Source organism: Brassica napus, chromosome C6 (genome assembly GCF_020379485.1).
Source record: "Brassica napus cultivar Da-Ae chromosome C6, Da-Ae, whole genome shotgun sequence".
Lineage (NCBI taxonomy): Eukaryota > Viridiplantae > Streptophyta > Magnoliopsida > Brassicales > Brassicaceae > Brassica > Brassica napus.
This window is the reverse complement of record NC_063449.1, coordinates 6,226,224-6,297,572: the sequence shown is the minus strand read 5'-3', so window position 1 is coordinate 6,297,572 and position 71,349 is coordinate 6,226,224. Positions and strand designations below refer to the sequence as shown.

Sequence of the window (71,349 nt, the reverse complement as noted above, 5' to 3'; positions counted from 1 at the left end):
AGTGAGTAATCACCTTTTGAATTCATGGGTTAAGGAGATCAAGGGTGATTAGGTTAGTTCTAGGATGTTTTAGTGTAGATCATTCTTGTTCCTTGCTAGTAGAGTATTCATAATGCATCTTCTGAGTTGGCCACTCAAAAGTTGATCATTAGGCATTTCCCACCCAAAAGGTGTTTGATGAAATGCCTGAGACAACTCTCCTAGGCTTTTAGTATACTTTGCCAAAGACATTTGCTGTTAAAGGTGCTAAGATAGCTAATAGACTTATTAGTAATGATTGCTTTCACATTATTCAACCAAAGACATTTGATGTTTGAGATATTTTAGCAAATAAGCATTCATCTAGACATAGAGCTTGATTAGAATTGTGTCTAGGCTTAAGGTTGATAGTTTGATTGATCATTTGCCATCCTTAGTTCGATACTTGATCACCCAAGGTCTAATCCCTATGCCCATGAGTTCTCTTTTCCCTTAGTCAAGAAAGTGTCATTCTGTAATTGATTTCTAGTATTAGTAGTAGTTTAAAACCCATCTAAATAATTGGTTGCACTTTGATTAAGTGAGTACTTGCATTCTCGTTGCTTTGATATCCCTCAGAACTGGTTCGACAATCATTTATACTACAACATTTGTCCTAGGAGCCTTGAAAACTCCTAACATCAATGGAACAGAAGTTGTTGCCAAGGCTGAAGCACAGATTGTGGAGAAGGTTGAACACAAGATTGTGGAAAGGGTTGAGATACAAACTGTAAAGAAGGTTGAGGGAAAGGTTTTGCAACCAGTTAGACTCAAGGTTGAGAAACCGGTTATTGGGAAAGCTATCACGCAATTGAAGGAGGTTCAGCTAGAAGAAGCTCATGTGGTTGAACAATTACCTTATGACAAGCTCCCATTTCCACAAAGGTTCCTCACTAAAGCTCAAAAGAAGTTGATCTCCAAGTTTAGAAAAGACATGGGAGATGTAGGAGTCAAGCTTCCACGGATATCGAATATGCATGATGCTCATGTCAAACTGATGCTCATCAAGGACATTCTAGCTCACAAAGAAGAAGTAGGAGAGCTCTTAAACATCTGTACTATGCAGCTTGATCCACCAGTCACACCAAAGTCTATTCCAAAACTAGAAACCCAAGGGAAGTTCACCTTGTCTTGCTCCCTTGGTAAGTTCACACTTGATGATGCTCTTGTTGATTCTGGTGCAAGTGTGAATGTGATCTAAATGGAGATGGTGAAGAGTCTTGGAATTGAGAACATGGAGCCAAACACATCTTCACTCATGATTGGAGACTCTTCTTCAACAACTCCATTAGGCTTAATCAAATACTACCCTATGAAGATTGGAGACTGCACCATCCCTATTGATCTCACTGTTTTGCAGATAGCAACTGAGAAGAGAGTCTCATTGATCCTTGGCACACCATTTCTCACAACAGTAGGAGCTTGCATTGACTTTGCCAACAAGAAGGTCACAATCCTCAATGTGAACAAAGCTGTCTCCTACCCAATCAAGTCTCCAATGATGAATTTTGAGTATTGTGGAACCATCACTTGTGGAGAACCGTCCATTAAAAAGATCAAGGATGAAATGGTTGTTAGTAGAAAAGAATGTTGATGGAGAGTCCTCTAAAGAGATGTGTGATGAGCTCTTGGAAAGTGCAACAAAGGAGGAGGTGAGTAGAGCCACAAAGGTTTCTCATGGCAAGAAGAAGATGATGAAAAAACCTCACCCTTCACCTCTTGGTATGATGCCACACACTCTCACTCTTCACCCAATGAAGTTCAAGGATGGAGCTATTGAGTCAAGATCAAATGCAAAGGAAAGTCTACACCATTCTCAAGTGCAAAGGCCATCATCACTCCATAGCTCCAAGATGATCCAATCAAGCTTCAAGAGCTTCTCTCTCAAGTCCTCACCATCACCCTTGAAAGTGGTGTTGGGGTCGAAAACGGTCACGACGAAGTTAATATCCAAATCCCCGCAAAATACAAGTATGTCTTTTCGCAACAAATCATGATCGGTCAAGAGAACATCGCAACGTATGTTCCCGAGATAAAGCTTCGTTTGAATTATATTTAGATTGAACATAAGCCATCGGAAACATACCCAGACCGGTTACAAATAGGTCCGAGTATGACGATCGGGACACGGACGAACCAAGCTCGGTCATTACGCTACTACCGCACATGCACGCTATCCGGTCGCTACGCAGCAACAGAGCGTCCGTTCCGCTCGGTCTCTACGTAGCGGCCGAGCTCTTCCGAAACATCGATATGAAAATTAGTCCATGCATTCTCGTCTACCCTTCGATGCTATCTCCCAAAGACCATAGCGAACTCATTTCATGTTTCCCGCCGTTCTAAGTCATCGATCAAACTTTACGGTAAAAACCGCAGAAAGTTCGTTCTTTATCGAAAGAAGCCGTAGTAAATGCTTCGAGTCAGAAGACGGCCCCAAGGGACCTAAGACATAACTCGAGGCCCAACTTACGATTTCTTAACCAGCAGCCCGTAAGCCGCACGACGGTTTACGCTTGGTTCGCAAGAAAAGATAAATGTCAAGTTTCTGCGGATATATACGAAATTTTGAAGATAATTACAAGGATCGGAAAAAATGGAATATCTCCATTTTTATGCTATGACGGTTTAAGGGAAGAAGAGGAAAAGCGCAAACCGACCTAGGAGCCAGTATATAAGGAGTCCTAGGCGAGAAGCATGAGAGGATTTTCTCAGAGCAAACTTAGCACTTAGAGCAATTAGGCATATTTATGTTTTTGTTATTCGAGCTGCGACTCAACTAGGTTATTGCCGTCTTAGGGTTTTAGAACTAGGAATCTCGCCAACAGCTCTCGTAGCCTAGGCTCTTACCTTATTGTAACGCTCAAACGCGAATTCGGAATAAGATCTACTTTACTCTCTTTTTGATTTCTTATACTTTATCGTTGTTATTCTTGTGTCCTGATTGCTTGGCGTGTGGTATTAGCAGATATCCGAGACCTCTGGGAAATTAGGGCTTTCCTAGTTTTCTTATTTAAACGGAAATCGACAGTTCGAATTTTGGTTCCCACAGTTTGGCGCTAGAAGGAGGGGGGTACGGATCAATCTAACTCTCAACCACATCACGCTCAACTAGACATGTCAACTGACGACGCGGATAACGTGCAGACTACTCTTAACGGAAGCAGTGGCACTGACCTCCACACTCCCGCAGCGGACGTATCCGCGGCCAACGCACCAGCCAACGCCGCGGCGCTTGAGGAGTTTAAAAAGATGTTCGCCACCTACAAAAAAAGGTCGTAAGAACAAGATAAGCTCGTGAACACCTTGACCAAACAAGTTGAAACTTTAACGGTAAGGACTCGAACAATCCGCCCCCGCGGAACCACTAAAGTCCGTGGGAAAAGACTCGACTTCGCAACCCCAATCGACAGGCCTGGATCCGTGTAGGCCTAGCGAGAAATCTCTCATCGAAAAGGGAAACCCTGAAAGTCCTCCGCCTCCCACGAAGGCTTCGGAGGACAACGGAGTCAAGCACGTCGACTTGGATCCTAGCAATGTCTCCAACGATACTGATGAGGACGTCGACAGACATCCAAGGAGGACTAGAAGCCGATTCGCTTGGGAAAGCTCTTCGTTAGACAAACCAATGATAGAAGAGGAGGAAATCCTCTATTGGAACGAACAAGAAGAGCTGGCTGAAAAGCAAAACGAGCTCACTCGCAGTAAACGCCGACAGGCTCGGAAATCTGCTGGCGAGACGTCGAATATCCGTGATCTTCGCGACTATATCACCAAGACTTTGGCAGAAGTAAGAGTCGTGAAATCCCAAATCCATCACGCTACCAGCGCTGCACCCGAGATCGACAGGCTGCTAGAAGGGGCTCGGAAGACCCTCTTCACCACTCGCATCTCAGATATGAGGGTATCTGATCCGGGAAAACTCAGAGTACCGAGGTATGATGGTACGACCGATCCGAAGGCGCACCTTCAGGCTTTCCACATCACGATGGTAAGAGCGAGGCTGAAGGACAGCGAAAAAGACGCCGGCTACTGCCGCCTGTTCGTCGAGAATCTAGAAGGGGCAGCCCTCGTATGGTTCCCATGCCTTAAGCGAAACTCTATCGGAAGTTTTCGACAGCTCGCATCGGAATTTCTCAAGCAATACTCTATGTTCATAGATAGAGAAACTTCTGATGTCGATCTCTGGAGTCTGTCCCAGAGGGAAGACGAACCCCTCCGCGAGTTCATCAGCCGATTCAAGTTGGTAATGTCCAAGGTCAGTGGGATAAGCGACAAGGTGGCCATTGATGCGCTCAGAAAGGCGCTCTGGTACAAGTCAAAATTCAGAAAATGGATAGCCCTCGACAAACCGCGGACGATCCAGGACGCCCTCCACAAGGCGACGGACTACCTCATGATTGAGGAAGAAACGAAAGTCTTATTGCAAAAACATAAGTCGGCGAGACCATCCTCGAAAGATGTAGATCCAAAAACGAAGAAGAAGAACCCTCGTAACGACAAGTATGTCCATCACGAGGGGGAAGATCTCCAAGGAGCGCACAATTACGCGATCAGCTCGGACCAGGGCCGAACCACGGGTAATACGTGGACTCGCAATCAAGGATATTATGAAAACACCTTCTGCGAGTTCCATCAGTCCCGAGGACACTCCACGACCAACTGCAAAGTCTTGGGAGCAAGGCTGGCCGCGAAGCTACTAGCTGGAGAGCTCTCGGAAGTGACCAGCGTGAAAGATCTCATCCTCGAGACCGATCGCCCCCCGAAGGCGGACAGAAATCCTCCCGCGAAGAAATCTCCTCAAAGAAACCAATCTGGGGATAAACGCGGCAGAAGGCCGGACGACAAGAGGAACGATAACAATCGTCGCAGAGTCAACATGATCATTGGAGGATCGCAATTCTGCAACGATACGGTTTCGACCATCAAGGCTTACCAGCGGAAGGCAGAGTCGAGCGCAAACTGGCCTACATGGTCTCCTACCCGAGATGATCAGAATTTCTCAATCACCTTCACAAAGGAGGAAGCCGGCGGGATCGATCAACCTCACTGCGATCCGCTCGTCATAGATCTCGTCATACGAGATCTGGAAGTCGGCAGAGTACTCATTGACACGGGAAGCACAGTCAATGTAATCTTCCGCGACACTCTCAATCGGATGAGCATCAAACTGGGAGAAGTAACTCCAACGCCGAAACCGCTCACGGGTTTTTCAGGCGAAGTATAATTGACCCTCGGGTCAATCCAGCTGCCAGTCATGGCCAAGGAGATCACGAAAATCGTCGAATTCGCGGTGGTCGATCATCCTGCCATCTACAACGTGATCATGGGAACCCCATGGCTCAACGCCATGCAAGCCGTTCCATCAACGTACCACCTAGGTGTCAAATTCCCGACCCCAAACGGAGTCGCAGCCATCTGGAGATGTCAGAAACAGTCGCAACTATGCTTCCTCCCGGAGCACAAGTTAAGGCAGATGACGTCCTCTGCAACGGCAAATCGCAAGTGCACGAAGATAGATAAACCTTCAGCCAAAAACATTTCAAGAAAAGACGATTTAACATCGTCTGCTGACGCAAACGCTACGGGTGTCGAAACTCAACACGAGTCTGAAGCCGACACTACGACTCAACCGGAACATCCGGAAGAGAACGCTGACCCGGCCACGGTCATCACGATCAAGGCGGTCAGAACGGTGACAATCGCCAAGTAAAAATGCTCGCGGCATAAAATAGAACTACGAGATGGCTTGATCCTCGAAAGAGGTACGTAGGCAGCTCGTCGAAAGACGAGTTCAGCTATCCCCATCTCTAAAAAGGGGGGGGGGAAGTGGGTGCATATACTCGTATACTCCCACACAGGAAAAGATGCGTTATTGTAATCGAGTTTTTTAGAGATTTCGAAAATTTTTACTACAATATGCGTCGCTCCTTTTTAAGACACTTGCGCTTCAATTAACGCAAAAGTCTCAGAACACGCTTAGAAAATCTACAAACGTTAAGACTCTTGTCAGCAGTTTCATACGGCCCAAAATCTCAAAACAATCCCTCTTCAGCACCGAATATATATGTATAGCCTTCGAAATAACTGCAAGACGTCGCCAAGTTAAAAGTCGAGACGATGAGAACAAATTGTCCGAACGCGGCCACAAAAACCTTACACTCCGTTCGTCAATTGGCCCCGACGAACACATCAGCCATCTTAAACAAACGCAACTTGATCACTCTTTTGATCTTCGAACGTCCAACACAGAGATGAAAGGGCGCTACAAAAAAAAATCCGAAATTTTGGTCTAGCACTTCCAGTTGGCTTAAAAATTGTCTCTGGAAAGATGCTCGATTCGTACCATACAAGTCATATAAGCCGAGAACCTATCGCGGGCTTTAAATCGGTATGAATCAGGTAGAAATCGCAACAGGAAAATCGATAGCCGGCAAGTCACCGCACAAACCTTAAAACCGAGAGTAAACCTAGGTCTTGCCCTAACTCCATCGCATTGGTTTCAGACATCTCAAAGACATGATATCTAAACGATACGAGATCCTAAAATATGTCTCTCCGTTCATATCTCAACGTTTCCGAAAGTTCGTAAGAATAAATAATTTTTACGAAAACTCACGTCTCGAACAAACCAACAGATTGAACGCCTCAACGAAGTTAAATATGAGAAGACAACTCATGTTTACTTCAAACCCACTCGAAACAAAGTAACTCAAACAAACATCCATTATATATATAAACCGCATAGCGGTAGGGGTTCAAAGCCACCAACGAACAGTCCCGATAAAAATAAAAGCGGCCAAAACAGGCCCATACAAAGTTCGAAGGCCACACTCGGCCGGACATATATGAACGAAGGCCACACTTGGCCGCAGAATACTAGATAAGGGAAAAATTTCTTCCCATCAAACACTCACCTCTCACAGATCAAAGTTAAAATTCCCGGACAAGGAAGCTCCGAATGCATCCGCGGGATAGTTCACTTCCTCATCGTCACCAGCAAACTCGGTCGTGGTCTCTACGGTATCAGGAGAAACCAGAATGGGATCCCTGAATCCTTGAATCCTCTCGTCGATCGGAGAAATGAGCGTCTCAGCGTGAGCATGATCCTTCATGCCGCCCTTCATTAACTCCATCTTCCTCTCGAAAACGTAGTCATCCGCCCGCGTCTTCCAAAGGCTCCCAACTGAACCGTGACACTCATGGAAGTCGCCCAGCGAGTTGAAAGCATCCTTGAGGTTCCCGTACTCGACCTGGAATTGAGAGGCGCGAGTCCTCATCACCTCGATGATTTCCCTCTTGCCCTTCTGTTCCGCCCTGCGAACAGTCCTCGCATGCGAGCAAGATCCGAATGCATCCGCGGGATAGTTCACTTCCTCATCGTCACCAGCAAACTCGGTCGTGGTCTCTACGGTATCAGGAGAAACCGGAATGGGATCCCTAAATCCCTGAATCCTCTCGTCGATCGGAGAAATGAGCGTCTCAGCGTGAGCATGATCCTTCATGCCGCCCTTCATTAACTCCATCTTCCTCTCGAAAACGTAGTCATCCGCCCGCGTCTTCCAAAGGCTCCCAACTGAACCGCGACACTCATGGAAGTCGCCCAGCGAGTTGAAAGCATCCTTGAGGTTCCCGTACTCGACCTGGAATTGAGAGGCGCGAGTCTTCATCACCTCGATGATTTCCCTCTTGCCCTTCCGTTCCGCCCTGCGAACAGTCCTCGCATGATCACGAGCGAGTTGAGCATCTCACGCCAACAATATCGTCTCGCATGCGAGCAAGATCCTTTTCAGCCTTCTCCGCTTTAAAGCGATAGATCATGGATTCTCTATGGCTCGCCTCAATGGCAAGGACCCTTTCTTAGAACTCCTCTTCTTACTCGACATCTCGTGTTTTTCTTTTTTTATCAAGAAGGAAATGATAGAGAGAAAGAAAAAGAAAAAAGAACTTTTCAAGAAATCTCTCTATGAGAATGAGTAAGTGTAAAAATTGTGAAGAAATTACCTCCCTTCTTATAGGCATAAGAAATTACTATTTACTTACGGATTTCCGGACACGAACTTCTACCAAATACACCAATCTCGTCCGAACTCGCCATACCGCATGTTGGGATCTCACTAGAAATCCACGATCCTAACAAGCTGGGGGGCTAACTGTTGGGGTCGAAAACGGTCACGACGAAGTTAATGTCCAAATCCCCGCAAAATACAAGTATGTCTTTTCGCAACAAATCATGCTCGGTCAAGAGAACGTCGCAACGTATGTTCCCGAGATAAAGCTTCGTTCGAATTCTATTTAGATCGAACATAAGCCATCGGAAACATACCATGACCGGCTACGGATAGGTCCGAGTATGACGATCGGGACACGGACGAACCAAGCTCGGTCATTACGCTACTACCGCACATGCACGCTGTCCGGTCGCTACGTAGCGACCGAGCGTCTGTTCCACTCGGTCTCGATACGACAATTAGTCCATGTATTCTCGTCTACCCTTCGATGCTATCTCCCGAAGACCGTAGTGAACCCATTACATGTTTCCCGCCGTTCTAAGTCATCGATCAAACTTTACGGTAAAACCGCGGAAAGTTCGTTCTTTAACGAAAGAAGCCGTAATAAACGTTTCGAGTCAGAAGACGGCCCAAAGGGACCTAAGACATGACTCGAGACCCAACTTACGATTTCTTAACCAGCATCCCGTAATCCACACGATGGTTTACGCTTGGTTCGCAAGGAAAGATAAATGTCAAGTTTCTGCGGATAAATACGAAATTTTGAAGATAATTACAAGGATCGGAAAAAATAGAATATCTCCATTTTTATGCTATGACGGCTTAAGAGGAGAAGAGGAAAAGCGCAAACCGACCTAGGAGCCAGTATATAAGGAGTCCTAGGCGAGAAGCATGGGAAGATTTTCTCAGAGCAAACTTAGCACTTAGAGCAATTAGGCATATTTCCGTTTTTGTTATTCGAGCTGCGACTCAACTAGGTTATTGCCGTCTTAGGGTTTTAGAACTAGGAATCTCGCCGACAGCTCTCGTAGCCTAGGCTCTTACTTTGTTGTAACGCTCAAACGCGAATTCAGAATAAGATCTACTTTACTCTCTTTTCGATTTCTTATACTTTATCGTTGTTATTCTTGTGTTTTGATTGCTTGGCGTGTGGTATTAGCAGATATCCGGGACCTCTGGGAAATTAGGGCTTTCCTAGTTTTCTTATTTAAACGAAAATCGACAGTGCGAATTCGGTTCCCACAAGTGGGAAGGATCCTCCTTCTCCACTCTCCGCTTGAGGTACCACTCCAACATTTCCATTGTATATACCAGTTTTTCTTTGCATTTATTCTTTCTTTTGGGTATCTCTGTCATCGAGTTGCCTCCAGTCTTCGAGTAACACTGGTACATGCTCTCTCACAAGAATACCCAGAAAGGATGAAAGTAGCACTGAGACATCTCCAATATGCTCACCGAGAGTGTTAAATTCAACCGTAAAACCATCTCCAATATGCTCACCGAGAGTGTTAAACACTTGCTTTGCTTGTGACGGCAGAATGTATGGATCTTTTTGGAATGCTGCTTGGCTTAAGTGGAAGTTCACAACCGTAAAACCATCTTCCACCTTCAAACCATGCCCTTTGTTGGCCCACTTACACCTGAAGAGTGGGACGTGGAACATATGGTAGTCGAGTAGTATAATCTCTTCTATCACTCCGTAGTAGGATACTATATTTGCCATATGTTTACTATCTTTTGCACTCGATCTACACATACTGAAAGCATCATATGCTACCCCACTGTTCTGAGTCTTCCTCTTTAGCGACTCTATCTGAAAGCGATGTCCATTGATGATTAAGCCTTTGTACCTTGCAACTGAATTTCTTGGTCCAAATGCTAACCATTTTAGCTTTTTCGACTGCTCCTCTGGGTTAGAATAAATCTGATGACAACAGAGATAAGATGGTGTTAGTGCTAAAAACAATAAAAGTGAGTAAAGAAAACTCCATGTCCACTGCTACATATACCTTATCCTTTACCCATTGTGTAAACTGTTCCACATGTAACTTCCATAACAGAGTCTGATTTTGCCGACAACGAGGATCTTTCTCTTGCAACGCTTCCAAATGCATACTGACATAGCAGTAACAATAAATATAAACACACATATACAATCATAAATATTACTATTCAATTTATCCACTTACTCAATATATGGCTCCATAACTGTTGTGTTCATTAGAACATATCTATGTGCGATGTCTCGCTCTTTATCAGAAAGTAGAACATCTTTGGATCTCTGGATTGGACGGCCTTCAAGGATGTCATCATCTAAATCAACATCTTCATTACGACTCGCAGGTTGATTAACTGGTACAGATTTTTGAAGAAATTTCATGCAGAAGGCAATACATTCTGCTGCCATGTAACCCTCAGCCATACATGCTTCTGGTCGTGCAAAATTTTTAACGTAGGACTTAAGTGTTTTCATGTACCTAAAGATCAAAAAAATAACAGCTCTTGTCAAATATTTATCACAACAAAGATAATATTGAAAGAGGTAAACAAAATAATATTACCTTTCAAATGGATACATCCATCTAAAGTGTACTGGCCCTCCCAAGCGTGCCTCTCTAGCTAGATGTATAGGGAGGTGGAACATTATATCAAAGAGTGATGGGGGAAAGAACCGCTCCATCTGACACATTGTCTCAACAAGCTCACTCTCTAGTTCCAGTAGCTTTTCAGGATCAATCACACGCTGACACAGTCTGCAGAAGAAGTTGCATAATCTAGTCACTGCAATCTTAGGACCTTTAGGAAGCAATTTTCGCAATGCAACAGGTAATAGGTTTTGCAGAAGAACATGATGATCATGTGACTTTAAACCATTAATCTGAGGAGGATCCATGGAAACACAATTTCCAATATTAGCACAATAGCCATCTGGTCTTCTGAATTCAGATAACCTCTTGCAAAATATCTTCTTCTCATCCTTCGTCAACCAATAAGAAGCTGGAGGTAGGTATGTCCTTTTTCCACGTACCTCAGTGTGTAAGGAGCTGCGAATCCCCATATCTTCTAAATCTTGCCTAGCTTTAACACCATCTTTTGACTTTGCACTATGCATCAACATGGATAGTATGGCGTCAGACACATTCTTTTCCACATGCATTACGTCAATGTTATGACGTACCGGCATATCCTAATACATGAAATAATTAGAAACGGTTAGAACGTGGTAAACATATATATATATATATATAGTTCAATCACAGTGATATTGAGAAAGTACTACCTTCCAGTAAGGTAAGTCGAATAGAATTGACCGTTTCTTCCACCTCCATTGGTCAGTATCTTCTTCATATTCTTCACCTCCAATCTCATCATCTTCATCCACAGTAGATTTTCTCTTCTTGCCTTTCTTCTCTAAAGGTTTTCCAAAATCATTCTTCAAGTCCTTGAGCATCTCAAATATGTCAGATCCGGTTTGAATTCTGCTTGCAGTCCCTTCCTCTACAGTATTGTCAAACCATGCTTTGCGGCGTCGGTAAGGGTGCCCTGGCCTCAGTCGTCTCCTATTGCCCAAATAAACCATCTTTCGACTAAATTTCAACCACCTGAAAGGTGTATCCTTTCCACATACAGTACACGCCTGTTTCCCTTTCACTTTACAACCAGCAAGTGTCCCCAAACCTGGATAGTCGCTGATAGTCCACAACAGAATAGCTCGGAGTGTGAAATTCTCATTGGATAATGAGTCATATGCCTGTATACCTTCATTCCACAAGTCAATCAGATCATCTATCAATGGAGCAAGATAAACGTCGATGTTGTTGCTTGGTGCAGCTGGACCAGGGATGAGGAGACTCAACATTATGTTCTCTGCCTTCATGCACAGACTGGGAGGCATATTGTAGTTTACCAAGAAGACTGGCCATGTGCTGTACTTTGTGTTCTGAATGGAAAAAGGATTCATACCATCTGTAGATAGTCCAAGGCGAAGGTTTCTCGGATCAGAAGCAAACTCTGGCCATTTATCATTAACCTGAGCCCAAGTCAGTGAGTCCACCGGGTGTCGCATGGTATCATCTTCACTACCATTGCTGAAATGCCATTGCAAATCCTTAGCCATCCTCTTTGATCTAAACATCCGCTTCAGTCTTTCTTTGATAGGAAAATACCGTAGTACCTTTGCTGGAATCCCAATCTTATTTTCCCCCGTACGCTTATCAACTTCCCATCTTGAAGCACCACATCTTGGGCAGCTATCCATATCCTCATACTGCTTCCGAAAAAGAATACAATCATTCTTGCAAGCGTGAATAACATCATAACCAAACCCAAATATCTTCAGAAATTTCTTGATGTCGCCTGTGGACTTTGGAAGGACATTCCCTTGAGGCAGCATGTCTTGTACCAATGTCAAAATCTGATCAAAATAATTCTCTGAAATCCCACTCTTAACTTTTATGTGATACAATCCCATGATTGCAGATATCTTACTGTAGTTGGGACAGCTGGAGTAGAGTGGAGTTTCTGCATCCTGCAATTTCTTCTTGAACTCAGAGTCTTCTTCACCTTTAAATACTTCTGGTTGCTCTCCGGTTTGTGGATTGTCTTCAGCAACAGAGAATGCAGTTCTAAACAACTCGTATGCTTCTAAGTGGTCAACACTTTCAAACTCATCTGTCTGCGTCTTTCTTATCTCTCCATGAACGCTCCAACAATCATTCCTCTTGTACTTCTTATCCATCCCCCTTATGACTAAATGCTCCACGACTGTGTTGAGATTTTGGTGACACATGTTCCGACAGTCGACACAGGGACATGAGATTTGAAGAGGATTACCCAACCTCAACGCTGACTTATTCACGAAATCAGTTGCCCCCTTTTCATAATCATTGCTGGCCCTGTAATATATCAAGCAAGCATAAAAGATTAAATAAACTTCAATTGCAAAAACTAATTTGCATTTACGAAATAGTCAAGCGTAAAAGATTTGAACATACCTTGGAAGCCAAACCCAGGACTTGTCCATATTACAGCTCCAATTTCACAGTGTCAATGCAAAAAATCGAGATGGTTTTCGAGAATCAGAATCTAATAGAACAAAAATCGAGAAACAAAAAAAAGAACCCTAATTTTTTTAAGAAAGAAACATGAAATTAGCTCGACGAATCTAAACCCTCTAACCCTAAATAACGAGAACGAACAATCGCTAAGATTTTCGAACCTTAATTAGAGCTTATTCTTCGGCTACCGAGGAGGAGAGTGACGGAAATCTCAAAAACTGAAAGTTTAGAGGAGGAGATTGAAACGAGAGGGAGAAAAAGATGAAGACTGAAAGTTCAATGGAGACTGAAAGTTCGATGGAGGGAATCTGAAAAAAATGAGAGTTAGAGGGAAAGAATGGTTCATGAAGCTTCTATGGAGGGAGTCTGAAAATGGCTTCTAATTTTCGATAAGTCTTAGGCGCTCAAACTAATTACGTTTCCGCACTTCACATAGGTAGCGTTTGTTTCAAAAAAGTGCTATTGATAACTAAACGCGAGAAACTTGTTTTTCTGAAAACTTATCAGTAGCATTTAGAAAAAGCAAAACGCTACTAAAATATAAACCGTAGCAAAACACACTTAAACGCTACTATATTATGCTATCACTACCCCAATTTCCTGTAGTGAATTGTTGCTTACTTGATGATTGGCATTGTTCTTGAAACCAACTCCAAATGAACTAAGGCTTAATGAACTTAATCTCTCTTGCATATGGGCATTTGCATACTTGATCATGAATATTATACACATTTGGGTTATCTTTCTCTCTTTCTACCAATCTTTGTTAACCCAAATGACACTCTCATACCCATTAACCCTCACCATTCTTTAAAGCCAACATTAATTTGCTTGAATGAGGAATTTTATTGATAGCATGTCATGTGCAAAATCTTGAGAGTATTAGGAGCGACAATGGGTTGTTCTCATCTTTGGCTAGCATTAGGACCTCATTTAGGCTAGCCTCTAGGATGGTTGTTGGGTTTGTGAGTTTAAATTCTTTTGATTTTGGGAATGAGAGAGATTGAGTGAAAGAAATGAACCAAAAAGAGTGCCTAAAGAAAAGAAACCCCTAGAGACAAAGAAAGTTAGAAAAGAGAAGCTCTAGAGTATAAATAGAACCCTCTCCCAAATAAAAAAAAAACGAAAAGAGAGAATAAAAAAAATGAGTGGGGAAAAGAAAAGAAAAGAGCTGAGCCAAAAAGATCTAAAAGTTTAAATTCAAAGTAATATGTCCCTAGTTGGTTTAAATCAAAAGAGAGAAAAGAGTGTTGGGTGAGAGATGAAAGTGGGTGTATTTTGGGTTTGGGAATGATGAAAAAGAAGGGGTAGAACTTGAAATCATCTAGGTAAATGGTAGAATGATGAGAACAATGCATTGTATGCATGAATTGCTCATTTTCTTAGATAAATTTTGCATAATGATTCTGCTTCTATTCTTGAGTGTGAGTCACTATAAAAAAATGCATTTGAAACCTATTTTTCTTCACATTAGACCATCTTCTCTCATCAAGCCAAATGATTGAGTCAAATATCCATTTGCAAGAATTCACTTGTGTGTGTGTGTTTGAATGAATGTGAGGGTTGGCTAAGAAACTTGTTCGTTGAATGGCATCACAACTTGTGTAGAGATAAAAGAGTCTTGATAGGCCTTGAGAAGCTAGAGTGAACTAAGAGAGTTGCTCATGCTATTTGCTATGTTTCCCTTAGGATGTTAAGTTGAAGGCTAGAAAGTTTTCTTTTGGTTATGAGCTTCCATCTTCAAACCTCTTCCTCACTTTGTTTTTAAACGTTTACTTGTGGACAAGTAAAAGACAAGTTTGGGGGAGTTGATGTCATGAGATTTTACATGTTTTACCTATCATTTTCATACTCATTTAGATCATTTAGGATGCATTTAGAGTTTGATTAGGTGCATAGCATATACATATGTGGTATTTCAGGTTTGGAGAGGCTCAGGTTGAAGTTTGGAGATTTGGACAAGCAAACATGACAAAAGCCATGGAGATGGGTCGGCCGCGGACAAGGTCAGTCCGCAGTAGTGGAAGGTCAATCCACAGACGATGGGCGCGGACGATAGCGGTCCGCGGATTCGAGGCAGTAAGGTCGAGGTTGGTGCAGACGGACTGCGGACACAAACTGCGGACTGGTGCAGTCCGCGGATTTCAACCCGAGAGGTCATTGTTGGAGTGGATTGGCCGCGGACCACGGCCGCGGACCGAGGCCGTCCGCGGACCGAGCCCGTCCGCGGTCGATATCAAAACCAAGTTACCCATTTGTTCTTGGGTCAGACACGGGTTTGTCGGGTTGACCCGATTCAAGTTTTAAACTATTATAAATAGTTTTAGACCAAAAACATGGATCATATCTTGTTTTCTGTTAAAAATACATTGATATTTTGGAGAAAGTTTGAATCTTTAGTAATATAATCTTTCTTTCTTGAGTAATTTGAGTCTATCTCATCTTCTTAACATGATTTCTCTTGAATCTATTATGGGTTTAAGGTTAATCATGAAGATTAGTGAGTAGATTCTGTTTGGATTCATGGGTTAGGATGATTAGGATGATTAAGTGATGATCTAGAATGTTTAGAGTAGATTAATATGTTTCCTTGCTAATCTAGAGTTGGCCATTTTAGATTAGAAATCTAGACATTTCATTGCCCGGAAGGTGTTCGATGAAATGTCTGAGCCAATTCAACATGCTCTTAGCTTACCCTACCAAAGGCATTTGATGTTAGGGGAGTTTAGAAAGTTGAATGATTTGTTCTTAATGATTGCTTGATTGACACAAACCAAAAGAATTTGATGTTTGATCAATGAGAGTAAATGAGATTTTGTCTTGACAAAGAACTTGCTTAGAATTGTTATCTAGACTTAGGGAATTGTGTTGATTGAATCTTTGTCATTTTAGATTAAATCTTAGTCATCTGAAATCAAATTCCTACATCTATGACTCCTCCCATATCCATTTGCTTGAAAGTTGCTAGTTAATTGTTTAGAATCTTGTTAGTTTAATAAAATCACTTCATTAACTGAATGCACTTAGATTAAGTTTGAACTTGTATTCTCTTTGCATTGAAACACTTAGAAATGGATTGAACTCTAAAATACTACTTTGATTTGAATCTTGGACCCTTAAAAAGTCCATTTTATCTACTCTATTAAAATAGTCACAAAAGAAAATATAATATATAAAAGTCATAATATTACTATTTTATTAATTATTTATTTTGACTTATTAATTAGTTATTTACATTAATTAATAAAATCGGATAAATATTCTTTTCTAAAACAATAATTATTCATTTGCTATTGAATTTATATTTCATCTTCATCTATCTTGTTAAAACAAAATCATAGTATATAACTAACATTTAATTCATGTGCTATTTATAAAATATGCTGTTAGAAGTTTTATTTATTAATATATTAATTAAATTTGTAATTAGTAATATAATATTATTATAAATTAATGTTAACTAAGATTTTGTTATAAACGGAAAATAAAATTTCTATGCTGTTTTTATATAAATTTTATAATTATAGTTTATATTATATTAAAACAAAAGTTATATGTGAGTGACAAAACACGAAAAACTCCAGAATTAAACGTGATTGAGTTGAAGTAGTGAAATGATGAGTGACTTATCACTATTAAAAAGTGATTCACGATATCGTGTGTGTTGAGGCCATAGCATGGAAAAATGTCATGTGATGATTGTATGGTCGGTCAACAAGTCTCCAGAGCTTTCTAGAAATTAATAACCGACCGTCACTCAAAATGAAACCCACATGCCAAGTTAACAGGTGTGGAAAGCCTATTAGCATGAATGGCTGAAGTGTTACAAGTGGTATCAGAGTGGAACCTACACCGTCGAGCCCCATGTGAGCTTACTCTAATGACAAGAGAGTAACGAAAACGCTGTGATATGAAAGAAGAAGTGAATTATAATATTTTGGTTTGTGGCACGAAATGAAAAACTTGATATAATTGATTTTTTTATATATGTCACTAAAATGCATTTACCTTGTCGATAACTTGTCCATAAAAATTTCAGAGTTAAGCATGTTTAAACTGAAATAATAAAAATATATATTAAAAAAGATTTGTGATATCATATGAGTGATACCAAATCACGAAAAAGTGACATGGTTATTATAAGCTCATTTCTTTGTTTGTTTTACAAGAGCATCTCCAAAAAAAAATTCTACATTTTAGAATTTGCAAAACTCTATATTTGAAGTTTTAAGATGTTTTTCTTCAAAAGTAAAACTTCAAATTTAACTTCAAAATTATTTGTATTTTATACTATGATCTTTATATTTTCATAATTAATATAAATATATAAAACTATTATAAATAATTAGACATATATAAAAATATTACAGTAATATTAGTTAAAAAATCTTACATTAAAATATAAAATTTCAAATAGAAATATATAATTAAATATTAAACAATAAGCAAAATACCATATTATTTCATAAAATTATTTATGTAATGCTCATCTTCGGCTATACAAAATTTGTTTGGACAATATTTAGAGATTTTGGAGGTTTCGGAGCAAATTTGATAGACTATTAGTGTTGTTGTAATTTTAAAATTTGTGTAATAATTATGTCTTCATGTCTTTTTTAAAGTTTTTTTGTTAAGTTTCTTTTGTAATATTCTTGTTGTCTAATTCAAGTTTTAAAGTATTATAAATCTTATTTTAAAAAAATTTATGTGTAAATTTTGAATTTATAAAAACAAACAGGAAAATCCCTTATTAGTAGCGTCGGATAAGCGCTACCGATTTAAATCGTAGCGGTCTTAGAAGCGCTATGAACCAACACGCAACCAAAAATAATAGACTTTTTGTAGCGGTTTTTTAGAATGCTATGTAATCTTATTCTTTGATAGCGGTTCGTCTCTGCAATTATTTTATTTATAATAGCGGTATTTATTTGTTACTATAAAGTTATATGCTTGCAAATTTTGTGTAAATGTAGCGTTATTACTTTCGCTATTGACTGATGTGCTATATATTATGGACAACGAGAACCAGGACAGTATTGGTGCAATTTAATTAACGAAATTAAAAACACTAAAATATCAGATTAAAAGCCAAAGTATCATACATAATTCATAAAAAGATATCCAACAACAAGTTCATTCTCTAATTCAACAGATAATGAGAAATTCATTAGGCCAAGCTATTGGAACACCTAAAGCATCATCAATGAACTGAATCTCTGAATTTCCTCTCCAAACAGGTGCTTCTCCAATTTTAACGACATCGACCCATACCTTGCTTGCATTGGGACCCAAGGGGACAAAATGAACTTTAGCTTCTGGATCGGTTGAAAAAACTCTACCTTCAGCCACCTTATTGCCAGACCCTTCGCAATCTAAGAGGATGCACTTTCTTTTACCACTTTTGCTGCTATCAGAGCTGTGACTTACACTCTAGAAATGACAATTAGAGACAGTTCATCAAATGGCAATAAACACAGAAATTAATTATTTAAGCTTTAAAACTGAGAGGCTTTAGAATATTACCTTGGGAGAGCTATTCTTTGATATCGTCTCCTTCATGGCTTGCTGACTAATCTGTTGAATCTTATTTTGAGGCCATGAGATTTTCATCTTAACTGCATGACTCATCAGAAACATTTCATCAGAAACTGGTCTCCATTGATATGCATCTTCAACAACTGCCACATCAACCTTCACAATAGCAGCACCTGGACCTAGTGGGATGTCGTTTACCAGATCATCTGGGTCCGTCGAACACAAACGACCCTCAGCAACAATTACACCAGTTGAATTCCAATCATATATGTTTATCTTATCATCACTTGTCACCTTAGTAGAAAAAAAGAAGTAATAAATTCAACTTTCAGTTTCACATACAATTTAACAAAAGAGACCGAGAAATACATACCGCAGAACCAGCAGTCTTATGAGTTGGAGAGTCCATTTCACTGTCCAATATGAACCTATCTACTGGCCATGCGATAACTTGTCCAACAGCTTGCCTCAGTGTTCTGACAATTACTGAAGGCCTCCACAGTGGCCCTGCTTCTTGCTCCTCATATGACTTGACAATAATAGCAGCCGTGTTAGGACCTATTGGAATGCGTCCAATCTTGTACGCTGCGTCAGATGAAACAAACTCTCCTTCCCCAATAACAACCTCTTCCTCTACACACCAATCCAAAATCTGACATCCACGGCCCCCTTTGTAAACATCAGTATTCACTTCAGAGGTAGACCCAACTTCAACTCTCCTTGATTCAGTCAAGTTATGAAGTTGTTCCTGCAAGCCACGAACTACATCCACTAGTTCTGCTTGTTTGGCCTCAAGCTTCATGACGTGTGTGTCTCTAGCTGCCAATATAGCTAACTTTGATGCAGTAATCCCTCGGCCTAGACCTCTAACTCTTCCTGGTCTGTCTTGTCCTAAGACTTTACTCACAGCATCTTCTTTAATATTCGTGCTAGCAGTGGAGTCGAGCTCACTATCAATTGTTTTGATTTTTTCCTGTTTCAAATATGTGATATGAGTTAGAGAATATAAATATAGTAAGACATCACATGAGAAGTTTATTGCTCACAATGGTTTCTTCAAATTCTGGTCTCGCGGGTCTCCCATCTTTATGTGTGTGTGCTTCAATCCAAACCTTACTTCTAGTAACCTTTTCAGGCTCCTTGCTCTGCTTCTTCTACAATTACCAGAAACAGAAAATGCCAGATTAGACTATTTAATTCACTACAGATCTTGTACACTTTATATGACAGAAACATACCATTTTATGAGTTAGACGAACCATTCCTCTGCGTCCTGTAGTGTGCGGGATCTGACTCCTACGCAATTCCCTGAAGTGGGCACTTGTTTTCTTCAAAAGAAAACCAAAGATTAGGCTTCGTTGTCTCTATACACACACATAACATTAGAGAAAATATGTATACATAAGCAACCTTAAAATCTTCTCCTTTCTTGCTCTTCACCCAATTTAGCCAAGTTGCCAAAGAGGGAATATTGCTTGGTTTTAAGTTAATAATTTTTTCCCTGCTACTTATAGCACGGATATTGGCCACCAGCCGTGATTTTGATGCCCTGAAGAGACCACCCATTTGTTTTATAATAGCATCCTTTTGCCATTGTTCTTTCAAGTTGAACCTTGCCTACAAAAAAATCAGAAATTATCACTTATCATTGCCATGTCATGCTACTGGTTACTTGTATAAACATTAAATAATACCTGAATTTCCTCCCACATTGTGTCTCTTGTAAGTTCATCGAGTTGCCTCCAGTCTTCGAGTAACACTGGTACATGCTCTCTCACAAGAATACCCAGAAAGGATGAAAGTAGCACTGAGACATCTCCAATATGCTCACCGAGAGTGTTAAATTCAACCGTAAAACCATCTCCAATATGCTCACCGAGAGTGTTAAACACTTGTTTTGCTTGTGACGGCAGAATGTATGGATCTTTTTGGAATGCTGCTTGGCTTAAGTGGAAGTTCACAACCGTAAAACCATCTTCCACCTTCAAACCATGCCCTTTGTTGGCCCACTTACACCTGAAGAGTGGGACGTGGAACATATGGTAGTCGAGTAGTATAATCTCTTCTATCACTCCGTAGTAGGATACTATATCTGCCATATGTTTACTATCTTTTGCACTCGATCTACACATACTGAAAGCATCATATGCTACCCCACTGTTCTGAGTCTTCCTCTTTAGCGACTCTATCTGAAAGCGATGTCCATTGATGATTAAGCCTTTGTACCTTGCAACTGAATTTCTTGGTCCAAATGCTAACCATTTTAGCTTTTTCGACTGCTCCTCTGGGTTAGAATAAATCTGATGACAACAGAGATAAGATGGTGTTAGTGCTAAAAACAATAAAAGTGAGTAAAGAAAACTCCATCTCCACTGCTACATATACCTTATCCTTTACCCATTGTGTAAACTGTTCCACATGTAACTTCCATAACAGAGTCTGATTTTGCCGACAACGAGGATCTTTCTCTTGCAACGCTTCCAAATGCATACTGACATAGCAGTAACAATAAATATAAACACACATATACAATCATAAATATTACGTATTCAATTTATCCACTTACTCAATATATGGCTCCATAACTGTTGTGTTCATTAGAACATATCTATGTGCGATGTCTCGCTCTTTATCAGAAAGTAGAACATCTTTGGATCTCTGGATTGGACGGCCTTCAAGGATGTCATCATCTAAATCAACATCTTCATTACGACTCGCAGGTTGATTAACTGGTACAGATTTTTGAAGAAATTTCATGCAGAAGGCAATACATTCTGCTGCCATGTAACCCTCAGCCATACATGCTTCTGGTCGTGCAAAATTTTTAACGTAGGACTTAAGTGTTTTCATGTACCTAAAGATCAAAAAAATAACAGCTCTTGTCAAATATTTATCACAACAAAGATAATATTGAAAGAGGTAAACAAAATAATATTACCTTTCAAATGGATACATCCATCTAAAGTGTACTGGCCCTCCCAAGCGTGCCTCTCTAGCTAGATGTATAGGGAGGTGGAACATTATATCAAAGAGTGATGGGGGAAAGAACCGCTCCATCTGACACATTGTCTCAACAAGCTCACTCTCTAGTTCCAGTAGCTTTTCAGGATCAATCACACGCTGACACAGTCTGCAGAAGAAGTTGCATAATCTAGTCACTGCAATCTTAGGACCTTTAGGAAGCAATTTTCGCAATGCAACAGGTAATAGGTTTTGCAGAAGAACATGATGATCATGTGACTTTAAACCATTAATCTGAGGAGGATCCATGGAAACACAATTTGCAATATTAGCACAATAGCCATCTGGTCTTCTGAATTCAGATAACCTCTTGCAAAATATCTTCTTCTCATCCTTCGTCAACCAATAAGAAGCTGGAGGTAGGTATGTCCTTTTTCCACGTACCTCAGTGTGTAAGGAGCTGCGAATCCCCATATCTTCTAAATCTTGCCTAGCTTTAACACCATCTTTTGACTTTGCACTATGCATCAACATGGATAGTATGGCGTCAGACACATTCTTTTCCACATGCATTACGTCAATGTTATGACGTACCGGCATATCCTAATACATGAAATAATTAGAAACGGTTAGAACGTGGTAAACATATATATATATATATATATAGTTCAATCACAGTGATATTGAGAAAGTACTACCTTCCAGTAAGGTAAGTCGAATAGAATTGACCGTTTCTTCCACCTCCATTGGTCAGTATCTTCTTCATATTCTTCACCTCCAATCTCATCATCTTCATCCACAGTAGATTTTCTCTTCTTGCCTTTCTTCTCTAAAGGTTTTCCAAAATCATTCTTCAAGTCCTTGAGCATCTCAAATATGTCAGATCCGGTTTGAATTCTGCTTGCAGTCCCTTCCTCTACAGTATTGTCAAACCATGCTTTGCGGCGTCGGTAAGGGTGCCCTGGCCTCAGTCGTCTCCTATTGCCTAAATAAACCATCTTTCGACTAAATTTCAACCACCTGAAAGGTGTATCCTTTCCACATACAGTACACGCCTGTTTCCCTTTCACTTTACAACCAGCAAGTGTCCCCAAACCTGGATAGTCGCTGATAGTCCACAACAGAATAGCTCGGAGTGTGAAATTCTCATTGGATAATGAGTCATATGCCTGTATACCTTCATTCCACAAGTCAATCAGATCATCTATCAATGGAGCAAGATAAACGTCGATGTTGTTGCTTGGTGCAGCTGGACCAGGGATGAGGAGACTCAACATTATGTTCTCTGCCTTCATGCACAGACTGGGAGGCATATTGTAGTTTACCAAGAAGACTGGCCATGTGCTGTACTTTGTGTTCTGAATGGAAAAAGGATTCATACCATCTGTAGATAGTCCAAGGCGAAGGTTTCTCGGATCAGAAGCAAACTCTGGCCATTTATCATTAACCTGAGCCCAAGTCAGTGAGTCCACCGGGTGTCGCATGGTATCATCTTCACTACCATTGCTGAAATGCCATTGCAAATCCTTAGCCATCCTCTTTGATCTAAACATCCGCTTCAGTCTTTCTTTGATAGGAAAATACCGTAGTACCTTTGCTGGAATCCCAATCTTATTTTCCCCCGTACGCTTATCAACTTCCCATCTTGAAGCACCACATCTTGGGCAGCTATCCATATCCTCATACTGCTTCCGAAAAAGAATACAATCATTCTTGCAAGCGTGAATAACATCATAACCAAACCCAAATATCTTCAGAAATTTCTTGATGTCGCCTGTGGACTTTGGAAGGACATTCCCTTGAGGCAGCATGTCTTGTACCAATGTCAAAATCTGATCAAAATAATTCTCTGAAATCCCACTCTTAACTTTTATGTGATACAATCCCATGATTGCAGATATCTTACTGTAGTTGGGACAGCTGGAGTAGAGTGGAGTTTCTGCATCCTGCAATTTCTTCTTGAACTCAGAGTCTTCTTCACCTTTAAATACTTCTGGTTGCTCTCCGGTTTGTAGATTGTCTTCAGCAACAGAGAATGCAGTTCTAAACAACTCGTATGCTTCTAAGTGGTCAACACTTTCAAACTCATCTGTCTGCGTCTTTCTTATCTCTCCATGAACGCTCCAACAATCATTCCTCTTGTACTTCTTATCCATCCCCCTTATGACTAAATGCTCCACGACTGTGTTGAGATTTTGGTGACACATGTTCCGACAGTCGACACAGGGACATGAGATTTGAAGAGGATTACCCAACCTCAACGCTGACTTATTCACGAAATCAGTTGCCCCCTTTTCATAATCATTGCTGGCCCTGTAATATATCAAGCAAGCATAAAAGATTAAATAAACTTCAATTGCAAAAACTAATTTGCATTTACGAAATAGTCAAGCGTAAAAGATTTGAACATACCTTGGAAGCCAAACCCAGGACTTGTCCATATTACAGCTCCAATTTCACAGTGTCAATGCAAAAAATCGAGATGGTTATCGAGAATCAGAATCTAATAGAACAAAAATCGAGAAACAGAAAAAAGAACCCTAATTTTTTTAAGAAAGAAACATGAAATTAGCTCGACGAATCTAAACCCTCTAACCCTAAATAACGAGAACGAACAATCGCTAAGATTGACGAACCTTAATTAGAGCTTATTCTTCGGCTACCGAGGAGGAGAGTGACGGAAATCTCAAAAACTGAAAGTTTAGAGGAGGAGATTGAAACGAGAGGGAGAAAAAGATGAAGACTGAAAGTTCAATGGAGACTGAAAGTTCGATGGAGGGAATCTGAAAAAAATGAGAGTTAGAGGGAAAGAATGGTTCATGAAGCTTCTATGGAGGGAGTCTGAAAATGGCTTCTAATTTTCGATAAGTCTTAGGCGCTCAAACTAATTACGTTTCCGCGCTTCACATAGGTAGCGTTTGTTTCAAAAAAGTGCTATTGATAACTAAACGCGAGAAACTCGTTTTTCTGAAAACTTATCAGTAGCATTTAGAAAAAGCAAAACGCTACTAAAATATAAACCGTAGCAAAACACACTTAAACGCTACTATATTATGCTATCACTACCCCAATTTCCTGTAGTGAATTGTTGCTTACTTGATGATTGGCATTGTTCTTGAAACCAACTCCAAATGAACTAAGGCTTAATGAACTTAATCTCTCTTGCATATGGGCATTTCCATACTTGATCATGAATATTATACACATTTGGGTTATCTTTCTCTCTTTCTACCAATCTTTGTTAACCCAAATGACACTCTCATACCCATTAACCCTCACCATTCTTTAAAGCCAACATTAATTTGCTTGAATGAGGAATTTTATTGATAGCATGTCATGTGCAAAATCTTGAGAGTATTAGGAGCGACAATGGGTTGTTCTCATCTTTGGCTAGCATTAGGACCTCATTTAGGCTAGCCTCTAGGATGGTTGTTGGGTTTGTGAGTTTAAATTCTTTTGATTTTGGGAATGAGAGAGATTGAGTGAAAGAAATGAACCAAAAAGAGTGCCTAAAGAAAAGAAACCCCTAGAGACAAAGAAAGTTAGAAAAGAGAAGCTCTAGAGTATAAATAGAACCCTCTCCCAAATAAAAAAAAAACGAAAAGAGAGAATAAAAAAAAATGAGTGGGGAAAAGAAAAGAAAAGAGCTGAGCCAAAAAGATCTAAAAGTTTAAATTCAAAGTAATATGTCCCTAGTTGGTTTAAATCAAAAGAGAGAAAAGAGTGTTGGGTGAGAGATGAAAGTGGGTGTATTTTGGGTTTGGGAATGATGAAAAAGAAGGGGTAGAACTTGAAATCATCTAGGTAAATGGTAGAATGATGAGAACAATGCATTGTATGCATGAATTGCTCATTTTCTTAGATAAATTTTGCATAATGATTCTGCTTCTATTCTTGAGTGTGAGTCACTATAAAAAAATGCATTTGAAACCTATTTTTCTTCACATTAGACCATCTTCTCTCATCAAGCCAAATGATTGAGTCAAATATCCATTTGCAAGAATTCACTTGTGTGTGTGTGTTTGAATGAATGTGAGGGTTGGCTAAGAAACTTGTTCGTTGAATGGCATCACAACTTGTGTAGAGATAAAAGAGTCTTGATAGGCCTTGAGAAGCTAGAGTGAACTAAGAGAGTTGCTCATGCTATTTGCTATGTTTCCCTTAGGATGTTAAGTTGAAGGCTAGAAAGTTTTCTTTTGGTTATGAGCTTCCATCTTCAAACCTCTTCCTCACTTTGTTTTTAAACGTTTACTTGTGAACAAGTAAAAGACAAGTTTGGGGGAGTTGATGTCATGAGATTTTACATGTTTTACCTATCATTTTCATACTCATTTAGATCATTTAGGATGCATTTAGAGTTTGATTAGGTGCATAGCATATACATATGTGGTATTTCAGGTTTGGAGAGGCTCAGGTTGAAGTTTGGAGATTTGGACAAGCAAACATGACAAAAGCCATGGAGATGGGTCGGCCGCGGACAAGGTCAGTCCGCAGTAGTGGAAGGTCAATCCACGGACGATGGGCGCGGACGATAGCGGTCCGCGGATTCGAGGCAGTAAGGTCGAGGTTGGTGCAGACGGACTGCGGACACAAACTGCGGACTGGTGCAGTCCGCGGATTTCAACCCGAGAGGTCATTGTTGGAGTGGATTGGCCGCGGACCACGGCCGCGGACCGAGCCCGTCCGCGGTCGATATCAAAACCAAGTTACCCATTTGTTCTTGGGTCAAACACGGGTTTGTCGGGTTGACCCGATTCAAGTTTTAAGCTATTATAAATAGTTTTAGACCAAAAACATGGATCATATCTTGTTTTCTGTTAAAAATACATTGATATTTTGGAGAAAGTTTGAATCTTTAGTAATATAATCTTTCTTTCTTGAGTAATTTGAGTCTATCTCATCTTCTTAACATGATTTCTCTTGAATCTATTATGGGTTTAAGGTTAATCATGAAGATTAGTGAGTAGACTCTGTTTGGATTCATGGGTTAGGATGATTAGGATGATTAAGTGATGGTCTAGAATGTTTAGAGTAGATTAATATGTTTCCTTGCTAATCTAGAGTTGGCCATTTTAGATTAGAAATCTAGACATTTCATTGCCCGGAAGGTGTTCGATGAAATGTCTGAGCCAATTCAACATGCTCTTAGCTTACCCTACCAAAGGCATTTGATGTTAGGGGAGTTTAGAAAGTTGAATGATTTGTTCTTAATGATTGCTTGATTGACACAAACCAAAAGAATTTGATGTTTGATCAATGAGAGTAAATGAGATTTTGTCTTGACAAAAAACTTGCTTAGAATTGTTATCTAGACTTAGGGAATTGTGTTGATTGAATCTTTGTCATTTTAGATTAAATCTTAGTCATCTGAAATCAAATTCCTACATCTATGACTCCTCCCATATCCATTTGCTTGAAAGTTGCTAGTTAATTGTTTAGAATCTTGTTAGTTTAATAAAATCACTTCATTAACTGAATGCACTTAGATTAAGTTTGAACTTGTATTCTCTTTGCATTGAAACACTTAGAAATGGATTGACATCTAAAATACTACTTTGATTTGAATCTTGGACCCTTAAAAAGTCCATTTTATCTACTCTATTAAAATAGTCACAAAAGAAAATATAATATATAAAAGTCATAATATTACTATTTTATTAATTATTTATTTTGACTTATTAATTAGTTATTTACATTAATTAATAAAATCGGATAAATATTCTTTTCTAAAACAATAATTATTCATTTGCTATTGAATTTATATTTCATCTTCATCTATCTTGTTAAAACAAAATCATAGTATATAACTAACATTTAATTCATGTGTTATTTATAAAATATGCTGTTAGAAGTTTTATTTATTAATATATTAATTAAATTTGTAATTAGTAATATAATATTATTATAAATTAATGTTAACTAAGATTTTGTTATAAACGGAAAATAAAATTTCTATGCTGTTTTTATATAAATTTTATAATTATAGTTTATATTATATTAAAACAAAAGTTATATGTGAGTGACAAAACACGAAAAACTCCAGAATTAAACGTGATTGAGTTGAAGTAGTGAAATGATGAGTGACTTATCACTATTAAAAAGTGATTCACGATATCGTGTGTGTTGAGGCCATAGCATGGAAAAATGTCATGTGATGATTGTATGGTCGGTCAACAAGTCTCCAGAGCTTTCTAGAAATTAATAACCGACCGTCACTCAAAATGAAACCCACATGCCAAGTTAACAGGTGTGGAAAGCCTATTAGCATGAATGGCTGAAGTGTTACAAGTGGTATCAGAGTGGAACCTACACCGTCGAGCCCCATGTGAGCTTACTCTAATGACAAGAGAGTAACGAAAACGCTGTGATATGAAAGAAGAAGTGAATTATAATATTTTGGTTTGTGGCACGAAATGAAAAACTTGATATAATTGATTTTTTTATATATGTCACTAAAATGCATTTACCTTGTCGATAACTTGTCCATAAAAATTTCAGAGTTAAGCATGTTTAAACTGAAATAATAAAAATATATATTAAAAAAGATTTGTGATATCATATGAGTGATACCAAATCACGAAAAAGTGACATGGTTATTATAAGCTCATTTCTTTGTTTGTTTTACAAGAGCATCTCCAAAAACTACATTTTAGAATTTGCAAAACTCTATATTTGAAGTTTTAAGATGTTTTTCTTCAAAAGTAAAACTTCAAATTTAACTTCAAAATTATTCGTATTTTACACTATGATCTTTATATTTTCATAATTAATATAAATATATAAAACTATTATAAATAATTAGACATATATAAAAATATTACAGTAATATTAGTTAAAAAATCTTACATTAAAATATAAAATTTCAAATAGAAATATATAATTAAATATTAAACAATAAGCAAAATACCATATTATTTCATAAAATTATTTATGTAATGCTCATCTTCGGTTATACAAAATTTGTTTGGACAATATTTAGAGATTTTGGAGGTTTCGGAGCAAATTTGCTAGACTATTAGTGTTGTTGTAATTTTAAAATTTGTGTAATAATTATGTCTTCATGTCTTTTTAAAAGTTTTTTTGTTAAGTTTCTTTTGTAATATTCTTGTTGTCTAATTCAAGTTTTAAAATATTATAAATCTTATTTTAAAAAAATTTATGTGTAAATTTTGAATTTATAAAAACAAACTTGAAATATTTTTGATATATAAAACTTTAAGGATTAAAACGATAAATGATAAAATATTTAAGAAACATAAATGAAATGTATAATTAATTATAAGAACTAAAATGCAAATAAAAAGATGAAATTCTAAATTTAAAGTTTTAAAAAAAAAAAATTTGGAAAGCAAAAAACTCTATATCTGAAGTTATAGAATTTTTTTTTTGGGAGATGCTCTAGCCGCCATGACTACTTCCGGTTCGGTTTCTTCTCTGACAAATCATTTGTATGTTTTTCAGGCTTCTTCAAAACTACAACGACTTCTTTTGTCACTTGAGCATGCGAGTTCCTGATAACCCACAGTGAATAAGTAAGGTTCATGTCTCGGTTGAAACAATTAATAAGTCATCGACTAAAACCTCAATTTTTGGAGATGGGGCCATGAAGCTGAAAATGATCCAATGTGAAGCTTTTTAATTTGGGGAAAATAGAAGACGGAAAATGTTAAAATCTGAATCACAAGCTGGTGGACTTTAGGAAGCTAATTAATTTGGATTTGAAGACATTTCATTACACAGATACGAGATCATATTTTAGATATTATTTAAATATTCGGAGAAAAATTAATCTATATAATACACTTTTATTTGGTGATTAGTCTAGATTTTTCTAGGGTTATTTGTGAAATAACTAAAAAACAATGGGAAATTAGATTTTTAGTGAGAAGATAGAGAGAGATAGAAAGATAAATAAGGAGAGATGAGGTGATTTTAGTTAGTTTGTGAATTTGCGTTTTTTTTCTTAGTATATTGGGTCTAATTTTCTATTTTTCTATAGGTGTGGAATATCTTCAGATTAATTAAAAATGGTTAAAATTTAGCGCCCTAGATCACTTGGTCAAAACTTTCTTTGTTTTCTACCATTCAAAATTTATAAAGGACACCATTGGTGTACACTGCCACAAAATTTCAGTAGTTTTTATTTTGAACAACTAAATTTCAGTAGCTATATTTTTTTAATAAAGACAGCGACGTATGTTATTTTCACAAAGAAGTTGTTCACAATTTTATATAATACTTTTAAGATTTCTTTTAAGGTAAACTTTAATAGACTGTTATGTATCATTTAAAAATTTGACATTAGATAAATTTATTTTCTAAAATATGATATTTTATTTTTTTAATATTATGTAGCTTATTTTTATTTATAAAAAAAATGATATATTCAAATTAAAAAATACTGGAGTAGTAAGTCAAAATCTGCGGATGAATCAAAACTAGATAAAAGAATCTTGTTATCCAACAAATATACAATGATAAAAGTTCTTTGTTAGGATTGCCATTAGAGAGAACTTTTAAGTTTTAAGAGTAGTTGCTACTCTAATCGGAGAGTAAAAGAGAAATATAAATTAGCTAATTTTCTTTCTTTTGTTTAGGATAAAAATCTTAGGCATCAAACTAAAATTTGACCAAGAAAAGGCATCAAACTAAAAATTAGTTTAAAATGAATTTTAATTCAAAAATTTGCAACTTGTATAGGATTTCTAATATAAAAATACTTTTAACCAAAGTTTAAAAGAAATTATGGAAGAGTATTTGGAAACTCAAGACTTCCCCAAAGATCCAGCACTTTCTATGGAGAGCTTTGTCTGTGGCAGAACGTCTCCAGTCCAGAGGCATACACAATGATACGACTTGCCTTGCTTGTGGTCAGACGCCTGAAACGATCTGCCATGTATTGTTCTTCTGTCCTACAGCAGTGGAGGCTTGGAGACTAGCACGAATTGAGTCTCCTCCCTCAGGTTTCTCCCCTTCATCAATCTTTCTCAATCTCCATTATCTAGTGGCGGGTACCAAAAACAGAGCTTGTCTCAGAGTAATACCAATTATTTCCCTTGGATCCTTTGGAATCTCTGGAAGGGGAGGCACTCTAATATTTGAGAAGAGTCGTTTATCAGCTTCATCCCTTGTCTCTAAAGCTCTAGAGGAGGCAGAGATATGGACCAAGGTTAACTCGGGTGATCACTCACGTGTCGAAGCTCAGGTTCAGCCTATTATTTCTCAGAATGCATGGATAAGCCTCCCTTGGGTTTCATCAAATGTAATATCGGAATGGCTTGGGTCGGTTCGGGACCTTTTACGGGAGCCAGCTGGGTTACAAGAGATAGTTGTGGGCGCCCTATTCATCATAGTCGTCGAGCTTTCTGTTCCTCTGCTTTCAATCGAGAGTCTGACTTAACAACTCATATTTAAAGCTTCTTCGATAGAGGTGAGACAGTCCCTTTTGAACCCTTATCACTTTATGGACCTCTTACCTCTGATCCAACAAATCCTAGTTCTCTTGCACCGCTTTGAGGAATGGTCTATATGCTATGTCTCTGATCAGAAAAACAATGTAGCACAAGCCATTGCAGAGAGTGTTGTCACAGGGGCTCATTCACAATCTTATGTTGGGTCTGGTGGCCCTTCGTGGCTTGATCAGCTTATTCAGCAAGAAGCAGGAAACTGAACTCCCTCCACCTTCGTCTTTAGGGGGTCTCTAAGTTTTTTCCATTACCAGTTTTTTCTCTTAAGAGAGCTGCCACTACAAGAAAACAGCTAGTTTCCTACGGACGATTTCGTCGGAAATCCGTCGGAATAAGCCATTTCCGACAAATTTCCGACGAAAACAGTCGTCGGTTATAACTCGTCGGAAATAAAAATTTCGTTAGAATTTCGTCGACATTTCTGACGAATTTCCGACGAAATCCGACGGACATATTTCTGACAAAATTCCGACGGAAAAAATTCCGACGAAACTCCGTCAGACAGAATTCCGACGAAATTCCGACGGATAGATTTCCGACGAAATTCCGAAGAACATATTTCCGACGAACTTCCTACGGACTTTATAAATTATTTAAAAAAATAAAACAGATTTTATTTAAATATTTTTAATAAATATTTTTAATTCATTAAATATATATATAATTTTAAAATTAGAAAAACGATTTTTAAGATAATTATTTTTTTAAAATCATTTATAATAAATATTTTTAATTCTTTATATATATATAATTAAAATTAGAAAAACGTTTTTGTAGTATAATTGTTTTTAAAATCCTTTATAATAAATGTTTTTATAAATTTTTAAAAATATAAAACGGTTTATAAATTGAAAATATTTTAAAACAAAGAGAAAACGTTTTTAAAAATTTTTAAAAACTTTTTGTAATTGAAACCTTTTTGTACTAACTGAGAAACGTTTTAATTAAATCTAAAAAAAACGCAAAAACATTTTATTGATTGAAAAGGTTTTTAAAAAGGTGAAAAAGGTTTTGATAAATTTTAGAAACCAGAAAACGTTTTATAAATTATAACAAACTTATATTTTTTTTTATAGAAACTTAAAATGGTTTATAAAAAGCTTAAAATGTTATATAAAATTATAAAAAACGTTTTGAAACAATAAAAGATAATAAAAACTTGAAAGCATTATATATATATATATATTTTAAATAAAACTTTTCAATAATTATAAATACACAAAAAATGTTCTTATAAAAATATTTAACATATAATTTCTAAAATCTTAACATCTAAAAGTTTATATCTACATACAAAACAACAACCTAAAACAAAATCTAACAACACATAACTCCTAAAACTATCAATTATATCCTAAATCTTCAGATTTAAAACCTAAAATCCACAATTCTAACATTCCAACCTAAAAAATGTAATCTAAAGAAGGGTTTAGATGACTTACATGATTGGGGAAGAGATTTGGAGGATTTGGGGTCGGAGTCACAGATTTGTGAGAGAGAGAGAGAGGAGTAAGACCGCAAAGATTGCAGAGGAGAAGAGAAAAATGAGGAAGAAGAAGAAGGGTCGGCTTATGTATTAAAAATAAACCGACGGACAGTTTCCGTCGGAATTCGGCCGGTTCTATTTTAAGCGGTTGATCAAATAAATTTCGCAAATTTTCTTCCCGGGTAAAGTGAAAAACTCCGACGAAATTCCGACAAAACCTGTTCGTCACATTTATTTCGTCGGAATTCCGTCGGAATGTTTCGAGAATATCGCCAAAGGAAGCCTCGAGAAACTATGAGTTTCTGCACGTCTTTTGATTGGTCGGGGTTAGAGTCCGTCGGAATTTCGTCGGTATTTTCCGTTGGAATTTGGTCGGAATTTTCGACGGTTTTCCGACGGAATTTAGAGAAATAAGAATTTGGGGTTTCAAAACAACAGTCTAATGATCACATTGAAATCTTTGATAGTATGTAAATGATTTATAAGAGGTTTAACTAAAATAATTACTTGTTTCACTCGATATTATACAAAATCAAAATCAACTCTTATATTACCGTAATATGTTTGTATAAGTATATAAGTGTTATTGGAGGATGTTACGAAAACGTTGATATGTATACGTAAATAATTTTTTTTATATGAAAAACTTTAACGGTGTGAACTAATTTCATATTATAAATTTATATATGTGTTATTTGGATATTTTAAGTATCAAATTATACATTTATAATAACTTTGCAAATCTAAATCTGTTTCGTCGTGAAAAATTCCGACGACATTCCGACAAAAGTCAAAAACCCGTCGGATTTCCGTCGGTATATTTCGATGGAATTCCGACGAACTTCAAATCCCTATCGAAACCCCAAAATTATAATATTCTGTCGGAATTTTGTCGGATATTTCTGACAACCTTACTTTCGTCGGTATTTCGTCGGAATTTTCCGACGAAATACTGACGAACATGAAATTATATGTTTCGTCGGTATCTCGTCGGAATGTCGTCAAAGAAAACCGACGATAATATTGTCTGTCGGAATGTCCGTTAGAATGTTGCGTGTTTTCTTGTAGTGTGTGGTACCTACTGGTATCTGTATTGTTTCAGTTTTTACTTCTCTGTTTCATCCCATACTGTGTCTTTTTTGGACCTGAAGAACTTCAGTGTTAAAAAAAAAGGTTTAAATAACGTAAGCTTACTCAGTTATTCTGCCTTTTACAATGCACTTAACTACTAGATATAGTTTGGATTGTTTTTTTAAAACGAATTGAAACAAAACGTAAATTTCAGGTTTGGTTCTCCAGCAGTCTCGCCCACTGTGTAAATAAATATACGTACAACAAGGATATTAATAGCTGATCTTCTCTTCCAGGGTTTTGGAGTCCTTTTTGTATATAATTGTGGTCGAAATTAAGATTAAATTCTTCTATATTCTTAGATATGAAAAGACTTTCATTTATCTAAATATATTTTTTTTTGGCCTGAAAACAGGAAGAAACCATGATCCAGAAGTCAGAAACCAAAATCAAGAGCTTGAAGACCGGCGTCTGCTTCTTCTAGTAGGATTTGCTCCGTAAATTTATTCACAAGAATAATTTTACGAGTAGAACAAACATTCTTGATACATAAAATTAAAATTACAAAAAATAACATTTGATTGATGTGAATGATGGTAAACCTTACAACCTCTTTATCTGAAAATCATAAGTTACTACATCCTGAAAGTAAAAGAGATTCAGATTATCCTTATTCATAAATATATTATGTGAATTCATATTAGTGTCAAGATTAGTAAGGGTACTCTCCGATGTAATTGCCGGGTGTGTCATAGTTACAAGTCACGAACCACCAACCATTGGTACACTGAACCCTAGCGCACCCTAATTTCACTGACTCTCTCCACACCACCTGCGTGTAATGCAAGCATTGTTGTCCACCAGTAGTTTTAAAATTCAAAAAATTAAAATATATATATATAGAGAGATATATAGAGATATTACATGTGATTTTTCCGTGCTCATGCACGGGTATAAATATTTTAAAGTAAATGTACTATAATAATTGATTGCTATTTACTTTTAATTTTAAATTAATTTATAATTTGTATGCATCATTTATATTAATAATATTATATTACTTTAATTATACATGTGATTTTATATATGTTATATCTAATCAGTTTTGTTATTTTTATAGTCCATTTAGTTATCATTTGGATCAATTGGATTGCATTTCTGAATTTAACTGTAATATTTTTTTATTCTAAATATTAAAATTTTTTATTAATTTCTTATTTGCATTTAGGTGGTTGTTGTCTCAGATATGTAAATATATTTTATGAATATTATGTATAACCTAAGATATATTGTGTTTAGAATGAAATAAAAAATAAACTAAAGTGTCTAATTCCAAAGTACATAAATTAGTATAACGATAATATTCTAAAGTCTCATGCATATATATAAATTTTACAAAATAACTAAATTGTAACAGTTGGTTAATATTTTATTTTTATTTTTAATATGTTTTGAGTTGTCCTATGATTTATATTTATAAAATAAATTACTATTCTTATAAAATTATATATATTCTATCATAGATAAATCTATTATTTTAGATATAAGTTGGATTAATTAAGCGATGATTAATATGAAGTATAATTATTTTTATTATAATTAAGTAAAATCAATTTTATTTATCATTTAAATGTGCATTTTTTCATAATATTTATTAAATTATATGTTGATGTTTTTAAGAAAATATTAGAAAATAAAGTGATGATCAATAAGAAGTTATATGCATAAGTAACTGATACATTTTTGGAAACTCATGAACACATATCAATATTTACAATAATTAAAATATTTTATAAATTCTAATTAACTTTATGCCTTTGATTTATTGAATTGAAACTGAAATTTATTTTACATAATCTTAAAAATGAGAATTCATATTTGTTTTGGTATTTTAATTATAGTTATCTTAAGTTTCACAAACATTAAAACATAAAATTTAAAAGAAAATCTAATATTAAGAAAAAATAACTTTTATAATGATAAAATATAATATATCTACCTCATTAAACTATTTTATAATTAAACGATGTTTATTTTTAAAATTGATTTTTATTTTTTTTAATATCTCTTAAAAATAAGTAGTAAACAAAATTGTGATTGTATTTGAAAGTAATATTATATAAGTAAAATATAATTTCTCGATTTTTTTTGTTGTAATTGAAAGATATTATAATCAACTAAATATATGAAATATAAATAAAACATTTAAATAATACTAATTATAAACTATTTTTAGTCAATTAAACAAATAGCAGTTTATGTTACTTCCCTAATTATTTTATTTCACCATCTAAGAAAATAGATAGATATATTAAAATATTTCTAATACTTTGAATTTTTTTATTGTTTAAAATTATGTTTTAAAAGAAATAATATTTCTTTTTATAATATCAAGATTATCTGTGTAAATTGTTTTTTATGAAATCACATTATATACAAATTTATATTTTTCATCTAAGAAAATATAGATACAAAGAAAGTATTATATTATTTCAAAAGTATATTTTATGTTATTTAAAAATATTTTATAAATGTAATATTACTATTTTGTGAACTTTCCATTTTTTATGAAATCATATTATATATACATTTTTTTTTTTCAATTCGTTTTTTAACTTTAAAAAAAATTCCTTTTATTATATGTATATGTTTTTTGGAAAATTTTAAAAGGAAACTAAATAAAATAATAAATAATAATATTTTAAATGTAATATTTTAATTTATTAAATATATCAGTGTAATCAACCATTGTAAGAGTTAATTCGAGAGCAACACATAGAAAACTGACTTCTCATATGATATTATAGAGATTCATTTATTCACCCTTGTTAAAATAATGGGATATGAATTGTTTGTGATGTATATATTATATATACCTGTGCAAGAATTGCTAGTGTAGTTGTAGTAAGGTTTCTCAGCGACCCAAAGATTGACGGCCGATATGGCCGAGAACGTGCTGCTACTTCCCTTGGCTAGGTTTTCTCCGTATGGTCCGGTCGAGTGCACGAGGTTGCAGTCGGATTTTCTAGCATTTGCGTAGTTCAGTGCGTAACTCGCAACTGCTGCGTCCCATACAAGGTTCGGTACTCCGACCAGCGAACGTGCAGCGTTGTGAGTGTTTATGAAGTCTTGCTGTTCAGTGCTCTGAACGCTGGATGCAATAAGCAAAATGCTAATCGCAACTATTGGAAGTGATGTGGCTGTGAAAGCATTCATTATCAAACTTTTGATTCGCTGATGTTTGTGTAAAGACGAAAGTGTATTGTTTGTGTTGTGAGGAGTTGGCCTCACTTATATACACAGTGTTTGCATAAGAGGTTAGCTAGTGGTTCTGGGAAACTTTGACATTGGAGAATTGACTTTTCTTTTTAAAGTATAATCATAGAATGTAGTTTTATGGTGAAGTAAACTGATATATAAAAGTGTTATCATGACTTTATCACTATTAAGCAAACATTAGCTAGATCTATTTGGTCTAAATATAAGATAAAATAAGCAGAAGTCTCAAATAAAACCAGTAGTTGAGTTGCAACTGAAAAAAAATTAACAATTTTTGTAGAATATGAACCCTAGTTTTTTTTTTTAAAAAAATTGTTAACTAGTTATATAGTTAATAAGCATTTTCGTCTTCTTTTTCTGCTTTTCAAAAAAAAAATCTATATATTTTCTAATTTGAAAGTGTTTAAATTCTAATAGCAATGTCTATTTGTTTGCATACGGTAATTGGCATGTGCATGGATGTGATTCTCCGCCGCTTACAACGTCGTCAAGTAGGACATTCATAGGGTAGTACAAACTCAAACCACTTTTACTAATATCTATATAATTTATTTTTCAAGAAAAGATAGATTGAATGTAAAGACAATGCAGATGGGGTGAATGCAGCCAAGTGGATGTAGACAGTGGATCACGATATTAAGGAACCTGTGAGGTTTGATCAAACTCATCCGACTTGTTCAATGTTGGGCCGGCTTGCACAAGTTACGCGCGGACAATCTATGGGCTTAGTCGACTAAGCCCATTAGGTTAAGTGCAACATAACATGTTCGTTAGATCAAGCAAGACACAATTCTTCTTCTTCAGCCACAAGAGACCAAGCTTCAAAGAGAGACAAGCTACACAAGAGAGACGGAGACATTAATATAAGCATAGAGAACATTGTTGAGCTCATATTGTTCTAGCTTAAAGGCCTTGAGACTAATTGTGTCTTATTGGTGTCTCTAAACCATCACAGTTCTATAAATGATTGGTTCTTGTACTCTTTATTGATTTAGTGGAGTTTGGGAGCAAGAGTTCTCCCACGAGACGTACCGGTTAGAGACTGGGCACTCGTTAAAATTGCTTTGTGTCATTTAAGTTTAACATATAAGTAACAAGTTGATCACTTAGATTGAGAATCATACGAGGCTGAAAAGTAACAATTCCTCGCATGCGAGCATATGATGCATTCTAATAATGAGTTCAAAAGAACGAATATGTATTCAAATCATTTCAAACCAAACAATTAACACTAATTAATATGGTAAAGTTCCCGATTTTTAATATATATATATGAAAAGCTTAATATAATTTATTTGATTACATAATTTTTTTTTTTGCAAAAAGCATTGATTACATAAATTACCAAAATCTACTTATCTTTTCAGTGTCCAAAAGAACTTCAGAATTAATCATGTTTGAGATGACCTATTAGAAGATAAATGACTTATTAGAAAATGATTCGGGATACAGTATGACTGAAACCAAATCACAAAAAAATATCATGTAAACTGTAAAGATTACATGGTCAATAAATAAATTTTTGGAAGCCTTCAAAATTTAGCAAACCGGTCGTCGACTAAGTGGTAGAGCCCACATGTTGAGTGAACAGTGTGCGTGAAGACCCGCTGGCAAAAACGGTCGAGGCGTTACAAATATAAACCTACTTAAAATATAAAAATGTATCAAATTTTGATTAGTTCTTAGACGAATATATTGATTGTTTGCGTCGGGGTCAAAACCATTAACATTGTAACCTCATATTGGAGAGCTGGGGTTGAATCATTTACGCCTGAGAAGCACCAAAAAGGTTGAAGCCATAGCCACTTACCCTTGTTGTTCTCGGCCCACTGATATATGGGGTTGAATCGTTTATTACTAGAAGACTGACAATTGCAAGAAACAGTATTTTACTCGTTCTCCCTTACTCGTATTCTAAATCTTCGTTTAATGTTCTTTCTAAATTCATTCTTGCTACCAATTCTCATTTGAACCCTTCCACAAGAGAGAAATAACAATAATAAGTGCTAGGCAAGAAAGGGTATTGGCATCTTATGTTTACAAATTACAATCAGACTCGACCAAGGGGAATAGCAAGTTAAACTCTAGCTAAGAGCATTTCAAACTCACTTCTATATTTTTCCTTTAAGATATAAAAACTATATTATAGAGGCGAATTTTATTCTAATGTGTCTCTATAGTAGAATTTTGTGTAATGTTATTTTTGCTTTAAAAAACACTAGGTGTTTTACCGGCACTTGCGGGCTTAATAATTTTACAAAAAATTGTAAATGGATATATTATCAATTCAAAAACCATTAGAATAAATTATTTTCATGCTTTAAAATATTTAATAATTAATTAAATATTAATAAAATTATACAAAATAGAGTTTTTATTAAAATATTTTTTTTACGTAAAATAAACTTGAAAAAAATTCATATATACACAAACTATATAGATGGAGTTATATTTATTTTTAAAATATTCAAAATATTATGATGTAAAATATTTTTTTGGATAATATAATATATATTTTTTTTAGATAATGATGATTATCAAATTCATAAAAAAATTTAATTTATGGATATTTATATATTAAGTATAATAACGACTTTAAATGCTCTAATTTTTAACGTGAGACTGAAAGATAACTTCACAAATAATATTATAGGTATTTTTGAATTCTTTGCCAACATTTTTTTAGAAATTATCACAATGAATGATTTTGATTGTCCTAAAAAAATTATCTTAAAAATATATGATTTAATTTATCTTATGTGACCTATATATATATATATATATATATACAGATTAAAATAGAATCGGTTTAATATTACTAAACAAATATTATATAAAAATATATATATTATTGTAATATTAACAAATTAAATATAATAGAAATTTAACTATGAATTTTTTCGTTAGAATTTTTGATTATTCTGAAGATAATGATAAATTTATCAGCTAAATCACTAAAATTATTTATTAAAATTAATAATTAATCATAAAATATGACTAAGCCTAAAATTATAGAAAACACATATCATCAAATTCACTTGTTACTGATTATTGGTGAAATATAAAATTAAGTTAGATTAGATTTAGAAAAGTCACGCTAATTTTAATAAACTCACTGGATATATTTTTTTAAGTTAGATTACTGTATATTTTTTTGAAGCTTTTCTGTTTTACATCTTTTTGTCTTGTTTATCCTGTGTTTTCCTAATCATTAACCTGTAATTTATGGGTTTTGTCTTATTACATTTAATATCAAACTATCGAGCGTGGTATTTCAATGGGTGATTTAGTAGAAGCGCTTTTACCTTTTATGAAAAATTGTTCCTGTATTGATGAAGCGTATCTGACAATAACAAACACTTCTTTATTTAGAAATCAAACAATTAAAACAAAACAATTTGGTGTCAAATCAAAGGAAGGATTGAAGAAATTACATGTAGAAATTGAATCCATGGTCCATGGATTCTCCTTGTTGAGCTCGTTGCTTTAACGCACCAGTCCTTCCACGCAAATCTGAATCAGAGATAGAATAATTATTCATTTACAGTCGATCAACAGAAGTGACGATTGCTTCGTTGCCTCGTCAGTCTTTGTCATTAGAACCCTTGAAAGTCCCGCTGAGAAGACCAGATTATACTCGTGCTCCTCCGACCGGAGCAGATACCACATCCTAATCAATTGGGAGTTTCACTGTCATTTGTCTATCAAATTCTAAAAATATATAGGAATAGGGAAAACAAAAGTTTGTGGAAGAAGGAAGAGGATCGTGGGCTAAAGAAATGGTTGCTACAGTTTTTTTTTTCCTCAACATTATTTTGTTCTAATTGATTTTTAAAAAAATTGTAAATATGAATTACATGTCAAATTTTGATTGGTGAAGTGACTTGTGTTTTAGTATATAAGGAGGGATGCATCAAAGTGACAATCATAATTACAATAAAATTTATCTATTTTAGAGGAAATATAAAAAGTAATTTGCTAAAAGTGGTTCAAAAATTGAATTGGAAATACAAATATATACATCAAATTCAATCAAATATAAGAGTAAGTTAAAAGGGTAGTAAAATTACAACTACCTCTTTATGGCCGAACAAAAAATATATATACACTTTTACCATTATTCTGAAGTATTCTTGAGACCATGAGTATTTAATCTTAAAATTAATATACTTAAAAATATATTTTGATTGAAAACAAAATGAAATCAGGTAAACGTAAATAATTCTAAATTTTTAAAATTTAAATTTAATACAAATAAATTGTTTTCCACATAGATAAAACTTCACGAAATGGCAAACAAAAGCGTAAATCCATAGCTGAAGCTTCACAATTTAGAAATGACGAAAGCGCACCTCATCTATGGAGAGTTTGCTAGATGTCTTCGCCATTTGGAACCCGGAGATGCAACGGATCCTGGGCAACCTCGGGATTCAAGATCCACCATAACGCACATCACACCAGCATGCTGAACAGGAGCGAAGAACCGATGTCACTAGCTTGAGACTCTTCCAAGATATCAACAGCTAAATTTAGTAATTTTTTAAAAATATATATGTTTTCTAATATATTTTAATATATTTTCCTTTTAATATATATTTTGAATTTGAATTTTATTTTTTTGTTAAAATTATTTTATAAAAATATTTAAAATTAACAATAACGCTGTAAATTTGTTGCTAATTTAACGACAAATTAACAAAGACAGACTCGTTAACTTGTCGTAAAATTAACGACGAATTTACAACACCATTCGTTTTTACTTTGTTTTTATATTTTACGACAAATTAACTACATAAAGTATTGTTATTTTGTTGTGAATTTTACATCTCTCTAACAATGGATTACCTATGAATTTAATGACTAATTAACAATGACACATTACATTATGAGTCCATTACGACGACGTAAAAGTACGTCTACTTTACAACAAAATTTCTTACTACTATTTGCGAGGAAAATCATTCATCTTAAATTTTACGACACAAATTATCTAACCTCTATGTAATTTATTTGAGCTTGAAGACACAAACTTTATATCAATTTCTAATTTGTCTCATGTCATTTTCACAAATTTATCTTGTTTTTTGCAAGTTTTTCATAAAAAGACAGATCTAAAAATTTTGGAAGTGTCTTTTCTGTTTTTTATATGTTAGATTCGAATAATAATTTAGATTCAACCTAATTCGATCTGCCATGTATTGTTCTTCTGTCCTACAGCAGTGGAGGCTTGGAGACTAGCACGAATTGAGCCTCCTCCCTCAGGTTTCTCCCCTTCATCAATCTTCCTCAATCTCCATTATCTAGTGGCGGGTACCAAAAACAGAGCTTGTCTCAGTGTAATATCAATTCTTTCCCTTGGATCCTTTGGAATCTCTGGAAGTGGAGGAACACTCTAATATTTGAGAAGAGTCGTTTATCAGCTTCATCCCTTGTCTCTAAAGCTCTAGAGGAGGCAGAGATATGGACCAAGGTTAACTCGGGTGATCACTCACGTGTGGAAGCTCAGGTTCAGCCTATTATTTCTCAGAATGCATGGATAAGCCTCCCTTGGGTTTCATCAAATGTAATATCGGAATGGCTTGGGTCGGTTCGGGACCTTTTACGGGAGCCAGCTGGGTTACAAGAGATAGTTGTGGGCGCCCTATTCATCATAGTCGTCGAGCTTTCTGTTCCTCTGCTTTCAAACGAGAGTCTGACTTAACAACTCATATTTAAAGCTTCTTCGATAGAGGTGAGACAGTCCCTTTTGAACCTTTATCACTTTATGGACCTCTTACCTCTGATCCAACAAATCCTAGTTCTCTTGCACCGCTTTGAGGAATGGTCTATATGCTATGTCTCTGATCAGAAAAACAATGTAGCACAAGCCATTGCATAGAGTGTTGTCACAGGGGCTCATTCACAATCTTATGTTGGGTCTGGTGGCCCTTCGTGGCTTGATCAGCTTATTCAGTAAGAAGCAGGAAACTGAACTCCCTCCACCTTCGTCTTTAGGGGGTCTCTAAGTTGTTTTCATTACCAGTTTTTTCTCTTAAGAGAGCTGTGGTGTCTACTGGTATCTGTATTGTTTCAGTTTTTGTTGGAACTCGTTTTTTGACAAAGTGGTGTGGACCATTTTTCTGATGGGTTTTTCGACAGAGACGTCTGTCGGAAGAACCAGAATTTGGGCACGATGTAATCGTCACCGTGAACACTATGAGTTAGTGTATTTGTTGGTCAAAATCGGAGTTATTTTGAATGATAAATGGAGATCCAAAGTAGATGATTTACAAAGCTTGTAAGCTTTATATTTGGCTAAGTATAAAAATTAGCAAATGTTTCACTTTGAGTATTTGAATTTGGATTTGAGCTTGGATTTGTTAATGAGACATTGTCTATTAACATATCATTATAAACTTTATTTAAGATGATCTTTTGTGTTTGTTTAGACACAAGAAAGCAAATTCAATTAAATAAATATATTATGTTTCAAACAAAATATATTTATATTGCCGTTAGTTGTTATCAAAAGAGTCGTCAATGGAGAATCATATCTTCATTATGACATTGATATCTGAATTAACTCTCCATAAAAACACCACATCAGTTTCTTTTGTTGAAACTATAAAGGTGACAATGTTAATACTCATTCAGTACAGGTTCATAGAACAAGTATAGTAAAAAGAATTTTCCCACTTGAATATTTGATTCTTTATTTATTTATTTTTTATTTTTGTCTTCTCTTCGTTTCTTTTTTCGAATCTGAAAGTATACACAAAATTAGTTTTGCTAGGCTTCTGATAGAGTGATGCAAATCAGAAGATTTTTTGCAGTTGTATCTTGGGACTCATTACGTTATCGAACCGTCGCACTACGAGACGTATTTTGAGTTAAGGAAAGAGATAATATATCGCCTCTGCAGTTGAATCATTTTTTTCTTAATCTTTGGTATAATCTTACCATTTTTATTCTTTACAATATTCAGTTCTCCGTAGTTTATATAATACGGTCTCATTAGTTTTATAAAATTTAAGAACGGGTGCGATCATACCAGCACTAATGCACCGGATCCCATCAGAACTCCGCAGCTAAGCGTGTTTGGGTGAGAGTAGTACTAGGATGGGTACGGTGACCTCCCGGGAAGTCCTCATGCAGTGGATTTTTCGCTCGTACTCTCAAAAGTTTTTTTTTCTTTTCTTGAGTCATGTATATAGAGTCATTTCTATTCATGTGGGGAATTGTTGGAACTCGTTTTTGACAAAGTGGTGTGGACCATTTTTCCGATGGGTTTTTCGACAGAGACGTCTGTCGGAAGAACCGGAATTTGGGCACGATGTAATCGTCCCCGTGAACACTATGAGTTAGTGTATTTGTTGGTCAAAATCGGAGTTGTTTTGAATGAGAAATAGAGATCCAAAGTGGATGATTTACAAAGCTTGTAAAGCTAGACATCAAGTAAATGGCTTGATGAGGATAACTAAGCTGACACGCCGGAGTTGGCTGCTGGCACAACAGGGTGGTGCCTTACAGCGCCGCAGTCCTCTAACATAGATAGCACTGGGTCAAAGGGCTTTGGAACCTTTTCTTGCTTTCGAGCCCTTCCATCTCATTTCGCTGCACTGTTGTGCCTCTTTGGCTGAAGGCTGGCCTCCGACCTTTGAGTATTTGAATTTGAATTTGAGTTTGGATTTGTTAATGAGACATTGTCTATTAACATATCATTATAAACTTTATTTAAGATGATCTTTTGTGCTTGTTTAGACACAAGAAAGCAAATTCATTTAAATAAATATATTTATTTAAAACATATTTATATTGCTGTTAGTTGTTATCAAAAGAGTCAATGGAGAATCTTATCTTCATTATGACATTGATATCTGAATTAACTCTCCATAAAAACACCACGTCGGTTTCTTTTGTTGAAACTATAAAGGTGACAATGTTAATACTCATTCAGTACAGGTTCATAGAACAAGTATAGTAAAAAGAATTCTCCCACTTGAATATTTGATTATTTATTTTTTTTTATTTTTTTTTGTGTCTTCTCTTCGTTTCTTTTTTCGAGTCTGAGAGTATACACAAAACTAGTTTCGCCAGGCTTCTGATAGAGTGATGCAAATCAGAAGATTTTTTGCAGTTGTATCTTGGGACTCATTACGTTATCGAACCATCGCACTACGGGACGTATTTTGAGTTAAAGAAAGAGATAATATCTCGCCTCTGCAGTTGAATCATCTTTTTCTTAATCTTTGGTATAATCTTATCATTTTTATTTTTTACAATATTCAGTTCTCCATAGTTTATATAATACAGTCTCATCGGTTTTTACTTCTCTGTTTGATCCCATACTGTGTCTTTTTTGGACCTGAAGAACTTCAGTGTTAAAAAAAAAGGTTTAAATAACGTAAGCTTACTCAGTTATTCTGCCTTTTACAATGCACTTAACTACTAGATATAGTTTGGATTGTTTTTTTAAAACGAATTGAAACAAAACCTAAATTTCAGGTTTGGTTCTCCAGCAGTCTCGCCCACTGTGTAAATAAATATACGTACAACAAGGATATTAATAGCTGATCTTCTCTTCCAGGGTTTTGGAGTCCTTTTTGTATATAATTGTGGTCGAAATTAAGATTAAATTCTTCTATATTCTTAGATATGAAAAGACTTTCATTTATCTAAATATATTTTTTTTTTGGCCCGAAAACAGGAAGAAACCATGATCCAGAAGTCAGAAACCAAAATCAAGAGCTTGAAGACCGGCGTCTGCTTCTTCTAGTAGGATTTGCTCCGTAAATTTATTCACAACAATAATATTACGAGGAGAACAAACATTCTTGATACATAAAATTAAAATTACAAAAAATAACACTTGATTGATGTGAATGATGGTAAACCTTACAACCTCTTTATCTGAAAATCATAAGTTACTACATCCTGAAAGTAAAAGAGATTCAGATTATCCTTATTCATAAATATATTATGTGAATTCATATGAGTGTCAAGATTAGTAAGGGTACTCTCCGATGTAATTGCCGGGTGTGTCATAGTTACAAGTCACGAACCACCAACCATTGGTGCACTGAACCCTAGCGCACCCTAATTTCACTGACTCTCTCCACACCACCTGCGTGTAATGCAGGCATTGTTGTCCACCTGTAATTTTAAAATTTAAAAAATTTAAAAAATATATATATATATATATAGAGAGAGATATTACATATTTATTTATTCACCCTTGTTAAAATAAGATATGAATTGTTCGTGTTGTATATATATTATATATATATATATATACCTGTGCAAGAATTGGTGGTGTAGTTGTAGTAAGGTTTCTCAGCGACCCAAAGATTGACGGCCGATATGGCCGAGAACGTGCTGCTACTTCCCTTGGCTAGGTTTTCTCCGTATGGTCCGGTCGAGTGCACGAGGTTGCAGTCGGATTTTCTAGCATTTGCGTAGTTCAGTGCGTAACTCGCAACTGCTGCGTCCCATACAAGGTTCGGAACTCCGACCTGCGAACGTGCAGCGTTGTGAGTGTTTATGAAGTCTTGCTGTTCAATGCTCTGAACGCTGGATGCAATAAGCAAAATGCTAATCGCAACGATTGGAAGTGATGTGGCTGTGAAAGCATTCATGATCAAACTTTTTATTCGCTGATGTTTGTGTAAAGACGAAAGTGTATTGTTTGTGTTGTGAGTAAGTATGAGGAGTTGGTCTCACTTATATACAAAGTGTTTGCATAAGAGGTTGGACCACCCGCAACTGTATATTTTGAGGGTCCTTAGCACATAATCCTAGACTAATTGGAATAAAATAATATTAACAAAGCTCAGTTTGGTAAGGAGCAGTCCTAAATTAAGAGGTTTTAAGGAGCAAATCCTTAGTGATGTGGCAAGCTCTTTTCCGATCATCAACGGAGCTAACGTCTTCCGATCACTTATCGAAACCACTTTTAAAACTCATTAAAAGATTAGAATTGCTATAGAAACTTGAAAAAAAAAAATTTAAAAAATAACTTATAGAAACCACTTTTAAAATTGATTAAAAGATTAGAATTGCTATAGAAAATTAATAATTATTGTATTTGGTGATGAAAATATATTTAAATTAATAATTATTGTATTTTTATATATTTAATCATGTAATAAATAAATATTTAAATTTAACATGTTTTAATTTTTTTTTTCTTCTTAATGATAGTTACTCATGCAAAAATAAATATCTTATTTTTACATGTTTTTTTTCTTAATGAAAGTTAATCATGCAAAAATAAATATTTAAATTTGACATGTTTTAATTTTTTTTTCTTAATGATAGTTAATCATGCAAAAATATATATTTTAATTTCACATGTTTTAAAATTTATTAATTTTTTATTTTTAAGGATTCCAAATTGGATAACACCATTGGACATACTAATTTGATTAGAGTTCTTAACTATTTAAAAAAATAAAAATACTTTAATTTTACTAAGGATTCCAATGGTGGTAACACCATTGGAGATGTTCTTAGCTAGTGGTTCTTGGAAACTTTGACATTGGAGAATTGACTTTTCTTTTTAAAGTATAATCATAGAATGTAGTTTTATGGTGAAGTAAACTGATATATAAAAGTGTTATCATGACTTTATCACTATTAAGCAAACTTTAGCTAGATCTATTTGGTCTAAACATAAGATAAAATAAGCAGAAGTCTCAAATAAAACCAGTAGTTGAGTTGCAACTGAAAAAAAAATTAACAATTTTTGTAGAATATAAACCCTAGTTTTTTAAAAAAAAAAAAAATGTTAACTAATTATATAGTTAATAAGCATTTTCGTCTTCTTTTTCTTGATAGGACGTACCATCTATATATTTTCTAATTTGAAAGTGTTTAAATTCTAATTATAGCAATGTCAATTTGTTTGTTAGTGGTTTCCAATAGAGGAGGAGTTGTCCTGTTGGTCCAGGTCAGGGATCCACTCTCCTCTAGTGCGAAATTATTAGCTTCACATGTGGCCACGCGGATATGGGCCCATGCTTACGACGATTTGAATCTCCGGGAGAGGATTCATCCGTGGGTTGCACCTCTCACCCGGAGGTTAGGTTTGTGTTTTTAATAGATCCGGGTTTAACTTTTTTTATCAAAAAAAAAATCTCTATTTGTTTGCGTACGGTAATTGGCATGTGCATGGATGTGATTCTCCGGCGCTTACAACGTCAAGTGGGACATTCATAGGGTAGTACAAACTCTAACCACTTTTACTAATATCTATATAATTTGTTTTTCAAGAAAAGATAGATTGAGTGTAAAGACAATGCAGATGGGGTGAATGCAGCCAAGTGGATCACGATATTAAGGAACCGTGAATTCACCCTGCGCGGATTGAATTGTAAGGATTCCTGTGAGGTTTGGTCAAACCCATCCGACTTGTTCAATGTTGGACCGGCTTATACAAGTTACGCGCGGACAATCTATGGGCTTAGTCGACGAAGCCCATTAGGTTAGTGCAACATAACATGTTTGTTTGGTCAAGCAAGACACAATTCTTTTTCTTCAGCCACAAAAGATCAAACTTCAAAGAGAGACAAGCTACACAAGAGAGACAGAGACATTAGTATAAGCATAGAGAACATTGTTGAGCTCATATTGTTCTAGCTTAAAGGCCTTGAGACTAATTGTGTCTTCTTGGTGTCTCTAAACCATCACAATTCTATAAGTGATTGGTTCTTAGACTCTTTATTGATCTAGTGAAGTTTGGGAGCAAGAGTTCTCCCACGAGATATACCAGTTAGAGCCTGTGAACTCGTTAAAGTTGCTTGTGTAATTTAAGTTTAATATATAAGTAACAAGTTGATCACTTAGATTGAGAATCATACGAAGCTGAAAACGCAACAATTCCTCACATGCGAGCATATGATGCATTCTAAATTTCTAATAATGAGTTCAAAAGAACGAATATGTATTCAAATCATTTCAACCCAAACAATTAACACTAATTAATATTGTAATGTTTCCAATTTTTAATATATATATGAAAAGCTTAATATGATTTATTTGATTACATAATTTTTTTTTTTTTTGCAAAAAACATCGATTACATAAATTACCAAAATCTACTTATTTTTTCAGTCACTTGTCCAAAAAAACTTCAGAATTAATCATGTGTGAGATGACATATTAGAAGATAAATGACTTATTAGAAAATGATTCGGGATACAGTACGAATGAAACCAAATCACGAAAAATATCATGTAACTGTAAAGATTACATGGTCAATAAATAATTTTTTGGAAGCCTTCAAAATTTAGCAAACCGGTCGTGGACTAGGTGGTAGAGCCCACATGTTGAGTGAACAGTGTGCGTGAAGACCCGCTGGCAAAAACGGTCGAGGCGTTACAAATATAAACCTACTTAAAATATAAAATGTATTGAATTTTTATTAGTTCTTAGACGAATATATTGATTGTTTGCGTCGGGGTCAAAACCATTAACATTGTAACCTCATATTGAAGAGCTGGGGTTGAATCATTTACGCCTGAGAAGCACCAAAAAGGTTGAAGCCATAGCCACTTACCCTTGTTGTTCTCGGCCCACTGATATATGGGGTTGAATCGTTTATATAAGATTTTTCTTTGTCAACAACTTTTAGCAACTTCTAATAAAAGTTTGAGGCTGTTAAAACGTCAAATGAGACCAGTTGAGTTCCTTCATTTTAATACGAGAATTAACAAACAAAAAAAGTAAAAAATAAGGATTACCTATACAGTGTATTTTTTGTTTATTTTGTTTGTCAAGAGCTTGGAAAAGGTATTACTAGACAGATTAAGACTGACAACTGCAAGAACAGTATTTTACTCGTTCTCCCTTACTCGTATTCTAAATCTTCGTTTAATGTTCTTTCTAAATTCATTCTTGCTACCAATTCTCATTTGAACCCTTCCACAAGAGAGAAATAACAATAATAAGTGATAGGCAAGAAAGGGTATTGGCATCTTATGTTTACAAATTACAATCAAACTCGACCAAGGGGAATATCAAGTTAAACTCTAGCTAAGAGCATTTCAAACTCACTTCTATATTTTTCCTTTAAGATATAAAAACTATATTATAGTGGCGAATTTTATTCTAATGTGTCTCTATAGTAGAATTTCGTGTAATGTTACTTTTGCTTTAAAAAAACATGCATCAAAGTGACATTCATAATTATAATAAAGTTTATCTATTTTAGGGGAAATATAAAAAATAATTTGCTAAAACTGGCTCAAAACTTGAATTTAAAATACAAATATATACTTTAAATTCAATCAAATATAAAAGTAAGTTAAAAGGATAGTGAAATTACAACTAACTCTTTATGACCGAACAAAAAGTATATATACATTTTTACCATTATTGTGAAGTATTCTTGAGACAACGAGTATTTAATCTTAAAATTAATATACTTAAAAATATATTTTGATTGAAAACAAAATGAAATCAGGTAAATGTAAATAATTCTAAATTTTAAAATTTAAATTTAATGAAAATGAATTGTTTTCCACATAGATAAAACTTCACGAAATGGCAAACAAAAGCGCAAATCCATAGCTGAAGCTTCACAATTTAGAAACGACGAAAGCACACCTCATCTATGGAGAGTTTGCTAGATATCTCCGCCATTTGGAACCTGGAGATGCAACGGATCCTGGAGCTTAGCCTCCGCAACCTCGGGATTCAAGATCCACCATAACGCACATCAGACCAGCATGCTGAACAGGAGTGAAGAACCGATGTCACTAGCTTGAGACTCTTCCAAGATATCAACTGCTAAATTTAGTAATTGTTTTTTAAAAAGTATGTTTTCTAATATATTTTAAAATATTTTCCTTTTAATATATATTTTCTATTTTGAATTTTATTTTTTGTTAAAATTATTTTATAAAAATATTTAAAATTAAAAATAACGCTGTAAATTTGTTGCTAACTTAACGACAAATTAACAAAGACAGACTCGTTAACTCATCGTAACATTAACGACGAATTTACAACACCATTCGTTTTTGCATTTTTTTATATATTTTACGACAAATTAACTACATAAAGTATTGTTATTTTGTTACTAATTTTACATCTCTCTAACAATGGATTACCTATGAATTTAATGACTAATTAACAACGACACATTACATTACGAGTCCATTACGACAACGTAAAAGTACGTCTACTTTACAACAAAATTTCTTACTATTATTTGCGAGGAAAATCAGTCATCTTAAATTTTACGACACAAATTTTTTTACCTCTATGTAACTTATTTGAACTTGAAGACACAAACTTTATATCAATTTCTAATTTGTCTCATGTCATTTTCACAAATTTATCTTCTTTTGGCAAGTTTTTTATTCCACGATTTTCATCTTCCTCTCCTAAAAGACAGATCTATAAATTTTAAAAGTGTCTTTTCTGCTTTTTATATGTTAGATTCGAATAATAATTTAGATTCAACCTAATGTGATTATTTTTTAATTATTTAAGCATAAAATCTTTTTTGAAGTTTTTTTTTGTTTTGAAATCATTTTAACGTTTTGGATATGCATGTTTTTCATATTTGAAGATAATATATCATACTTCAGAATTTATTAAAAGACTTTAATAGCAAACTTCTCTAGAAGTCTACTAAACAGTAATGCATTAGCATACTTTTGGAGAAGTCTCTACTATGCAAACTACCAAAATTGATAAGATTTCATTTTACACCAATTATTTTTGTGTACTAAATCTAAATAAAGTTAAAAATTTAACTTAATGTGATTGTTTCTTATTATTTTAGCTTATATTATATTTTTAACTGTTTTACTTTTAAAATTTTATGTATATATTTGTTTTATATGTGTCTAAAACCACGTAAAAATATATATATACAAACTCATTGTGATTATATATGTTTTTATTAATACCTAAGTTATAAAAGCTCTAGTTTCAAACAATACAAAGTATATCTGTGTGTTTTACGTGTTAGATTCAGATAGAATTATATATTTAACTTATTGTGATTGTTTTTTTTCTTATCTAAGCTTTAAAAGTTCTATTATGAAGTTTTAATTTGTTTTGGATATACTTCACCAAAAAAAATTCTGCTAAACTAAGCGGAAAACTAGAATTTCCAATGAAATTCAAACTAAAATTTTCAATGAAATTTACCGCGAGTTAAAAGACTTCGTCACGAAGTCTGCCAAAGAGTTATACACTAGCAGAGTTCATGATGAAGTCTTCTAATTTAGGGTTAGAAGAGTTCTGAAAGAAGTCTGTTAAACTATAATGCATTAGCATACTTTTTGATGGAGTCTTATATAGGATGTACAATGGTCTTCTCAATCATGTTTCACTTTCAGCTACTAGATTTACAGTGACAAAACATGTAGAGAGATGCTCTTTTTTTGATTGTTTTAATCATGTTGTAGACTATACATCTACTTTGTATCCAGTCCAGTAACAACTATGTTTAATGTTGTTCCTTCTTTCAAGTTCTTATAAATATAAAATATTGTATTCATTTAAAATTATTATTAAGATTCTGGTTGTACAACATAAATGGGGGCTTTTGTGTTGTGTCCCTCTATCAATATTGTGTAACTAGGTGTTTTCCTGCATCATGTGCAGAAATAAAGTTTTAAAATTATATTCATAAATAATTTTTTGTTAATTTTTAGTTTTATTATTTGCGCACAATATTTAATTCTATGTAAAAATTAAGATAAAAGAAATATTCTTATTTACATTTAATATATATATATATATATATATATATATATATATATATATATATATCTTGGAAATTTTATTTATTTATTTTGGTTAATATATATTAAATAAAATTCTATAAAATTAAGGGAAAGTTTTGTATGTATAACTAACAAAATATAAAATTAAATAATATTTCTAAAATTTGTAAATATTAAAAAGAAATAATCATTATATGATTAGAAACTTAATTTTTTTTGAAAATGCATAAATTTTTAAATATTTGTTTTAGTAATACAAATTATAAAATTATTTAAATAAAATTAAATAATATTTTCGAAAATTATTATATATTATTATATTCTAACTTTACTATTTATTCTTATATTAATGATGATTTATAAGTTATATATTACTTTATTCCAAAAATTTATCAAAATTATAAAACAACATTAAATATAAATGTTCATGTCACAATTAGTTCAAGCCATGTCATTTTTATTAGATAGTCATGTCATCATTTTGCTTTCAAAATTAATGTGGTGATGACATGTGTCAAAATCACTTGGTAAATAAAGTATAGGGGATTTTGATGATAATGATGATAATAAATTATAATCATTACACACAAATTTATAACAAAATAACACTTGACACATGTTAAACATAACAAAATTCAAATATATCACATTTTAATATTAGATAAGTAACACACAATAGAACAAATAATACATAAGTTCAAATATCTGACATCACAAATTTTAACAACTTATTTTTGTATCATACTTTTATAGCAAATTTCTGTAACTGAGTCATTCTCTACAAAAAAAAGACATTAAACCACATTAAAACATGAACATATCATGTTCAAAAGGCTTATATAAGAGCAGACATATCATGGAAAGTCTACTCTTATTAGCTACAAGAATAAAAAAAATATTGATAATCTCATCACAATAAATTTAAGTTATAAAATTATTCAGAATTTCCACAATTAATAAATATACATGAATGAACAAGGAAATATTAAAAAAATCATTTTTGAATTTGTAGAAAAGTAATCTTGGTGAAGACTTTTGAAGAACTCTTCTAGAAGAAATTTCTCAAGAAGTTTGCTCTCATTGTCCAGAAACATAAAGAAGCAAAATACTGCTAATTTCATCATTATAAAAAACAGCTGTAAAATTCATTCAAGAGCTCCAAAATTGACAAATACACATGAACGAACAAGAAAATCTTAAAAGATTATTTTAAATCTGGAGACAATACAAGTTAACTAATAACAGAGAACACTTCTTGAAAAATCTACTCACATCAGACCTTTCCGAAAGTCATATTTAGGTGATTTTTTCAATTACAAATTAACGAATGAAGACTTTCCAATCAGCAGATTTTTTGAAAAAAATCTTCCTTTGTAAATTACTAGGTTACTTTTGTATTAGGAAAATATTTCAACTTTACCATAGCACAGTTCTCTAGAATTCTTCGTTGATAATTATGTTAATTTTGCAATTTACCAAAATTTGTATAAATTTAACTTTTAATAGAAGACTTTTGAAGAATTTTGTTGTGAGTATACTTCTGGAGATTTCTTCTTAGTGTCAATTGAAGCTTCCAAAGAATCGCAAGAGGTATACTCTCAAAATAAGAGATTTGACCAAAATCTTAGAATAAAAACAGAGCAGGCTTCTGAAGAAGTCTTATGGTAAGAGGACTTCTACACAAGCTTGCTAATTAACTAAATTTTTAAATTAAATATTTTGTTGTTTTATCAAAAATAACCTGCAATAGACTTCTTGCGATACTTTAGAGACTTCTTGTAATATGTGAGGAGACTTCTTTATAATTCTTCTCATAGTAGACTTCTCTCTAAGTCTTCTATGAAAAGTTAAATTTCTACAAGATTTTAGCAAATTGCAAAACTACCTCGATTTTACAGAGACTTCTCGAAATGTCTACTAGAATTTATTGTTACAAAAAAGTTAGCAGATTTCTCTAGAAATCATATGTGAAAAACTCACAAAATAGTCAATTGCAAAACAAACATATGCATTGATCAGAAGAGTTCTCTATAAACTTTCTTGGTGGAGTAAACTTCTAGAGAAGTCTTCATAAGCAAAATAGATCTGGAAATTTTGAATATTATACATAAATCCGGTGATTGATATCGTGTTTAGCATCTCTAAGCACCCAAAACTTTTTAATGAAAGCTACCGGCCACTTGAGTAACTTTAATGAAAATATAATTTTGAAATTCAATTTTTAGAATGAAATGAGATATGATATTCAAGATAAATGATTTGTGTGTAAGAAATTAGATAAGAAGATGTATAGTGCATTTAAATCTTGGTTTTACTTGTTAATGGTGGTTGGTGATATTTAAAACAATGACATTTTCGTAAATAAATAACGAAAAATGAAAATATTTGAGTAAAATTAACATATTACTAAATATAAATATAAAAATAAAATAAAATGATAATATTGTGAATTAGCAGAACTTTTAGAGTGAATATAACAAATTAAAAAAAAATGTTAGTTTTGTGTTCAACCATAAATTTTAAGTAATTTTTGGAAGAAGTCCAAATATGAAGGTGGATCTGAGATTATAAGACCAATAGCGTAATTCGTTATATCTAGACCTGGATTCGACTCTGCCGAGACTAATTCAGGGAGACTAATTCTTGGCTTACTCAATCCCTGAATTAGTCATGCCATACTCAAATACATTATACTAAATTTTTATTAGAAAAATAAAAGAAGCTACTGTTAGTCTGTTACACCTGAGTAATATAAATGTCGAAGATTTAGCACATAGTTTACATAACCTTCATTCCTAAATTGACAAATACCTCTTTAGTGTAATCTTTGCGAGTTTCCCAACAATAATAAGCAACCCTCTTTTGAAATAGAGCAACCACCTGAAAAATGAAAGCTCTTGATGGTGTTTTGCTCCTCTTGACCATAGCTCTTGCCAAATTTCAATCAGCATACTCACAAGATCAATCTGGTTATTGTTTACTCTGCATATTTTTCTCTTTATTGTTCATTCCAGTGGATGTCTTTGATTCCTCAGCAGATTAATCACCCTGTCAAATTATTTGTACTATAATCTAAGAATAAACTTTATTGAGTTGTGTTTATGATATGAATTATAAGAGCACTAGTGTACTGTTACACTCGCATAATGTAGAATTGTCTAAATATGTTTTACGTCTAGCACATAAGGTTATCATAATAGAAATATTTTTGTACAAAATATTGAAGATCTAGATAATAGTCATCCATTCACAAACTTGTACATGACTACCACTTTAGCTTCACGGGATTTGAAAGCCCATGAGACTTGATCCATAAGATACATATCTTGTTCTTCAAGTTACCACTTATACGTATGATTAAATTATTTTAATGACAGGATTCATCAGCTTAGATTGTGGGTTGGTCCCCAAGGACACAACCTATGTGGAGAGAACGACGAACATAACATACATATCAGACGGGACTCACATCGATAGTGGAGTGGTCGGGAGGATCATCAACGACACGTTAAGGACGCAATTTCAACAACAGGTTTGGAACTTAAGAAGTTTCCCTGATGGTCAAAGAAACTGTTACAACTTCAACCTGACAAGGAACCAGAGGTATCTGATCAGAGGAACCTTTCTGTACGGGAACTACGACGGTCTGAATCTACTCCCTAGCTTTGATCTTCACATTGGTCAGACCAAATGGACCTCTGTTTCAATCCGAGAATTGGGCAATTCTTTGATCCGCGAGATCATCCATGTCTTAACAGAAGACAGTCTCCAAATCTGTCTAGTCAAAACAGGAGAAACGACACCGTTTATTTCGTCCTTGGAACTTCGTCCGTTAAACAATAATAATACGTACGTGAGTCAAAGCGGATCGTTGATGTTATTGAACAGAGTTTACTTTTCACCCACTCCATCGTTCATCAGGTAACGGAATATTTCATATAAAGTTCCAACCTTTTTTTTCTTAATATTTAGGTGGTCAGTCTGGTTTTTTTTTATAAGGTCAATCCGGTTACAATTTACAGTTTTGTCTTCTTTTTTTTTTCCACAATAGCTCGAAATTGAGCCACTTTGTGGATTGGATGTTGTTTCCACAATAGCTCAAGTCATCCCACAAATGTTCAAAATTGAGCGTGAAGAGAAGTGTTTATAAATGAATTTAATTCCACATAGATAGCTATGATAAACCTGAATATAACACAAGACCAAAGTGTAAAACAATTTGGTTTGGTTTTGGATTATTCGATTCAGTTTTTATGGCTGTTCTGTTTTTCTTATTTGAAAATAACAAAAGACGCTCGCTGTATAGGTACGATGAGGACATCCATGACCGAATCTGGGTGCCATTCATTAAAGACAACACAACTTCGATAAGCACAGACCTTCCTGTGGATACAAGTAACCCCTACAATGTGCCTCAACTCGTAGCGAAAACCGCTATGATCCCTGCAGACCCAACTCAGCCTCTGAACATACGTTGGAGTTTCGGTGAAATCACTGCACAGTCATATGTATACATGCATTTCGCTGAAACACAGAATCTTGAAGCTGGCGAGAATAGAGAGTTCAACATTACTTTCAATGGCTTACCTTGGTTCAGCTCCTTTAGCCCCTCAAAGCTTAGCATAACAACTATATTCAGTTCAAGAGCTATGAGTTCTCCTGATGGGACATTCAGTTTCACTTTCACTATGACCGGTAATTCAACTCTTCCCCCTCTTATCAACGGCCTTGAGATTTATAAAGTCATAGAAACTTAAGCGGAAACTCAAATGTTTACATGAAGTGTGACTAATGATATTGTTCAGTTCACCGTTGTGAGTTTTCAAATGTGTGTTTCTTTAAAGAAAACATATACATTGATGTTTTCTGAGTGTGGTTTGAGTGTGGCAATTGATTCAAAGCTCTAATTAAAGTTATTTTTCTACTTTCTTCCCACTAGAAACTAAAATTATTCTAGTGGAAGAAGAAACTAATCTCCTACGCCAAAACGACGGAAGCGGTAAACGTTAAACGACACCAACACTACTTGGCTGTCTCAGCTCTTTCCTTATCTTGTGGGTAAAGAGTCTACAAGCATCCATACTTAAATCCACAGCCGCTGCTAAAGCCACGTGCGCCGCCGCATCCTCCAAACATGTCACGTGCTTCACACCTACCTCAACCTTAGGCTTGCTCTGTTTCTCAACTCCTTCCACCGTCGTCGACATCACAAACCCGAAGTTGTGCTGTGCTTGGGGCTGAAGAAACCCGAAATCCGACCCGCATTCAGAACCGGTTCTTGATGATCTTGTACTCAACCCGGACGAAAGATCGAAACTTCCATCAGAGAGAGTCAAAGAAGCAGCCGTGACGGTGGCTGCGGTGGTGATGGTCCCGTCGATGGCGAAACTCCCGCCTAATTTTGTGCTGATCGACGACGATGATGAGATCACAGTAGCGATATTATCTTGAAACCGCTCAAACCGGTAACCTAGAAAGTCAGAGATTCCTGGCTCACGCCATGCCTCGAGACGACCCCATGGCTTCATTGTGTAACCATCAGGTCGAAGGATGAGCCACGCGCCGGGGCTTGACCGAGACACGTGGTTGGAACCAGGTGATGGTACGAAAGGTGTGACCATTGAAGCCATAGCTACTGGCGACCCAGAGAGATCATGGATCGTTACCGACCAACCTTTTCTCTCTGTCAAATTATGTTCATTTCCCGCGGTCAATGACGATAATCTGCAAAATTTACAAGGAATTAGTTTCGTGGTTAGTGCAATTCTTTACCGGAACCAAACCAGATTTTTTTCGATTACTACAATCAAACCGAACCGAAATAAACCTTTTTTTTAATAATATTAGTTGGTTATTAGTTTATAAGCAGAACTAAACCAAGAATAATTCCAAACCAATTCGAACCAAAATTTTCTAGGTTCTTAAATAGATCAAAAACATTCATATCCACACTATCCTTTTTTTTTTTTTTTTTTTGGTCAAACATATCCACACTATCCTATAACCGATACAAACCGAATAATCCGAATGCATATGAAAAAGAGTGAAAAGTTGAAATTAACCATTACCACTACCAAACATTCTGCCATTACCAAACCAGAATGTTTTGCCGGTATTAGTCTGTTCTTAGTTATATTAGCCGAACATTAACAAACTGATTTGAACCAAAATTCTTTTTTTTTGAACTATTCGATAGCCGAAAAAACCGATCTAAACCGAACACGTACGAAAGAGTGGAAAGGTTGAAAATTACTGACCTAGAAAGATTCCGGTCACCGGAGTTTCTTAAACCGAACTTAGACGTGAAAACAGCTTGCTTGTCATTTCCTTTGACCAGAAAAACCTGAGGACTACACTCCGGCTCACCATCGAACTCAAACACAAACCTCGGATCCGGTTCAACCCGTACGCTAACGTGGAGCTCCGGATCCGACCCGGACTTCTTTACCTCCTTGGACTTACTATTAAAGCCCAATTCAGCCCATCCGTGGTAAGCCTAACACGTCCTCGTCTCCGCCGTCTTCAAGTCCAACGAAACCTCGAACCGACCAATCAGCTTCTCTCCCGCACAACACGACGTAGCGGGGGAATAAACCTCGACGGAGAGGACACTCCGTTTAGCCTTCTCAAGAGACCATTCGATCTGAGCCTTGCTTAGAGTGAAGCAAGCAGCGACGGTTGACACGTCACCGGAGCACCACCGTGGCTCAGATTCGGATCTGGTTCGTAACGGAACGGGGACAGAGACTGTTTGGCGTGTGAAACTCTTGAATTTGATCTTACAGTACCAATTAACGGAAGCTGCGTCTGAGACAGAAGGTCCCGACGAAGATGATGCCGGGAACCTAACGGCCAAGTTACCGACGATGATACGTATGAAAGTGCAGGGATACATTGAATTAGGGTTTAAGAGAGAATTGGAGTTGAAGAAAGCTTACGCATTGGAGTAATGTTTGATTCTACAGGAATGGAAAATTGATGAGGAAGAAACAGGGTGGAAAATAGCTGAGAAAATTTAGTTATTTTACAAAAAAAATTGGTTCAACAGATTGCGTGGGGTCAAGTACAAAACTCAAGTGAAATATTCCAATAATCTATTATTTCCTTTTAAATCAGATTTATTTCCTTTTTGACCAAACAAAATATTTGTTTATTTCCCTTTTTCAAAACCTTTGTATTGCTTTTTAAAATTCTCCACTGTTTTTAGTAGGGGTGGGCAAAAAAACCGAACCGAGTCAAACCGCACCAGCCGAACCGAAACCGATTCAAATCGAACCAAAGTCTATTTCAAACCATTCGGTTGAAGATTTCCCCAACCCGAATAAACCGAACCGAACCGAAAAATCTATGTGTTTTTGTAATTATTTAAATTAAAAATATTAGTAATACCAATATACTAAAATTCTAATACCATACCACATATTTTCCATTTTTCATTTATTAACATATATTCTTCTAACCGAATATGTAATCATTAAAATATTTGATTTAAAAAAATAGAAAAGTTTGTATCTTTATATTCTTATATATATGTAAACATGGATATTAAATCTAAACCTAAAACCTAAAGCAAATTTTATTAAAAACAAAAGTTTTTCTCCAGAGCGTCACATGGAAGATAATTCATTGCAAGCTTTTTAATAATGATATAAAAGACATTACTAATGATGTTAGTCTTTTTTTTATTTTAGTTAACTTTCAATTTTTTTAATTCTTATATATTTTGTGACTTTTAAAAGGTTTTTGGTTTAGTTTTATATTGAATTTAGTTCACATAGTTTATGTTTACATAATTTATGCTTTTAAACATAATTTCTCTTAAAAAAATTAAACTAAGAAGAACCTAAATAGACTGATCCAAAAAATAAATCCAACCAAACCAAATACAAATCGAACCGAACAAAACCAAACTAACTATGGTTTATTTCAAGGGGGATTTACCAAATATGACTCAAAACTTGATTTTGATTGCAAAAGTATACCCTAACTTGAATCAAATGCAAAAGTAACCCAAAAGCCTTGTGAAATTACAGCCAGCCCCTTGTGACCAAACAAAAAAACAGAACTCATTTTTACGAATATATCTCCGCTAAGTCTTCTGAGTCTTCTGAGATTCTGTTAAGTCTTCTGGACGACGTCCACGGGAGTCGTCTGGTATAGTTGATCTTAAAAATAATTTATAAATTTTGTAAAAAATATTTTGATAAGCGAAAAGTTAAAATCATGTAATTATAAACAGTTTTAAGTAATATAAATTAAGATATAATAAAATTGAATTGTTTTCAACATAGATGAATGAAAGTAGTGAATCATGATATTCTTTGGTCTAGAGTTTGGCAACATATGTTGTAGTATTGTATGTATTCTTAGGGTTGGATTTTGGAAAACTTAAATGTTTTCTTGAAAAATTAAATTTTTATTTACATGTGATTATTTATGTGTATAATAAACACTTTTTAAGTTTAATTTGATTTTATTAAGTATTTAGTTAATTAATTTAGTTTAAGGGGCAAAAAGCTACTTTCGATGGTTACCCTAAGCGACGGCGATGGCTGATTCCCAAACTCCCCCGACGGCGAGTGATGCTGCTGCTGGAGGCTTGCGCTCTCCCTGGACGAAACCCCCACATGTCGAGGCGCCGACGCCTCCGGGTCCTATCGATGGAGTTGTCTCGTTAACAATTCCCGAAGAGATCCTAGCGGACCCTAACCCTCTCTGGAGATGCTGTGTTGTTGGGTATTTCATAGGTGACGCCCCGCATATTGGATCCATACACGCCACGGTTAATCGCCTCTGGTCCTCGTCGAAGATGGGAAGCAAAATCGATGTGCAGTTTCTCGAGAAGAATACAGTTTTGTTTCGAATTGAGAATCCTCAGGTGAGCGCTCGAGTGATTCAGCGACGATATAGGCACATTGCGGATGTTCCTTTGGTGGTCAATGAGTGGTCTCCCGAAACTGCTCTTGCTCCCCCAGATCTCTCGGCTATGCCTATGTGGATCGATCTCAAGGGAGTTTCGAGTCTACTGTTCTCACACAAGGCTCTGAAGTGTCTCAGTCGTGCTGCCGGCAAGTTTGTCAAGCTTCATCCTAGTACTGAGAAGTGTACAAGATTGGACGTGGCTCGGGTGCTTGTTGAGGTCAACTTGCATAGTCCACTGGTGGAGAAAATACAATGTCTGGATAGGAAAGGGGCAGAAGTGGAGATAGATGTGAGTTACCCCTGGTTACCCCCCCCCCCCCCAATGCAATATCTGCAATGTGTGGGGACACAAAGGGGATAATTTCACATCAAAGAAGATTCAAGTGTTGCAGAAGGGTAAGGAGATAGTGGAGAGTAATGAAGCGTTGGATGTAGTGATAAACGGTGATGGAAAGGTTCAATATGGCCTTGATCCTAAACGGAATGTAGTGAGTGATCTACTTTTGGAGTTGGAAGCTTTACCTCCAGCACTAGGAAGTGGAGTTGTTGGAGATGTATCGCGTAATTATTTTGAGATTGGAGGCACGTCAAACGCACCTAAGAAGATAGATGCGACGCTGGAGTCGGATTGGGCTTTGATAGGAGGGAAGACACCTCACTCACCTCAACAGAGAACAGATGAGTTAGGAGGGATGGGTGAAGAGACTAACATCATTATATCCCCATCTAGATTCAGTGTCTTAGCAGTAGTAGATGGGGATGAGATTGGCGAAGAGGAGACTGAAGAAAAGGAAGAGGGTGAGATAGAGGAGGAAGAGTCGACTGCAGATGAGCATAAGGTGGACTTAAAGAAGAAGGATGTAGCGAAGAGCGTACGGTTACAGACTGGTACCAGTCTCAAGCTTAGCAAGCAAATACCAGCACATGCTAAGGATCCTAAGACGGGAAGGAACAATGTATCTACAAAAAAAACTTCCTTTAGGAAGTTATGAAGTCTTTTTTTGCTTGAAACATGCGAGGATTCAATACACCTCGCAAACACAAGGAAGTTAGAAGATGGGTTCAAGCGGAGAAGTTCTTATGCGGTTGTTTATTGGAGACAAGGGTTCAAAGGGATAATTATGAAACTTGTGTGGGTGAGGCGTTACCAGGCTGGGCTTCCATAGCTAATTACGAGTTTAACCTACTAAGACGCATCTGGTTCTGTTGGTCTGAGGGGGTGGTTGTCACCAAGCTACACAGTAGCACACAGGTCATCACGTGTGCTGTTCAGATTCCAGAAAGTAGAGAGCAGTTTATATGTTTGGCAGTGTACGCATTTAATTGTGAAGTGGAGAGACGAAGTTTATGGGAAGATTTGTGTGGCACTCATGCAGCATATCAGCATCTTGATATGCCTTGGATTGTCATTGGAGACTTCAATACAACAGTATCTTTAAATGAGCATTCGAGAGGAGGGAGCAGTCGAGCATCGCAGTTAGGGATGAGGCAATTTCAAAATATGGTGGGGGACTGTAATCTAGTGGACATGGCTTCTTCAGGAGCTTTATTTAATTGGTGGAATAAGCGGGATGAGGATCCGATAGGCAAGAAGTTGGACCGTGCTTTGATCAATACGGCTTGGTTCAGGGATTTTCTTATCTCATCTTCTCGTTTTGAGGCAAGGGGCATCTCAGATCATGCTATGTGTGTTGTTCAGCTATCAGGTTCTCAAAATGATGCATGAAAGCCTTTTCGGTTCTTCAATTACCTTACAGAACACATTGATTTCCTTCCAACGGTCAAGCGTGTATGGGATTCTACTCAGGCTATTCATCACTCTCGAGCAGCTTTGAGCAGATTCCAAGCAAAGCTGAAGCTTCTCAAGTATGATATGCGGTTGTTAAATAGGATCCATTATGGAGATTTGCAAACTCGAACTAAGTTGGCTTATGAGGAGATGTGTCATTGCCAAAATATGGCATTACAAGATCCAACTCCTGTAACTTTCGCAGCTGCAGCCGAGGCAACTGATAGATGAAGCAAATTGGCAGCCATTGAGGAAAAGTTCTTTCGATAAAAATCATGCATCAGGTGGCTGGGTGCTGGAGATCATAACACGGTTTTCATCCATTGAGCTGTTCAGACAAGATCGTCAAAGAACACCATCAAACGTTTAGTAAATGAAGCTGGCGAAACACTTACAGATCTTGCAGATATCAAAAAGGAAGCGGTCTTGTACTTTCAGAAATTTCTTCAAGTACAAGATCAGGGTACAGAAGAAGATTATCTCCCCTTCCTACAAGATCTGCTAACTTATCGCTACTATACTGGCTCTGCTGCAGGGCTTGTAGCTCCTATCTCAGCTGAGGAGATCATCTCTGCTCTGCAAGCATTGCCAAATGATAAGGTATCAGGGCCAGACGAGTACACTAAGGAATTCTTTGTCGCGGCTTGGCCTGTTGTAGGAGCTGAATTCATCATCTCGGTTCAATCTTTCTTCATATTTGGATTCTTACCCACTGGAGTTAATGCCACTATTCTCTCACTCATCCCAAAGAAAGAGGAGGTGCAAACCATGAGAGATTATAGGCCCATAGCCTGCTATAACTTTCTTTATAAGGTTATCTCAAAGGTTTTAGCTCGTCGGCTTAAGTCTATTCTCCCCGAGGCTATTGAACAGAACCAGAGTGTGTTCATAAAAGGGAGGTTGCTGTTGGAAAACGTTCTACTAGCTTCTGAGCTTGTAAATGGATATCATAAGAAATAGAATTCAAATAGAGCAGCGGTAAAGTTTGATATCTCAAAAGCTTTCGACACGGTCAAATGGTCATTCATCACTTCAGTGTTGCGAGCGATGGGTCTGCCTGCGCAGTTTATTCTCCGGATAAGGGTATGTATCTCCACAGCGGCTTTCTCAGTCTCAGTAAATGGAAGCTTGGAAGGTTTCTTTACTAGTTCTAGAGGTATCAGACAGGGATGCTCCCTCTTCCCGTATATGTATGTCATCTTGAATAATGTTCTCTCGAAGATGTTGAATAAGGCTGCAGCAACAAGGAAGTTTGATTACCACCCGCAGTGCCGTGAAGTGAGGCTCACACATCTCAGCTTCGCAGACGACATTCTAGTATTCAGTGATGGCTCTCTCAGCTCTCTACGGGGCATATTGGAAGTCATGGAACAGTTTGCTAATATCTTGGGCCTACACATCAACGCTACAAAATCATCAATCTTTGCATCTGTGCACAGTGTCTCTCCTATGCTTGAAGAGGCAGTAAGGCTCGGTATTAAGGTTGGTTCCTTGCCGATGAAGTATTTGGGTATGCCTTTAACCACAAAAGCTTTGTCTAAGCAAGACTATGCGCCTTTATTGGACAAGGTGCGTGGAAGAATGATGTCTTGGAGGAATAAATGTCTCTCTTATGCGGGTAGGCTTCAGCTGATTAAATCAGTCATAGCAAGCATTGTCAATTTTTGGAGTCAAACTTTCATCCTCCCCAAAGCTTGTCTAGATGAGATCGAGAGTATGTGCAGCGCTTTCCTCTTGTCTGGATCTCCCAATCAGACTCACAAGTCAAAGGTAGCATGGGAAGATCTTTGCTGTCCCAAAGGTGAAGGAGGACTAGGGATAAGGAAGCTTCGTGACTCGTCGAAAGTGTTTGCTATGAGCCTAATCTGGAGGATCCTTTCGGAAACAAGTTCTCTATGGGTCTCTTGGATCCAACAGTACTTACTAAGACATAACTCCTTCTGGGATGTCAAGGAAAATCAAAGGGGATCGTGGATATGGAGAAAGTTATTGAGGCTAAGACCTCTTGTCTATCAGTTCCTACGGGTTGAGGTTAATGATGGACGAACGACATTCTTTTGGTTTTATGATTGGCTACAAATGGGGAGACTTATAGACATCACGGGAGATATTGGAAAATGCTATCTTGGAGTTCCTCGTATTGCTCTGGTGTGTGACGCTGTTGTGCAATCGAGATGGAGTGTAAGGGGGCAACGGAGTCGTCAGTTCCATGACCTGCATTCCCGCATTCAGAGAGAACCAGTTCCAGACATCAATCGAGGTAGTGATGTTATGCTATGGAAGCATTCTGATGACTCTTATAAACCATGTTTCTCTTCTTCACGAACGTGGGAACATATCAGAGAAAGAAAACCTACAGTCTTTTGGAGTAAAAGTGTTTGGTTTGCTCAAGGAGGTCTGAGGTTCTCTTTTATTGTTTGGTTGGCAGTTAAGAACAGATTGGCTACTGGAGACAGAATGAGAGTTTGGGGGTTGCAGCAAAGCTGTGTGCTTTGTGGAGAGCCTGATGAGACCCGTGATCACATCTTCTTCGCATGTCCGTATTCGTTTACTATTTGGGATAAGTTAGCAAATAGATTGAGTGGCAACAAGACTGATCCAGACTGGACAATCACTCTGCATTTTGTGGCTGGGAATAACTTGCAGATTATGGACAAGATCCTACTCAAAATGGTGTTTCAGACATCCATCTATCACATCTGGAAAGAAAGAAATGGGAGGAGGCATCAGTCGGGGTTTCGTAGTGTTGATCAGGTAGTACGTATTATTGACAAGGCGGTGCGCAATAGAATAACTTCTCTCCGTTACAAGGGTGAGCATGCAGGCTTGATGCAGAGATTGTTTGCTGTCTCGGATAGCACCTAGGTAGAATTTTTTCTCACGATTTTGCCTTGTAAATTTTATAAAAGGGCACATTAGAGTCTTGTAAATGCTCATTCTTTTTACATTATCAATAAATTTCAGATTTCATCAAAAAAAAAATTAGTTTAGGGGTTATGATTAGGATCTAGACGACTAACATGTAAGTCGTTTGGGAAGTCTTCTAACTAACAAGTAGGTCATCTAGTAAGCCTTCTGATCGAAAATATTTAACCTTATTGGAATATATGTCTCCATATATAAAAAAATATTTACACATTCTCTCTCCTTCTCTCGAATGGCTGCAACAAAAAAAGGTATGTTCCTCATTCTAAAACTCTCCAACCTCTCTCTAATCTCTTTGAACTTATAAACACCAAACTTTATATCAAATTATTGTTTTTGTCTCATGTCTTTCTCACTAGTTTATCTTGTTTTGCAGGTTTTTCATCACATGGTTTTCATCTTCCACTCATTTAAAGGTAGATTTAATAATTTTATTATTTTTGTGTGTTCTACAAAGGTAGATCTATCTAATATTCCACTCATTTTCTCTGTTTTTAAGTCATTTGAACGTTTTTAGAGATGCAGGTTTTTCAGATCTGGATTTGGAAATGCAGGTTTTTCAGATCTGGAAGACTTTTGGGATAGAAGACTTCAGACGACTTCTGGGCTAGAAAACTTCCAGACGACTTCCAGGAAGTCTTCCAGGCGACTTCCAGGAAGTCTTCTGACGGAGTCTTCTCCCATGTCTCCCTTTCATAATAGATATGAGTGTTTTGATAAGTTCTTATGTTGATTTTTCTTCATTTGGTAACCTCCTGTTGCATAAAATCCATATTTTTTTCTCAAACTAAAACTTTTCAAACCCACTCTAATCTCTTTGACTTGAAAACACTAAACTTTATATGAATTTTTTATTTTTGTATCATGTCTTTCTAACTAATCTATCTTTTTGTTGCAGGTTTTAATCAGATGGTTCTCATCTTCCACTTGGATATGTACTTTGTGTGTTCTATAAAAGTATGTCTATCTAATTTTTCACTCATTTTCTCTGTTTTTAAGACATTTGAACGTTTTTTTATATGATATGCAGGTCTTATAGATCTGGGTTTGATATACATGTTTTTCAGATCTGGATCAGACTTTGAAAGACTTATGGGAAGTCTTCTCGGAAGTTTTCTAAAATATAATGTGCGACTTCCAGGAAGTCTTCCAGACGACTTCCAGGAAGTCTTCTGACGGGGTCTTCATTCATATCAAGTGGAGTCTAAGTTTTTCTTTGTAGATGAATGATCTATAATAGTTTTGTTTGTGGTATGTTTTGTGATTTACATGTGTACTCCTTTAGTTGTGACTTTTTTGTAAATTTGAAGAGATATTAATGAAAAAGTTTGGTAAATATGTTCATTTTCCACGACATTATCTTCCCAAAATTATTTGACATAATTGAATTTATTGATACAACTTCAATAGCAAAACACAATAACACAAAAAAAATTAATCAAATTTATTACAACTAAGGGAGAAAAATTCTCAAGAAAACTTTCTCAAATTCACAAAAGATAAAACATTTCATAAGTTCTAAGGTAGAACACTTTCATTAGATACATAAGTAAAAAGTATATCTTATGATTTGAGAAGACGCATTAAACCATGTTACTTGATATTTTTGAAGTTACTTAACATTTTTAAAAATTAAATAAACATATCTTAATCTGAGAAAACACATTAAACCATGTTACTTGATATTTTTGAAGTTACTTAACACTTTTGAAAATTAAATAAACATATCTTAAAGTTACTTAACAAATTTACAAAAACTAACGTAGAAGACTTCAACGGAAGTCTTCTCAATTAGCTAGAAACTTTACTAAGCATGAATGTTGGTAACATTATAAATATCACTAATTAAGTTATAAATTTCATTCATTAGCCCCAATATTGACTAATATACATGAATTAACAAAAAAAATTAAAAAGTCTTTATAGTTTTAGAGAAAATGAAAGTTTATTAAACATTGACGCAGACGACTTCCACGGAGGTCGTCTGGTAGACTTCTAGGAAGTCGTCTGGTAGACTTCTAGGAAGTCGTCTGGTAGACTTCTACGAAGTCGTCCATTTAGGTTAGTTTTGCAATTGATTTTTAACCTAGACGACTCACATGGAAGTCGTCCGTCTTTGTTTGTTAAAAAAAATATCGAGACGACTTCCATGTAAGTCGTCTAGGGAAAATGGGTTAGTTTTGCATTTGACCGGATTGTGTCAGAAATTTGATTATTCCTGGACGACTTACATGGAAGTCGTCCAGTAGAAAATTAAAAAAATCAATATTTTGTTATACCTCAGGTTAGTTTTCCAATTGAAAAAAAAAACAAAAAAATTATTTTTTTCTAGACGACTTACACGGAAGTCGTCCGTCCGACGACTTACATGGAATTTGTCCAAGATAAGCATGGTTTGACCAGAATCTTGGAATAAAATCATGGACGACTTTCGTGGAAGTCATCTGATGGACGACTTCTGTGTAAGTCGTCTAGACAAAAATAATTTTTTTTGTTTTATTTTTCAATTGCAAAACTAACATGAGACGACTTACCCAGGAAAAGTCAAATTTCTGACACAATCCGGTCAAATGCAAAACTAACTCGTTTACCTTAGACGACTTACATGGAAGTCGTCTCGATTTTTTTTTAACAAACAAAGGTGGACGACTTCCATGTAAGTCGTCTAGAAAACCACATTTAAAAGTCAAATGCAAAATTAACATCTGCATTGACTAGAAGACTTCCATGTAAGTCGTCTACAACCAGACGACTTACCCGTAAGTCGTCTGGACGAACAAATCTGAAAAAAACAACTTCATAGTTTCAACCAGTGAGATAACTTGTTTAACACACAAAAGTCTTCTCCAAACACCCAGAATCTCAAACAAAAGTTACCCACCAAGAATCGTAAGCTTCAATGGCTCTATGAACCATAAAATTTTTAGAATCAAAATCTTGGGTTTTTTTGGATGAATATGGAGAGAAAGTAAAGAGATGTTGTTTTTGGTTCATAAGAATTGAGAAAGAAAGAGTGTAAATCGATTTTTAGGTGCATTAAGAGCTTCAAATTGGTTGTTCATGGTGGTTGGTGTATTGATGGCAATGACAATATTGTGAATACTTGAGGAAGATGAGGGTGATAGAACAAAATATGCATTTTCAAAAAAAAAAGTGATGGCATTTTCGTGAATAATCTGAACTTTGGTGGTGAAAGAGGCAAGTCAAAATTCCAAAAAAACATGGGTTAGTTTTGTGTTTGACTTCAAGTTTTGAGTCATATTTGTAAAAAGCCCTTATTTCAATTGGAAAAATACTAGAACCAAACTAACCAAACCGAACCCGAACCAAACCGAGAAAATAATTGAAGTGTCCACCTCTAGTTTTTAGCAGAATAATTTTTTTTCCTGTGTCTTCCTACAATCTTTGAAAAAAAAAATTGGTATAGTTTGCTTATACTGAAATTTGTTGGTATAGTTTCTTATACCGCTACTTGATAGTATTTCTATCTATACTATTAAAGCAGGATCCCATTGTCTTTTTTACCTTAACCTGCTCTTTTCTTTACTAACATTGCATGTTTCATTAAGGGCAATCAAGTAATATTAATAACACATCTATATTGGGTCATTTTTTCGGATCCAGCCCACATCAGATCTCTATTGGGCCATTTGGACCGATTAAGAAATCAGATCCAATTCTCACATTTTTTTTCATTTGGGCCATTGAGTCCAAGTTCAAATAATTTTTTTTCAACTATTCTTAATTATTATTTTTTTCTTTTCTTAATATAATTTAAGCATTCATAAAAAAATTGGATTTTTTCATTGAAAAGTATAAATCTTTATTAAAAGTATATAATTTTTTTTATTAAAATATTAACCACATAATAAAATTAATTTATCAGAGTTATACCAATTTAATTCATTAAAGAAATAAAGTTTAATTTTTTAAACATAAATAGTCATTTAAAATGAAATACGATAAATAAAGATAAAAAGTTTAAGTCTTTTATAAAATAAAAAACAAATATATGAAAATATGACATTTACTAAATATTTTTCAATTGAAAATAAAATAATAATAAATCAGCGTTTTGAAAACGCGGGTCAAAATCTAGTTTTTTTCTTAAAGCAGGAGCATATTTGAAAGCGACACTAGGTTTATTATTTGAAAAAACTTATAAAGATTAAAAAATACATAACAGAAAAGTTAAGTATTTGATGCAATAGCTAAAGTTGTACATAAATAGCTTGAACTTATTTATCTTTTAAATTATTTTTTTGTAAATGATTATTTTCTTTAGATTTGAAATATGAAATGAGCGCTGATAGGAGACAATTAGGAATGCATAAGTTATCTATCTGTTTATCACTTAGAGAGGAGTTAGCAATTAGATGAGCTGGTTTGAAATTGGAGTACGCACGTCTTACTTGGCATCATTATCCTTTGCCAATAATATACAGCTTAAACATAAAGTGGTCTATATTAACGTTGACAAAGAGTATACTGATTACAAGAACAATAAACTGTACTATTTAAAATTATATATCTCATCAAATGCTTTTCTCCCATACCAAACTCTGTCTATTACGTGATATTTATGGATTTTACATGTCACATACTAGATACTTGTCAAGGGTGATAGGTCATGGATTTGAGATCTTTCTGCATAAAACATCTTAGAAAGTATCATCTCCCCTAAACATTTTTTTTTTGAATTAATTTGGAGGTATAACGGGTCTAAAGAAATGCCCAAACTAATCTCCAAAGGAATGAATATATTTTCATGGTGGACATTAAATACGCTTGGTTACCTTCTACGTGTGGCCCGTTGTGGTCAGCTTGGACATAAAGAGAAGTGTTGCTTGCAGGGCCGGCCCTGGGCTAAAGCCCATGAAGCTAGGGCTTTAAGCGCCACAGATAATAAATATTTTTGAGGCGCCAAATCTCACAATTTTTACTCTAGTCTAGTGGTCGTAGCTTCTCACAAGTTCGAAACAATAGAAACCCACTTTCTTCTTATCCTCTTTTGGTAATAATAGATAATGTGTTGTAATTCAACAACTCTTGATTTCTTTTAGTATATATCTTATACTAAATAATGTGTTATTAGATAATAATTTAAT

At 35.4% G+C, this 71,349-nt stretch overlaps 7 protein-coding genes, 1 long non-coding RNA gene and 2 pseudogenes across 8 annotated transcripts; 2 read left to right on the top strand and 8 right to left on the bottom strand.

Annotated features, from left to right (window-relative positions):
• Positions 1-9,354: 9,354 nt before the first annotated feature.
• LOC125588300 lies at positions 9,355-13,050 on the bottom strand. The gene is made up of 6 exons (XM_048759582.1): positions 13,022-13,050; positions 11,308-12,922; positions 10,589-11,214; positions 10,217-10,504; positions 10,037-10,142; positions 9,355-9,951 (listed from the first exon to the last, which is right to left on the bottom strand). The coding sequence occupies exons 1-6, from the start codon at positions 13,048-13,050 to the stop codon at positions 9,355-9,357; spliced, it is 3,261 nt and encodes a 1,086-aa protein (XP_048615539.1).
• A 4,769-nt stretch (positions 13,051-17,819) lies between these two features.
• Positions 17,820-20,425, bottom strand: LOC106424417. Its single transcript, XM_013865173.3, has 7 exons — positions 20,314-20,425; positions 20,030-20,236; positions 19,858-19,947; positions 19,666-19,773; positions 18,993-19,592; positions 18,608-18,913; positions 17,820-18,514 (listed from the first exon to the last, which is right to left on the bottom strand). Exons 1-7 carry the CDS (start codon positions 20,329-20,331, stop codon positions 18,230-18,232), a joined length of 1,614 nt encoding a protein of 537 aa, XP_013720627.2. The 5' UTR covers positions 20,332-20,425; the 3' UTR covers positions 17,820-18,229.
• LOC106424396 lies at positions 20,394-24,021 on the bottom strand. Its single transcript, XM_022704222.2, has 7 exons — positions 23,993-24,021; positions 22,279-23,893; positions 21,558-22,183; positions 21,186-21,473; positions 21,005-21,110; positions 20,470-20,919; positions 20,394-20,426 (listed from the first exon to the last, which is right to left on the bottom strand). Exons 1-7 carry the CDS (start codon positions 24,019-24,021, stop codon positions 20,394-20,396), a joined length of 3,147 nt encoding a protein of 1,048 aa, XP_022559943.2.
• A 9,657-nt stretch (positions 24,022-33,678) lies between these two features.
• LOC106424439 (pathogenesis-related protein 1-like) lies at positions 33,679-36,895 on the bottom strand. The gene is made up of 2 exons (XM_013865193.3): positions 36,481-36,895; positions 33,679-34,436 (listed from the first exon to the last, which is right to left on the bottom strand). The coding sequence occupies exons 1-2, from the start codon at positions 36,818-36,820 to the stop codon at positions 34,399-34,401; spliced, it is 378 nt and encodes a 125-aa protein (XP_013720647.1). The 5' UTR covers positions 36,821-36,895; the 3' UTR covers positions 33,679-34,398.
• A 1,257-nt stretch (positions 36,896-38,152) lies between these two features.
• Positions 38,153-40,892, bottom strand: LOC125589217. Its single transcript, XR_007325395.1, has 2 exons — positions 40,318-40,892; positions 38,153-40,226 (listed from the first exon to the last, which is right to left on the bottom strand). It is a non-coding gene; the product is annotated as an uncharacterized LOC125589217 (long non-coding RNA).
• Positions 40,893-43,899: 3,007 nt separating this feature from the next.
• LOC125589283 lies at positions 43,900-44,025 on the top strand (annotated as a pseudogene).
• A 1,841-nt stretch (positions 44,026-45,866) lies between these two features.
• LOC106424442 (pathogenesis-related leaf protein 6) lies at positions 45,867-46,881 on the bottom strand. Its single transcript, XM_013865196.3, has 2 exons — positions 46,158-46,881; positions 45,867-46,015 (listed from the first exon to the last, which is right to left on the bottom strand). Exons 1-2 carry the CDS (start codon positions 46,495-46,497, stop codon positions 45,867-45,869), a joined length of 489 nt encoding a protein of 162 aa, XP_013720650.1. The 5' UTR covers positions 46,498-46,881.
• Positions 46,882-55,975: 9,094 nt separating this feature from the next.
• LOC106424395 (probable LRR receptor-like protein kinase At1g51890) lies at positions 55,976-57,362 on the top strand. Its single transcript, XM_013865150.1, has 2 exons — positions 55,976-56,526; positions 56,897-57,362. The coding sequence occupies exons 1-2, from the start codon at positions 55,976-55,978 to the stop codon at positions 57,360-57,362; spliced, it is 1,017 nt and encodes a 338-aa protein (XP_013720604.1).
• On the bottom strand, positions 57,340-59,115 carry LOC106424433. Its single transcript, XM_013865189.3, has 2 exons — positions 58,863-59,115; positions 57,340-58,329 (listed from the first exon to the last, which is right to left on the bottom strand). Exon 2 carries the CDS (start codon positions 58,233-58,235, stop codon positions 57,612-57,614), a length of 624 nt encoding a protein of 207 aa, XP_013720643.2. The 5' UTR covers positions 58,236-58,329; positions 58,863-59,115; the 3' UTR covers positions 57,340-57,611.
• LOC125588299 lies at positions 58,663-59,500 on the bottom strand (annotated as a pseudogene).
• Positions 59,501-71,349: the final 11,849 nt, after the last annotated feature.

What these genes read in the sequence shown, in the direction of transcription:
- LOC106424433 (XM_013865189.3), bottom strand. Translation starts at nt 58,235, where the DNA reads ATGGCTTCAATGGTCACACCTTTCGTACCATCACCTGGTTCCAACCAC.
- LOC106424396 (XM_022704222.2), bottom strand. Translation starts at nt 24,021, where the DNA reads ATGGACAAGTCCTGGGTTTGGCTTCCAAG. An exon ending in TCGACTTACCTTACTGGAAG is followed by an intron (nt 22,184 to 22,278) that starts GTAGTACTTTCT and finishes TTCATGTATTAG; the next exon opens with GATATGCCGGTACGTCATAA. An exon ending in TGGATGTATCCATTTGAAAG is followed by an intron (nt 21,474 to 21,557) that starts GTAATATTATTT and finishes TTTGATCTTTAG; the next exon opens with GTACATGAAAACACTTAAGT.
- LOC125588300 (XM_048759582.1), bottom strand. Translation starts at nt 13,050, where the DNA reads ATGGACAAGTCCTGGGTTTGGCTTCCAAG. An exon ending in TGGATGTATCCATTTGAAAG is followed by an intron (nt 10,505 to 10,588) that starts GTAATATTATTT and finishes TTTGATCTTTAG; the next exon opens with GTACATGAAAACACTTAAGT. An exon ending in CACAATGGGTAAAGGATAAG is followed by an intron (nt 9,952 to 10,036) that starts GTATATGTAGCA and finishes TGTTGTCATCAG; the next exon opens with ATTTATTCTAACCCAGAGGA.
- LOC106424442 (XM_013865196.3), bottom strand. Translation starts at nt 46,497, where the DNA reads ATGAATGCTTTCACAGCCACATCACTTCCAATCGTTGCGATTAGCATT. An exon ending in CACCACCAATTCTTGCACAG is followed by an intron (nt 46,016 to 46,157) that starts GTATATATATAT and finishes TTAAAATTACAG; the next exon opens with GTGGACAACAATGCCTGCAT.
- LOC106424395 (XM_013865150.1), top strand. Translation starts at nt 55,976, where the DNA reads ATGACAGGATTCATCAGCTTAGATTGTGGGTTGGTCCCCAAGGACACA. An exon ending in CCCACTCCATCGTTCATCAG is followed by an intron (nt 56,527 to 56,896) that starts GTAACGGAATAT and finishes AAATAACAAAAG; the next exon opens with ACGCTCGCTGTATAGGTACG.
- LOC106424417 (XM_013865173.3), bottom strand. An exon ending in ATAAGACTGCTGGTTCTGCG is followed by an intron (nt 18,914 to 18,992) that starts GTATGTATTTCT and finishes TTTTCTACTAAG; the next exon opens with GTGACAAGTGATGATAAGAT. An exon ending in CAAAGAATAGCTCTCCCAAG is followed by an intron (nt 18,515 to 18,607) that starts GTAATATTCTAA and finishes TGTCATTTCTAG; the next exon opens with AGTGTAAGTCACAGCTCTGA.
- LOC106424439 (XM_013865193.3), bottom strand. Translation starts at nt 36,820, where the DNA reads ATGAATGCTTTCACAGCCACATCACTTCCAATAGTTGCGATTAGCATT. An exon ending in CACTAGCAATTCTTGCACAG is followed by an intron (nt 34,437 to 36,480) that starts GTATATATAATA and finishes CATTACACGCAG; the next exon opens with GTGGTGTGGAGAGAGTCAGT.